A 72,089-nucleotide genomic window follows, 5' to 3' on the forward strand; every position below is an offset into this window, starting at 1 on the left:
AATTTATGTCGCGACACGGTAGATTTTGCCGTGACACAGTATACGGTGCCGTGTTGCGGTGCCCACGCGTTTTCATTTTTTATCCTTTTCCTATATGTATCCGGATTTTTATTGTTTTATCTTCACCGTTTATTTTTTAATTCTGTTTTTTCGAGAGTTTCATTCCTAATAAAATTCTAAACTTTTTTTATTAATATTTTTATTTTTATTTTTATCATTTTATCATTTTATTATTTTTTATTACTTTATTATTATTTTTATTCATCTTTATTATTTATTATTTTATTTTATTATTTACTATTATTATTTTATTTTTTCTTTCTTTGGGGAAGTTGTAAACCTTGTCCCATTTCCATACTTATTTATTTTGGAGGAGTTGTAAAACTTATTCTTTTTATTTCTTTTTTCTTTTTGGGAAGGTCGGTACCCTCCACTTACGTTTCTTTTTTGCGTCATACACAATCACACACAATGAGTCTCAAGCACACGCTAATACACACTAATAAATTCATAAGTGTGAATAATGTACAAAATGAGTCATATTAAATAAGCAACGTCAAGTGTCATCACAGTATGTACAAATAAAGACCCTCGGTCAAAAATCTGTAGAACTAGAAGAGTGAGGATCAGTGTCATCTCAAGCCTGTGAATATGGGAGCGGTGAGCCAAAGAGTCCCGCCATCATCCGGGTACGAGGAGTAGTATCCCTACTAGTCCCTGTAACTCCAGTAGCAGTCAAACTTAAAGCAGGACCCGTCCAACTGGCAAACGGTGTAGACTAACTCCAAGAAGTAGGAAGTGTCGGTGGAGGCATCGTCCCACACACTGGAACTGAAAACAAGCCTGACATCGGTGGAGGAAGCGCCTTAGACGATGGAGCTAAGTATAGGCCCTGATCCACGGGAGTGATAACTGGCCTAAAATCAGACTGTGAAGACTGTGAAAACGACTATCGCTGCCACTGACCCTGAACCTGAAAGTGATGGAACGGTTGGGAAGACTGAGGCTGCTGCCACTGAGCCTCCTAAAACGGCTGAGAAAGCTGAGGCTCCCGCTGAGACTGAGAATGCCGATGAACCTCAAGAGATCGCCTGCCACGACTAGGCTCTCCCTCGTCTAAGCCTTTATGCCTCGAGCACGAGTGGGACCTCCGTCGCTCCTGAAGGACACAAAATCAAAAGATTTCAACAGTGCGAAATAGAACAAATGGTAAAAATGAGAAAAATCGAACATACCTCAAGAACATCACCAGAACCGCTCCGACAACTCGCACCTCGCCGAAGCTTGATGATGCGGTACTTCAAAGCGTCAACCAGCTTCATGAATCCCATTATCTCCTGGCGGGTAGGCTGAGAACAAAGCAAAGAAAAAATCAGATAACTCCTCGTTCCGTAAACCGGTTGCTAGTTGATGTGATCGGACTCCGGACACGCGAGAGCCAGTAACAAGCGGTATTAAAAGGTATTAATAATGTGTCAAAAGCTTACCGGCTTAAAAACAGCAGACAAAGACTCCTACGCCTGTCTGAAACCCTCTGGCGCGTCAGAAATATGGTCCTAAATAATACAATCGGCCCTGGGTAGCGGACAGATTGAGGCGGAATCTCAATCTTCCCCACACGGCGAACAGTCGTCTGAAAATACGATTGAATAATCAGGTTATTTGACGGTTTAAACAGAGACTAGAAACAAAATTCTCAAAAGAAATCATACCTCAGGAAGACGGGGTGGAGGAGCCAAGGAGGGAAGCAAATCTTGCGCATAATCTCCCTCCATACGCACAAGCTCCTGCCAAGGAAAAGTGAAGCGTTCTCCCCTGTTCACCAACTCCCTAAGCAAGCGTGAGTCCAGCATCGACTCCGGTGGTGACAAGGGCAACACAAAGAGATCACCACTGTGTTTACAAACAACACGCTCCCCTAGATACCAGAAAAAAGTGTGGTACTGTAGGCACCTAAAAATGTCTCCCCAAAACCAAACCCGATGATGAACAACCTTTCACCGCCATTATTGGTCGGGTTGATTATTTAATCTTGGAGTGCTTAAATCCATATTTACATTTCATAAACCAACCCAATTCCTAGCCCTTTTCACTAAACCATAACTTATTTTCCTCTTTTCGTTCCTTTAAACCCAAAATAATTCATTTCGTATCCTTTTAAATCATTCCTTTCGTGTCCTTTTTATAAAACGTTTAATCCATTTTATTTTGGTCCATAATCTTGGTCTAATGATTTAATAGTTGGATGGGGAATTAAAAAAGATTTCCAACGATATATTATAAGCCCAAATCCGAGTTATAACGAATAAGTTATAGCCAAAATATTAAACTAAGCCCAAACCGAACCTAAGCCCACCTTACCTACGACCCAATGATCATGTGGAGGGTCCAAATTATTCAATCCCATTCCTAAAACAATATGGATTAATTGGAAGCTTCTATAAGTTTCTGAAAGATCTTGATTATCCTTTTTGAAAAGATAAGATTAAAGAGTTTGAAATTGAATACTTTTCTTTTTGAAAATCCTATTTCTATCCGAATTGAAAGACATTTAAAGATAGACAGATATTATTTTCGTGACTCATATTTTTTATCCAAATTTTATAAGGTTGGATAGCACTTGAAATTATCTTTCCAGTGATATATTATCATATCAATTCCGAGCTATAACGGAAAAGATATGAATAAAATGTGAAACTCTATCCAAAACTAACACTGTCTCACTATTTCGGCCATATCTTTTATTCTATAAGATGTTTTAATTTGATTATAATTGGGTTATAAATTAGACTTCCAGATCTTTCCAAAGATATATTATTCATCTTATTCCGATTTCTGGATCAAAAGATATGATTAAAACAAAAACCGCAAAAACTGCTGTCTATCGCAAGAGTTTTATCCGATTCGAATTCTTATCTTTCCTTGATTCTTTGACCTTCTTTTTTCCTTATAAATAGAGGTCATATCTCCTCTTTTTCAATCATCAACAAGATTGATCATAAAATCATTCTCTTCTCCCTCTTTAGCCTAAATACTAGCCATCCTATTCTCTCAAAACACTTCCCCTAATTAAGCACTCCAAGGAGTCTCTACTAAACCCGAGGTTCTGTCCTTGAACAAAGGCGTGAAAGGTATAAATAACTGATGGTTTGGCAAATCAATTCTACTTTTTAATTTAATTTCTATTTGATTTATATTTTTATTGAAGTTACTAACAGTTTATTCATGATGTAGCAATTCAAGGAAACGCGGAATGTGAGTAATTTATCACTTAATTACTCTTATTTTATTTTAATATTGCTAGTATCATGATTAGGGTTATTTTATATTTGATTTGATTTACGCTATTATTGTTAAATTGCTTCCAATATTAATGTTTGTTCTATTATATTTTTTATGATCACCATTTTGCATGTTAAAGGGAATATGTAATTGAAAATCACGCCTAAAAAGATAATTTGGACAACCGATTTAGGTTCCTTTTTAATCTTGTTGTTTAATCAAGTGATCACCATATTTTATAATTATGTGTTGCATTAATAGTCAAGCAATTGAGCATGATTATAGTTTGGAGCAATTTGAATCTTTGTTTACATGCCTTTGAAATCGCGGGAATCGCTTTTCACTATAAGAATCGAGTAGAGGCCAATACGGGCGAATGTGACTCAGCTCCATGACTCACTTCGTACCATCATCCCCGATCCTCCTTTCGTGGTTCCAAACCTTATGGAGTTAGTAATCTCATGGATTATGAATGGGGTGTAACCTTCACGGGTCAATTGTTGTTGCCTTCGTTGTCCCTTTATCGTGGTTGCCTTTTATGATCCGTGAACGGTTTACAAGTTCCTTAAAAACATGTTGGCGGCTCCCTACTTTCCTGTCCCTAATCGTATATGTCAATTCCCACTTCCTAAGAGTGTCAAGCATATTCACCACATGCTTTTACGTAGGCACCTTTCGAGCGACGCCTACAATTTGGCGACTCTACTGGGGAGGATTCTTGATTATTTATCGATTTGAGTGATAGGTATTTAATTAAGATGAGTGGATGAGACTTGAAAGATTCTTGAATGTATTCCCGCGATTTAATTGGCATTGTCACATATGCATATGCTATTTAGGTTACCTATTTTGCCACAATAGTACGTGTTCTACGTATGTGGCTAGCCCGGGGGATTTAAGCTCTATCAACCCAAAAACGCTCATGGCAATAAGGGTTCATCTATCCGAGTTTTTTAAATCCACCCAAACCATGGAGTCGAGTTTGATTTCATCATGAACTCGCGGAGCCTCCCGTTGGTATACACCCTCAAGGGAGGCTGCCTTGCTAACGCGTCCAAACTCTTAACCATGATACCCTTTGACACCAAAAAGCTTGACCATAGTGGAACTTAGATCTTGACTTTAGGATGCGAACTTCATTGCATCATTCGTGACGATGTGCTTATATGTGAATTTTTTTTATTGATTTTTTTTATTGATTTTTTTATAAAACCCTTTTTATTTTTATTTTTTTTAGATTCGAGTGATAGTTTTTTTTTTTTGAGTCACCTGGATTTTTATTCCCGTATACTGCACAAGAGTCAAGTTGTTTTGGTCATAGCCGGAGTTCTAGAAAGAATTACGTGTCGTGTAACCTATGGATCTGTACCCCGAGTTTTATCTTTCACTTGGATCTGGTTTCCTCCTAATCAGAGTCACAGATCAAAAATTTATAACCGATATACTACAGCCTGTCCGGTTTAGGTGTCTTTTTAGCGTCAACTTTCTTTTGTTTTATGTTTTTAAAATTTATTTTTTATATCTTTTCGTGTCAAGCTATTCTTAGCCAAGTTCTTTAATCCATGTCAACTCGTATAACATAGGATTATAGATTTTTTTTATTCCTATGGGTCCTAACTCTTCTAGAATTCTAGTCCTCTTCCTAGTTTCTTGTGATTTTTTTTGTGCTAACCTTAACATGTGTTCTTTGTCTTTGATTGTGGTTGATCTTATTTATGACTAATGATTGCCAATGAACCCTTTTCACCTAGTAAATAGCTAAACATTAATATTGGACAAAATTAATCAAGTTAGTTTGTCTTTTAGTTTTCCATGCTATTTAGTCATTTGGTCCTTTGTTTTTCACAACGTCCTCATGTCTAGCCATGCAATCATACCACGAGTCTTAATACACTCACCTAATCACACATGTTGAGTCATTGCACAAACTTTGTCTTCGAGTAATGCACTATATTGTTTATGATCGTATACTAAGACCATGCATGCATCGCTTTCCGTCGTAATAGGAATGAGTAGAGTATTTCCCATCAGTTTTCAAAATTGTTTCATACACTCTTCCTTTCCATTTCGAGTATTGAGTGAATGCATTAAGTGAGTTCATCCTACACAGTACTTGAGTCTAAAATTACTAGGCAATAGTTGGAAGAATAAGAGGAACATCACTCCTTCCTTCTTTCCTTCCAATCAAAGCATCAACAACAAGAAACTTTTTTCCTCACCAGGCGGCAAGAAGTTACTCATAAAAAGTCATGAAGATAAAGCACAGTGCAAGATTCTCACCAATATTTCATGATTTCTTCTTCTTTTGTTTCAAACCCTCCCCCCTAAAAGTCTAGCATAGGTCCTCCTTATCCATGTGTCTATGTGTCACATTTCTTACCTTCTTCATAAATTAGCATCTTTTTCTTACATTCGATCACGTAATTAGCAAAAATAAAAAAAATTGCCGAACTAAACACAAGGTACACCAATGACTTGAGGCACCTTTGGAACCCTGTCATTCCCTATTAACCATTTAATCACATATCCATTTCTTTGTCAACCACTTTGAGCCTCGTCTAACGATTGACCTTATTTATTCAACCCACATTCACTTAACCCTGGGATGGGAAGGTGTGCAATTTGTGTAACAGTCAGAAAGCAAGTTCAAATTTTAAAAAAAAATGGAAAAGAATAAGTAAATAAATAAATTTTGAAAAAAACAACAATGTCTAAAGACAAGTGTTCCAATGTCTTTGATATGAACACGTCTCAAATTGCGTCTCTCATCGAGTGCTTGGTACCGTGCCTGAGAAACATGAATGCTAAGTGAGTGATGGACCGCATGATCTGAGATTGCCTACATTGATTCACAAGAATTGGAAAATTGGAAAAAATAAAATAAAATAAAAAAAATGTTGAAAATAAAACTTGCAAAGTCTAATACATAGTTGCATATCTTAGGGGCTTCTCTTGGGTCTTGAGCCTTTTATGCCTTTCTTCCTTAAACCTTCAGTTTAACCACCTTACAACCCTTGAAAAACCTCTTTGAGGTGTGCACACACTTGTGCAAAGTTCGGCTAGAGCTACATTCGGCCTGATTCCTAACGGATACGTAGGCAACCTCTCATCGAAGTGCGGCCACATTCATATTCATATCCATGCATGATCGAGTCAAAGAATATACAATGCTTACCCCTACCCATTTAGAGCGAGACTTGGGGGCTTGAACCCACATCATTTAGCCTACCCAGCCTAAAGAGTCATCATCTTTGACTCTTCTCACATCTCTTTCCATCACCATAACCCTTGCAGCCAGCCTTAGTATCACATTCACACACTTCACTCACACATCCATATCCATATCAATAATCCTTCCCCTTAAGAGCCCTTTTATCATGAAACCTTGTTTCAACACTGTGCATGCTTCATTATCTTTAAAGACAACATTCATTAGAAGAAACATTGTATACTTGCTTAGCTTCCTGACCTGAGCAATATTCATTGTTTCATGCATCGCATAATGTGCTGAGAAACATTTATATATCAATGATTTTTAATCATACAAAGCATATCGTGCTTAGCTCCTTGACCTAAGCAACGTTCACGTGCTTAGCTTCCAGACCTAAGTGACGTTCAAGATCGTTTCTTTACACCATATATGATGCTTCGCTCCATGACCTAAGTTCATTCATTGTGTCACATAATGTAATTGTCCTTAGCCTCCTGGCCGAAGGACATGCATCATGGATACATTACTTTCAAGAAAAGCAATTAAATCCATGCGATTCATTTTGTCTTGCTCAACGAGGAAGTTCAAAACTTCTTTCCTTTTTTCGCGTCTTTTCTTTTGGGGAAGTTTAAAAAAACTTTTTCAAAATTTTCTCATCGAGGGAAGTTCGAAAATAAAAGTTCAGTTTTCACATCTTTCTTTTTCGGGAGAAAGTCGGTACCCTCCACTCATGACAAAAATTGACAAAAAATTTTTGCTCTTTCATCTTCGTTTGCTTGTGTTTGCACACACACATATACACACACACACTCACAAGTCATACACATGTCATGTCACATCAAGTCAAACTTGGTCAAGTCAGTGGTCAAGTCAATTACAATATATACGAGTCCATTAGCAAATTTATTTTTACAGGTCTCATCTACAGCCCACGGGGACAAGCGAACCAACTATAACCCACGTCCAGGGACAAGTGGACCATCTACAGCCTACGTCCGGGGACAAGCGAACCATCTACAGCCCATGTCCGGGGATAAGCGGACCATCTACAGCCCACGTCCGGGGACAAGCGGACCATATACAACCCATGTTCGGGGACAAGCAAACCATTTACATCCCACGTTCGGGGACAAGCGAACTAACTACAGCCCACGTCCAGGGACAAGCGGACCAACTACAGCCCACATTCGGGGATAATCGAACCACCATCATTCACGGCGCAAGGTTCTCGATACACATAGACTTGCAATCTAATCATCTGTCAACTTTCCTCAAGCATGGAAAGTATTATTCGGTGGATTTCTTCAAGCATAGAAAACCGTAAAATTCATATGTCGGCTTTCCTCAAGCATGGAAAGTATCATCTGGTAGATTTCTTCAAGCATAGAAAGCTACCAAACTCATCGGTCAACTTTCCTCAGGCATGGAAACTATTTCAACAGAACGTCATCCGGTAGATTCCTTCAAGCATAGGAACTTACTAAGCTCATTTACCACCGATACACTGGTTTAGTTAAGCATTCTATCCCTTTACTCTTTTACCTGTAGAACAAACATTTTTCAACAGGTATCGGCGTATACAGAGTGATTTAGGATAGAAAAACGTCTTAAATCATTCTCCGTCCCTATCGACTACTTTGACTATCGTTTTCGAAACTGACGTTTTTACAAACTCAGTCAAAGTGGGGGCTTTTGTAGACACCTAAAAATGTCTCCCCAAAACCAAACCCGATGATGAACAACCTTTCACCGCCATTATTGGTCGGGTTGATTATTTAATCTTGGAGTGCTTAAATCCATATTTCCATTTCATAAACCAACCCAATTCCTATCCCATTTCCCCAAAAAATAACTTATTTTCCTCTTTTCGTGCCTTTAAACCCAAAATAATTTATTTTGTATCCTTTAAAATCATTCCTTTCGTGTCCTTTTTATAAAACGTTTAATCCATTTTATTTTGGTCCATAATCTGGGTCTAATGATTTAATAGTTGGATGGGGCTTTAAAAGATCTTTCCAAATATATATTATAAGCCCAAATCCGAAATATAACGAATACGTTATGGCCAAAATATTAAACTGAACCCAAACCGAACCTAAGCCCACCTTACCTACGACCCAATGATCATGTGGAGGGTCCAAATTATTTAATTCCATTCCTAAACCAATTAGGATTAATTGGAAGCTTCTATAAGTTTCTAAAAGATCTTGATTATCCTTTTTGAAAAGATAAGATTAAAGAGTTTGAAATTGAATAAAACTTTTCTTTTTGAAAATCCTATTTCTATCCGAAATGAAAGACATTCAAAGATAGACAGATATTATTTTCGTGAATTATATTTTTTATCCTAATTTTATATAGTTGGATAGCACTTAAAATTATCTTTTCAATGATATATTATAATATCAATTCCGAGCTATAACGGAAAAGATATGAGTAAAATGTCAAACTCTATCCAAAACTGACACCGTCTCACTATTTCGGCCATATATTTTATTCTATAAAATATTTTAATTTTATTCTAATTGGGTTAGAAATTAGACTTCAAGATCTTTCCAAATATATCTTATTCATCTTATTTCGATTTCTGGATCAAAAGATATGAAAAAACAAAAACCGCAAAAACTGATGTCTATCGCAAGAGTTTTATCCGATTCGAATTCTTATCTTTTCTTGATTCTTTGACCCTCTATTTTCCTTATAAATAGAGATCATATCTCCTATTTTTAAATCATCAACAAGATTGATCATAAAATCATTCTCTTCTCCCTCTTTAGCCTAAATACTAGCCATCCTATTCTCTCAAAATACTTCCCCTAATTAAGCACTCCAAGAAGTCTGTACTAAACCCGAGGTTCTGTCCTTGAACAAAGGCGTGAAAGGTATAAATAACTGATGGTTTGGCAAATCAACTCTACTTTTTAATTTAATTTCTATTTGATTTATATTTTAATTGAAGTTACTAACAGTTTATTCATGATGTAGCAATTCAAGGAAACGCGGAATGTGAGTAATTTATCACTTAATTATATTACTCTTATTTTATTTTAATATTGCTAGTATCATGATTAGGGTTATTTTGTATTTGATTTGATTAACGCTATTATTGTTAAATTGCTTCGAATATTAATGTTTTTTCTATTATATTTTTTATGATCACCATTTTGCATGTTAACGGGAATATGTAATTGAAAATCACGCCTAATAAGATAATTTGGACAACCGGTTTAGGTTCCTTTTTAATATTTTTGTTTAATCAAGTGATCACCATATTTTATAATTATATGTTGCATTAATATTCAAGAAATTTAGCATAATTATAGTTTGGAGCAAATTGAATCTTTTTTTGCATACCTTTGAAATCGCGGGAATCACTTTTCACTATAAGAATCGAGTAGAGGCCAATACGGGCGAATGTGACTCCATGACTCACTTCGTACCATCATCCCCGATCTTCCTTTCGTGGTTTCGAACCATATGGAGTTAGTAATCTCATGGATTATGAATGGGGTGTAACCTTCACGGGTCAATTGTTGTTGCCTTCATTGTCCCTTTATTGTGGTTGCCTTTTATGATCCGTGAACGTTTTACAAGTTCCTTAAAAACTTGTTGGCGGCTCCCTACTTTCCTTGTCCCTAATGATATATGTTAATTCCCACTTCCTAAGAGTGCCAAGCATATTCACCAAATGCTTTTACGTAGGCGCACTTCGAGCGACGCCTACAAGTACGCTGAAATCTGTAAGGCCTCGGGAAGATTAGTCATCCTAGCCCAAGGACGATACTAGACATCAAGAGCAACCTGAAAACCATAAAAAGTTGCAATGAAATGCCGAAAATAACGTCAAGATAGAAAATAATGGGCTACAAAAGTAATTCTTACGCCAATATAAGAATTTCCTTGGCGTAGCATCCCGCGTTGCGCAGAGACAGACTCCACTCGTGAATCGCCTCTGTCACGCTAGCTGGCTCCGACAAGGAAGTCATGGACCACTCCACGACGTCGTCGAGGGGCCAATCCCGAAAAGTGCTCATAGAACCATAGCTGCAATGAAAAGTAATCTTTGAGCACACGAGTCAAACAAATTAAACCAAAACATGAAGAGGAAAGATCGTCACCTCTACGACTCTCCATAAACCGTAGACAGTGACAGGAGCCTGGTCGTTCAGCTGCCTATAGCTATGACGTAACGACAAGAGAAGATTGACATATCCAAGGCTGGCCCAACTAAAGGATCCTATCTCACTGATCCTAAACAAAGAAGGAAAGAGTCATGGAAATAAGAATCAAAATGAAGATCTGCACTCGCTGCTCAGGTGATGTCTCCTCCATGTCAAAACCACGGGCCAGAACAGAAGCCAACTCTGATTGCCTGCTAAGCCGCCCCCTAAGAAAGATCAGACATCTGCGCTACGGCCCGGTCAGTGAAGCGTAGACCACTAATCATGCTAAAATCCAGAGGTGTCACTGTCATCTCCCCCCGAGCAAAGTGAAAAGTGTTGGTAGTATCCCAAAAATACTCCAACAACGCGCGAACGACTGTCACGCCACAACCCCGGGGCTGCGAAACCCTACGATCGCCGAATAAAAGTCTACTAGACCAGCAGATTCCCACAAGGCGTTCGTAACAGGATCCCTCGTGATAATCTCATGAAGTCGAGGAATCAAATCTCCGGCTCCAGAACGACGGCGAAGCGTGCCATCGACTATGCTGGCAAGTGGACGATGAGAAACGTGGTTCTCATGACAGAAAAACCAACTGGTCTGGTGTCCACGGAGGTGGAGCCCACCTACCCCTACCCGTAGAGGGTCGAGGCTCAGACTCTAAGAATTCGTCATCCGTACCCTCGAAAATCGTGGGAGTGTCCTCCCGAAAAGCCTGACGCCGGCCATGAGTGGAAAGATCGCGATCCCGTCGTCTAGGCATAATAAAAATTTTAATGCTTAGCATTATTTCCCAAGTTATTTAGTTACTTATTCCAAACATCTTAACGGTTATTTCAAGTTGCATTTTCTATTATACGCTAAATTTTTACCTCAAGGCTAAAAATTAGCAAAATAATGGAATTATTTCTAGTATTTAGTTTCTCCATGACAAACTAATACTATATTCTCCTAATTGCATGATACTATGTTCTCCATGAAAATGTAGTACATACACAAAACAAAATATGTTTCAAAATTGCACGAAAATAATAGATCGACACATCATTGCATATTTTACAAGATCTACAACCAATATATCATCATTCAAGTGCAAAAGAACAACATGATCAACAAGAACACCATTTCACACAAGTAGTACCAAAAAATGGTGATTTGCTCCATTCTTCACCAAATCATGCAATTTTCGTCTCAAATCGCTCACAAACACACATACATACATATACAAGCTAATTCATGCCAAAATTTTCAACATAAAACCTCAAATTCAAAAATCCCCAAATTGATTTTTCAAGGGTTTTTTACATGAAATTACTCACTTAAGGCAAAATTTGAGACAAAAATCAAAGGAAACTTACATGGATCCTTGTGGAGAATCGAAAATAACAAAAAATTAGAGTAAAATTGATGAGGATATGAGCTTTAAAGCTCGAAAAACCGTGAAGACAGCAGTACCGGCCGCCGCGACACGGTTAGTCAAAGCCGTGACACGGTGTTCAGGTCCCGTGTCACGGTGATTCTGGGAAACGGCGGAGCTCCAGCTTGCAGCAGCGAGCACCGAAACGGTAGCAGCAAAGAGCAGTAGTAGAGGAAAAATAAAAAAAAGGGACAGCAAAACCGTCGTGTCACGGTGAACAAAATCGTGACACGTTGAACACGGTCGTCCGCCGGTGCAGCAAAACTGTGGCACAGTACTCTGAGAAGCTTAAAATAAAAAAAATGGAGAGGAGAAAGAGCAGAAGAAGAAAGGAAATGGCGAAAATGGTGAAGAGCAACTCGAATTTAAAGACAAAAAAGCATCTCGTTACATCTCGTTTCCCGTGCCACGGTGTCCGTTACCGTGTAACGGTAAATTATTGACATGGCGCACGTGTATTGGGCTGGTTAAAAACACCAGTTGAACAATTTGCAGCCACAAAAATTCCCGTGTCACGGTATGTTATTCCGCGTGACGGGGCCCACTGCCGTGTCACGGGAATTTTGCTTCGTGACATGGTGGTCTCGTGCGTGTCCTACACACTCCTTGAAGCTGTCATTGAATATTCCTGGTATTTTGACCAAAATTGCACGATTTTCCGCACAAATTGGACAGTTAGTTTTTCAGTAAAATTACGCGAAAAATTCTAACTTACATTTAAAGGGTATCAAATTACTATTTTGCCCCTAGCAAGCGTCAAAGTCAATTTGTCAACATTTTAAACACTTAATATGGTCAGATAGTCGACTTAAAGGTGTAAATTATCTGCGGCCCACGTTCGGGGATAATCGAACCATCATACACTTGCAAATTTTAGCGATTACATCAGTTGTCGGTTTTCCTCAAGCATGGAAAACGTTATCGGTGGATTTTTCTTCAAGTGTAGAAAACCGCCAAGTCGGCTTTCCTCAAGCCGCCAAGTCGGCTTTCCTCAAGCATGGAAAGCGTTATCGGTGGATTTTTCTTCAAGTATAGAAAATCGCCAAGTCGGCTTTCCTCAAGCATGGAAAGCATTATCGGTGGATTTTTCTTCAAGTATAGAAAACTGCTAAAGTCGGCTTTCCTCAAGCATGGAAGGCATTATCGAATTCTTCAAGCATAGAATGACACCAAATTCATACGTCGACTTTCCTCAGGCATGGAAAGTATCATCCGGTAGGTTTCTTCAGGCTTAGAAAGCTACCAAATTCCTCAATCGGCTTTCCTCGGGCATGGAAAGCGTTTCAACGAACGTCATCCGGTGGATTCCTTCAAGCATAGGAAGCTGCCAAACTCATTTGTCACCGACACGCTGGTGCCAGATACGTATTCTATCCTTTTAATCTTTTATCTGTGGAATTAACATTTTTCTGCAGATATCGGCGTATACAGAGTGATTTAGGATCGCAGAACGTCTTAAATCATTCTCCGTCCCTATCGGCTACTTTGACTATCGTTTTCGAAACTAACGTTTCTACAAACTCAGTCAAAGTGGGGGCTTCTGTAGACACCTAAAAATGTCTCCCCAAAACCAAACCCGATGATGAGCAACCTGTCACCGCCACTATTGGTCGGGTTCAGTATTTAATCCCGAGAGTGCTTAAAAAATCGTATTTAATTAAATTTAATTTTTGAATAGTCCATGGATCAGTCTTGATGTTTGGTTAAAGCATAGTTTTTAATTTCAGCCCAAACCTTTTTTTTTTTTTATCGTTTTATTATTTATTTTGGCCCAAACCTTTTATTTATTTTATTTACTTATTTTCGTTTTTTAGCCCAAATAATAATAAATTAGAAATGGCCCGGAATTATCAATCGGCACTTAAAATGTTGAACGAAATTAGAGTTAAAAATGAATTTAGACGGAAAACGGACTAAAAACTCCCGCGTCACGGCAATAGTCCATCGTGTCACGGGAAACTGTCTCGTCTGACGGTGCGGTTCCCCATGACATGGGGCACCTGCTGTGACACGGGGGTTTCCGTGTCCTTTCCGCGTAAACCCTTAACGCTTATTCTCCCCCGTTCACTAAATATTTCCTGCGTCACGCAACTGTACACTGTGTCACGGGAATATTTCCCGTTTGACGGTGGGAATTTCCGTGTCATGGTACACATTGCCGTGTCGCGGTATACTTTTTTAGGGTTTTTATCTTTTTAGGGTTCCGTGTGTTCCCTCAGCACATTTTTTCTCTAAATACCCCCTCATTTCTGATGTACGGGGCATCAATTAATTCTCTATTTTCTCTCCTCTATGCTCTAGCCTAAACACTTGCCTACCCTCCTTCTTTCAAAATTCCTTTTTCAAGCACTCCAAGGAGTCCGTAATTCAATCGTGTTTCTGTCCTTAAGCCAAGGCATGAAAGGTAGGACTGTTTGAGGGTTTGGCCCCAAATGAACTCTATTTTATTTAATTTAATCTAATTCTTGTTTTATTATTATTTCCTTGAAGTTACTAACTCGTTTATTATTTTATAATTACAAGCAAACAGAATCAAAGTAAGAATTATGTTCCTTTTATTTCTATTATTTTTCTAACGATTTTATATTGTTAGAATTATTGCTAAATTGCTTCCAATATTAATGTTTATTCTTTTATTATTATGATCACCATATTGCATGTTAAAGGGAAATGTAATTGAAAATCACGCCTAATAAGATAATTTGGACAACCGGTTTAGGTTCCTTTTTAATCTTGTTATTTAATTCAAGTGATCACTAATGTTTTAGAATTATGTGTTGCATTAATATTTAACTAATTCAGCTTAATAATAGTTTGGAGCGAATTGAATCTCTGTTTGTATGCCTTTGAGATCGCAGGAATCATTTTTCACTATACGAATCGAGTAGAGGCCAATACGGGCGAATGTGACTCCATGACTCACTTCGTACCATCATCCCCGATCCTCCTTTCGTGGTTCTGAACCATATGGAGTTAGTAATCTCATGGATTATGAATGGGGTGTAACCTTCACGGGCCAATTGTTGTTGCCTATCGTTGTCCCTTATTCGTGGTTGTCTTAAATGATCCGTGAACGGTTTATAATTTCCTTAAAAAATTGTTGGCGGCTCCCTACTTTCTCTGTCCCTAATCGTATTATGTCAATTCCCACTTCCTCTGAGTGCCAAGCATATTCACCACATGCTTTTAACGTAGGCGCACTTCGAGCGACGCCTACAAGTAGGCATATATATAAATAAAAGAGTAATTTTCATAAGTTTTAACCACCTAAGTAACCTTAATTAATCTCTATTTTTTTTTTACTTTGTGAGAATTAATCTCTAATTTCACACTAACTATATTTAAAATAAAAAAGTTCATATATAAAACCATTAATTTTCTGTTTTCCTTTGAAAATTTGATATCATATGCATTATTATGGGTACAATCAAGTACTCTTAAAGAAAATGAAAATTAAAATGACTTGAACGAACTCTGCTTATATATACACCTTCCGTGTTTTAATAAGTGCTACACTTACTAAATTCGATTGTGTTTTAATAAATGTTACACTTCCTTTTTTTTGGCAAAAAACTACATTAAAAAATTATATATCTATCATCTCATGGTCCCCACCAAAACCCACTACTACTTTTTTATTATTATTATATCTCTCTTTTCACATTCATTACTTATCAATAAACTATTTACCCCACTATCTTTCTTTTACAATTTTTTAATATTTCAATTACCCCACTTACCTGTTACTCCCTCCGTTTTTTATTTCTTACAACAAAGGAAGGTTACGCGGTTCCCAAGTCAAAACTTTTTAAGCTCACTTAATGAAAAACAAGGGCATGTAAATGATGTAATTAAGGAGGAGAGAAGATGAATAATTAATCCAACTAAAAAATCAATTAAACAACCAAAGTCCGGCACCACCACCGACGAACGCATGCCATCCACAATCATCACCCAGAACCACCAGTCCACCACCCACGAAACCATCAAAACCACCCCTCCACCCCTGCGAAACCACCAACACCACCAGATCTAGACCCACTGACACCACCAACATCAACTAAACCACTAGATTTAGACCCACGAAACCACCCAAACCCACGCCACCAAACCCACGAAACTACAAAAACCCCTCCTCCACCCCCGCGAAACCACCAAAACCACCAACACTACCACAACCACCAGATCTAGACCCATAAACCCACCCAAAAAAAACCACCGACACCACCAAACCCACGAAACCATCAACAAACCACCGAAACCACCAAATTCTCCCAACGAAACCATCGAACCCACCTAGCACAAACCACCGACGAGTCCACGACCCACCAAAAAGAAAAAACCACGAATCCTGACAAACCACCAAATCCACTAAGAACGATGAACCACCAAATGCGACACCACCGACTACCCACCAAAGCCACTAACAACCAGAAGAAAATCCGACGAACCACTGGTTTGATTATGACAGAAGAGTGTTGAAGAAGATGAAATGAGATATGGAGGAGAAAGAAAGATAATGGATTTGATTATTTGGGTGTGATTTCATGGATAATTAATTTAGATTAGGGTTATAATGGGTTGTAATTATGTGTAGCATTATGTGTTAAATTTTTTTAAGTAAGGGTATATTGGTCATTTTGATAGAAAAAAGTTTTCAAATAAGGAAAAAAATAAGCTTGTTGCAAGAAATGTGAACCACCCCAAAATGGCAAATGTTGCAAAAAATAAGAAACGAAGGGAGTATTTCATTTAAGTCAATTAAATTGCCTAAAATTATGTGCTGATCAAATTGTAACACTTATTAAAACACGGAGGGAGTACTAAATATTCAAGATATAATATATAGAATTATCTAAACACAGTTGTCAACAAGCTAAGTCATCATTAAAGAGAAGTTGCAATTATGGTTTCTTCATATCATCATCATATATACATATGTTAGCATGTTTCAATGATGTTCAATCCTAGTATATATTCATCACTTCACATACAATCATGCATCATGAAAGTATTTGCTACCTACTTAAAATTTTTAATCACTATAATCCTTACAAATTTGGTGGAAAGAAGTATAACATAGTGGTCTTAATGTAATATAAATTTAAAATATTTGCTAAAAAACAAGAAAAAGTCAAGCTAGTCATATATTTACCAATAAAATAATGGTTCACATGTGCCTTAGAGATATGTAGATAAGGATAGATTATTATTGAGCATACCTATAATAATCAACTTGTTTAGGCTGCGCTATAGTATTATTGTGTCAACTTGCCGGATGACCAATATCTAAATTATTACAAAAAATCAAAATTAGCATAGTTTGGTTGACTCATATGAGATATTCATTGATCAATTATACTTTTATATGTTAGGTGAGCTTCAATTATTATATATTAATCACTTGTATTGCATAAAATTAGAGGCGTATACAAATTTTCTAGAGTTTCAGGAGAAGAAAAAAGCAAGGAAGCAAAATGGAGTCAAGTGTAGACATCAATAATAATGGCAAAGGAGGGTGGCTCAGTTCCATGCTTATCCTAGGTTACTTTCTATTTATCCCTCTTCATTCTTCTTGTTTCGTTTAATAACATTTATATGTTTGTATATTCTAAAATCCCAAAGTATTATATTGATAGCATTGTCTCTTAGTTTTGTTGCAATGGGTTTGAGTCTCATTTCTTGTTTGTCACAGAGCGTGGTAACAAGTTTGAGTCTCATACCTCGTTCGCCTATCACAAGGCTTGGTCACTAGGGTTCCCTAGGTATCAAACTATATATATCACTAGCCTGCATACGCAGATGGTCTAATGGCGTCTATCAACCTTGCTATAAAAATATAAATTTGCCGATTATTATACTTCTTTCAGCCTCTATACTAATATTGCACCATTTACTTTTGATAGTGGTTACATATTCCGTCAATTTATGTCTTTAAGAAGTTTCACATATTTTATGTCTTACCCCTCTTAATTGAACATGTACATGTGAGCTACGACCCAGTAATAAACCTTAAACAAAATAAACAATTCATTCGATCTAAAAAAATACTACGTAATACTTTCTCTGTTCTTTTTTTATTGCACCATAAAGGGTTTCACGCTTTTCAATGCATTACTTTGGGATATTAATATCTTTAATTATACTTTTGTAAAAATTATAAAAAATTGATATTTGAAAAGTAGATTTTAAGACGAATCTAACTAGATCACACATGACTATGATTTTCCTAATAGATAAATCACAAAACATGGTCAAAGAAGATTAAGTGAATAGTGTAAAAGTCCTTATGGTGCAATAAAAGAAAATGAAGGAGGTATAAGGGCTTGTTCTCATTGACTGAACTCAACTGAAGTGAACTGAATTGAACTGAAATGAATATTTTATAAGAGAAGGAAATTAGGAGCTGAACTGAACTGAACTAAACTGAATTAAGCTGAACTGAACTGAACTGAACTAAACTAAACTAAACTAAACTGAATTGAATTTCAACGTAAGAGAGCAGACACTAAGTTTTGTCAAAAATGTTACAATGTTTATATTTAAGATCAAGGAACCAAATACAAGTATCTCCTTTTCGTACATTGTCATCACCCACTCATCTTTTGACTTCATTTTTCTTGCTTTTCCACCTTTTTCAAGTTTTCCTTTTTCTTATCTTAATTTCAATTTATGTGATCAGTTAATTTCTTTGTTCTATCATTTAGTTTCCATATCTAATTAAAAGGTTAGAATTAAACCAAGTAAGACTTAAACCACTTGGCAAGACTATAACCTTGATCAAATCTTGATAGTGAGAGATGGGTATGAATCTTGTCAAGTGAAAGTGAATGGGGTGAGAATTTCATTACCTTTTTCCCTAATCCTAAGTACCTACTACCTAGCCCGGGCCACATATACTGTATCAAAAAAATTGTGAGGATTAAAGTCTGATTATGACCGCCTTCTTCTAATCATAAAAATACTGGGATATAGTCCCTCCACCCTCAAAAGTCCAACCATTATGCCTAAGATTTAGTACAAAATGATCATCCCATTTGCATTAAAATATCCTCTAATATACAACAATATTAGTGTAAAATTAGCTTAAATTTTGTTTTTCATGTACTTTTTTTACTTTCTCACTCTACTTTTTTGCAAACCTCGTATAAATTTACTTTTTTCAATATGCTTCTACTCCCTCCGTTTTTAAATACTTGCTCCACTTTCCTTTTTCGGCCGTTTTTAAATAGTTGCTCCATTTTCTTATTTGGAAAGCTTTTACAATATTTAATTAATTTCTCTCACCTAGTGAAACCAATAAATATCATATTTAATTAATTTCATTTTCTCTCTCCTCCAATTTCTCCAATACTTTTGCTTTTTACAATTTTTTATTCTTCCACCAACCCCACTTACCTTCATATTTTATTACTTTTTCTAATTTCTCCTTAAACTCCGCGCATGGAGAAATAGAGCAAGTATTTAAAAATGGAGGGAGTACTACTCATTTAACTTTCTTAATTAATACCCGTGAAAATTACCTATATGGGTCAAAATTTTGGGGTTGAAGGGAGTGTATATTTGATCCAATCAATTTTTTTTTTTTTTTTTTTTTTTTTTTTTTTTTTTTTTGGAGGAAACCGATCATTTAATTAATTTAATAAATAGTTACTAGTCGTTTATGATATTTGTAGGAACAAGCTTCGGATTAAGCATAGCATCAGGTGCCTGGTATTCCAACTTAATAGTGCTCCTTATCAGTGTTTTCAATGTGAAGAACATCCCTGCTGCTCAGATTAACAACATCTTCAGTGCATTAATCAACTTTTTTCCATTCATCGCCGCCATCTTAGCGGATTCTGCTTTCGGATCCTTTTCCATCACCCTTATTTCGTCCATTGTTTCTTTACTCGTAAGTTTTTTGTCTTCCTTAACTACTCCCTACGTGTCGTAATAATCGCAATGATAGATAATGCACATAGTTTAAAAAAAATATAGAGCAGACTTATAGGCTTTTATAAATAATATAAACAGCATGAGAGAGAAATTAAATAATACAAAAGTTGTATAAGTAGGTAGATAAGACAGAGAAATAATTAAATATTTTTGAAAATGTGTTAGTAGAAGATATAATTATTAAAAAATAATAATAATAATGAGTCAATCAAATAAGAAAGTGTTGTAATTATTATAAAACGAAATTAAAATAAAAGTGTTACAATTATTACGAAACAAAGTGAGTATATTTGTTTTTAGGCCAAGAGATGCGACGACCTTTTTTTTTTGGTAAATGATGAACTAGATTAAAGAAACTTCAACAGAAACATAGAGTTTGCAGGGCTGAGCCCAAATACAACCAGCACCACCCTCATCTAGGGTGGGTTCAAAAGTGGTGCATGTGCACCCAAATCTGCAGAATCACTACCTGACATGACAAGTTTGCTACCAAATGATACAGTATTGTTACTACAAAATACATCAGAAGCTAAGTTAGGAGGTACAGTTTGCACACAGGCATCCAAAATGCTATCAAAGGTCCATTCATCCCTGGTTGAGGGTGTTAGATGCATCATAGCTTGCTTGGCCACCACATCTGCTTCCTTGACTTGATCCCTGGGCCCCTTGGATAGTTTTCCCCTTCCAATCTTTCCTAGCATGTCCCTGCAAAACAAGTAATGGCCTGGTTCCCCATTTCATCAAAGCCCTTGTGTATTTGATTGATACCATTAACTGCTCTTTGACAATACTAGTAACACTTCTCTTCTTTTAAAAAAAAAAATTTGCAACACTTTAACTAAAAATGTGAAAATAATTTCATGCGAGTTATGTTAATTTTCAGGGAGTCCTTATGTTTACCTTAATTGTTACAATCAAGTCCTTAAGGCCACCTTCGTGTGCAATCAACTCAACCTGTGTACCACCAAAAACCTCACAATACTCCATTCTATATGTATCTCTTACACTAGCATCACTCGGACTAGGAGGAACGCGTTACATACTAGCAACCATGGGAGCAGACCAACTCGATAAGCTTAAACATCAAGCAAGTTTCTTCAATTGGTTTGTGTGCGTCTTATATGTTGGTTGGATCGTAGGATACACCCTTCTAATTTATATTCAAACTAGTGTGAGTTGGGAACTTTCCTTCTTCATTGCTCTTGCTGCGAATTTGATTGCTGTTGCTCTCTTCTTACTTGGATCACAAATTTATCGAAAATTTGCACCTCAAGGAAGCCCTTTTACTAGCATAGCAAGGGTTTTGGTTGCTGCTTTTAGAAATTTGAAAATGATTAAACCTATAAATGGAGAAGATTGTTATCTTTATGAAAGTGAGGAATCAAAACTTACATATGGGGAGCCTAGTAAAAGTCTCAGGTATGCTTTTAACAACTTATGTTTACATGAACAATTGTCCATATACATGATTAATTAATCATCATATTATGTCACATATTTATTTCATTTTTTTTTTTTTTTACTTGCAACATTTTGAAGTTCACACTATTCATATACTTACCTCTGTTTTATTAGAACAGTTTCATATACTTAACTTTGACTAGTTCCAATTCGATGAATCATAGACATGTTATTAACTTTAATCTTACACGGTATGTTGAAGGTTTTTAAACAAAGCAGCGTTCATAAAACAAGGAGATAACCAAGTAAACGGAACTAAAACAAAATCATGGAGCCAATGCACCGTTGAAGAAGTAGAAGACCTAAAGAAGTTAATCAAAATTATGCCAATTTGGTCAAGTAGCATCCTACTAAGTGGTGCAATGGGAGTTATAATTAGTTTCACGGTGCTAATGGCATTAGTCATGGATAGACAACTCGGCTCTCATTTCAAAATTCCAGCCGGAACGTTCACGGTCGTCACCCTTGTATTCACAGCAATCACATCCTCAACACTTGATCGATTTATATACCCTACATACAAGAAATTAACTGGTCAATATTTGACATATTTACAAGGGATCGGAATTTGTCATGTTACAAACATTCTTGCCGCGATAGCCTTTGCCCTAATTGAAAGAAGACGGCTCAAATTGATTGAAATAAACAATTTGATGGACCAACAAAATGCCGTGGCACCATTATCCGCCTTATGGCTAATATTTCCATTAGCCATAATGGGGATTGGAGAAGGGTTTTACTTTTCGCCAGAGGTGGCATTGTACTATCAAGAGTTTCCTAAGTCGCTAAGAAGTACCTCGACTGCTATGATCTCATTGCATATCGCGGCTGGCTATTACCTTAGTTCAGCATTTATCGATTTGGTTGGCAAATTGAGCAATTGGTTACCAAATGATATAAACTTAGGTAGGGTTGATAATGCTTGTTGGGTTCTTGCAATTATAGCAACTGTGAATTTTGCTTACTTTCTTTTATGTGCCATATTGTACAAGTATAACAATCCTGATCCAGCATTAGATGATGCTAATCTTGTACATACTTAGCTAGTTGAGAAATAACTCACTCTATTATGTATAACATTTTTTTATTACAATCTCATTCTTATTTTAGAATCACAACAGGTAAGGGCAAGGATAAGGATAACAATAAATGACATTTGTTAAACCCGTAATTGTTAGACTTTAACACTTTCTTGTTTATATACTTCTTTTGCAAATATCAAAAGAAAGTTGGTTACTACATACTCTTTCATAATGTATTTCTACATTCAGTTTTTCATTTGCTAAAATCCACTCAAAACTAGTACTACCCCCGTTAACTTTTAGTTGCAATTTTGGAATATTATTTGTGAGATATAAAATATTTCAAAGTTATAAATAAAAGTTAACGGAAATAGTAGAGTTTATAGGGTGGAACATTATGGGGATGCTGTAATCTAATTTATGGTGATCTTGTACATGGTAGCAATCCTGCTTTTAGCTTCACAATGGCCCATATAGGCCCAATATCATTTAAGCCCAAAAAACTTTCCTACAACACAGAGTCTTTCCATGGAGCGGTGGAGCCCAACTCACAACACATCCCATCTCAGCTTCTCCTCCCTATAGCCCAATTTCTCTTTAAAAAAAATTTTTTTACTCCAAATTCTCTTTTTTTAAAAAAAATAAAATAAAATAAATAATAAATAAATTATCATAAGAGACATTATATTGAATATGAAAGGTCATAAGATTCTATTTTTCTCCAAGATATTTTGTCTTCATTGATCTCATCATATTAAACCATGCATCACGTGTGTATAATTTTAATGCTACATTATTCGTGTGTATAATTTTAATGCTATATTATTCAAGTTATGACTATGAGTTTGTTAGTTTGTTACTAATTTAATTGAATAGAAAAAAACGTTAGATTTGCTTGATTAATATTTCCTTTACAAAAAAAAAAAAAAAAAAAAAGCTTATACATATTAGTGTTGACCTTTTGATTTATTTGTGGTCAATGAATGATTATTTATCATAGCAATTTGATTGACGTTTTAATTTATTATTTTTTTTAATAAATTTGAACCTATATATCTTTTTGTTTTTTGTTGATCATATATTTCACTTGTTAAACAAAGGATCACATATTACATTTTGTTTATTTTCTATTGATAGTTTATTTTTATAATGTCAATATTTTTGTTTCTTAATGAGGGGCATGTTGTACACTTCATGTGGACTGTTGGAATACATGGTCCAGGTCAGCACAAGGAAGCAGAGTCAGCAAATACCAGCAGCAACATAATTGGAAGCACAGTCAGCTAGCTCCAGCTCAGCATAAGTTTGTTAGAGTTGTTAAAGTTTGTTAGAGTTTTTGTAACTAACTCTTGTATAAATACAAACGCTTTGCTGTCATTTCATCATTCAATTAATAATAAACTTCTCTTTCTTCTTTTACAAGCTTTTTCTCTCTTTTATCTTCTTACATTTTCTGGAAAATTCTTTCAGAGTGAAGTTCAATTGATGAACTTCAACATGGTATCAGAGCAGATTTTAGCTCGATTCTGATCTAATTTCCGCATTTTCTTCAATTTTCTGAAGCTTAATCGTCTCATATTTTGTTGTTCTTCAGTTCGATCGAAATTCAACAATGGCACCTCGAAATTCTGCGAGTAATTCTGGAAATTCTAATTCCGATCCAAATACAGAGGTTGATCCAACACAGAATCCAAATTATGTGTACTTTCTGAGTAATTCTGATCTAGCTACATCAAAATTGGTGAATATAGTATTTGATGGAACAAGCTTCAATGACTGGAAACGTTCTATGACAATTGCATTAGCAGCAAGAAACAAATCGTGTTTTGTTGATGGAAGTTTGAATCAACCTTCAAACAATTCACCAAATCTCAGAATCTGGAATAGATGTAATAATTTGGTGATTTCCTTGATCTTAAATTCTCTTGAACCTTCAATTGCTCGAAGTGTTCTTTACTTGAAGACAGCTAGATCAATTTGGCTGGATCTGGAAGAAAGGTTTAGTCAATCTTCTGGACCTCAGTTATTTTCGGTGCAACAACAATTAGCAGACATATCTCAAGGAGAATCTGAAGGTATTTCTGAATTTTATACTCGAATTAAGCAATTATGGGATCAGTTGGATGGATTGGATCCTTTACCTGCCTGTGTTTGTACTGGTTGTAACTGCAATCTAACACAGCAGCTGTTTAAGTCTAAGCAAAGTCAGAGGTTAATTCATTTTTTTATGAAGGTGCATGATAAATTTTCTCATACTAAGAGCACTATTTTGATGATGAATCCTCTACCAACTGTTACCAAGGCATATAGTTTGTTGCTTCAAGAGCAAACTCATATGAATCTGTACAACATTAAGAATCAGCAGAATGTAGAATCTGCAGCATTCTATGCTAAGAAGTTCAATGATACCAGAACTCAATTCAGCAACAACAGAACCTATAATTCTGCTGGAGGTGCAGGACAAATGTTTGAAACTAATTCTGCAGGCTCGAGTACAAGAAATTTTGTTTACACCAGAAACAACTTGTACTGTGATCATTGCAAAATGAGAAATCACACAAGAGATAAATGTTTCAAGCTTCATGGCTACTGTAGACACCTAAAAATGTCTCCCCAAAACCAAACCCGATGATGAACAACCTTTCACCGCCACTATTGGTCGGGTTTAGTATTTAATCCCGAGAGTGCTTAGAAATCGTATTTTATTAAATTCATATTTTTGAACAGTCCATGGATTAGTCTTGATGTTTGGTAAAAGCATAGTTTTAATTTCAGCCCAAACTTATTAATTAATTTTTAGCCCAAGCCTTTTTTATTTTATTGTTTTATTATTTATTTTTGGCCCAAACCCTTTATTTATTTTAATTTAATTATTTTCTTATTTTAGCCCGAATAATAAAAAGTCAGAAAAGGCCCGAAATCATCAATCGGCACTTAAAATGCCGAAGGAAATTAGGGTTAAAAATGTATTTAGACGGAAAAACAAGCTGGAATTTCCCGCGCCACAGCAGGTACCTACCATGTCACGGGAATCCTTCCCGTCTGACGGTGGGATTTCCCGTGACATGGGAGGTCTGCCGTGCCACGGGACATTCCGTGTCTTTTCCGCGTAAACCCTTAACGCGTTTTTTATCCCGTTTTCTGAAAATTTCCCGCGTCACACCAAAAATGTACCGTGTCACGGGAAAGTGTACCGTCTGACGGTGGAGCTTCCCGTGTCACGGTACAGTTTGACCGTGTCACGGGATACTTTTTTAGGGGTTTTATCATTTTAGGGTTCCGTGTGCTCCCTCAGCACATTTTCCCTATAAATACCCCCTCATTTCTGATGAACGGGGCACCGAGTAATTCGATTATTTTATTTTCTCTCTTCTATGCTTTAGCCTAAACACTATCCTACCCTTTTCTACTTCAAAATTCCTTCTTCAAGTACTCAAAGGAGTCCATACTTTACTCGTGGTTTTATCCTTAAGCCAAGGCGTGAAAGGTAGAATTGTTTGAGGGTTTGGCCCCAAAATCAACTTTACTTTATTTAATTTAATTTAATCATCGTTTTATTATTTCCTTGAAGTTACTAACTCGTTTATTATTTTGTAGTTGCAAACAAACAGAATCAAAGTAAGGATCATGCTCCTTTTATTTTTATTATTTTTCTAACGATTTTATGTTGTTGGAATTGTGATTAATTTTGTTTTACTATTAATGTTATTCTATTATTGATCACCGTATTGCATGATTAAAGGGAATATGTAATTGAAAATCACGCCTAATAAAATAATTTGGACAATCGGTTTAGGATCCTTATAATCTTATTATTAATTGAAGTGATCACAAATATTTTAGAATTATGTGTGCATTAATGTTCCACCAATTTAGTTAAATAATAGTTTGGAGCGAATTGAATTATTGTTTGTATGCCTTTGAGATCACAGGAATTCTTTTCACTATAAGAATCGAGTAGAGGCCAATACGGGCAAATGTGACTCCATGACTCACTTCGTACCATCATCCCCGATCCTCCTTTCGTGGTTCCGAACCATATGGAGTTAGTAATCTCATGGATTATGAATGGGGTGTAACCTTCACGGGTCAATCGCTGTTGCCTTCTTTGTCCCTTATTCGTGGTTGCCTTTTATGATCCGTGAACGGTTTACAAGTTCCTTAAAAACTTGTTGGCGGCTCCCTACTTTCCTTGTCCCTAATCGTATTATGTCAATTCCTACTTCCTATGAGTGCCAAGCATATTCACCACATGCTTTTTAACGTAGGCGCACTTCGAACGACGCCTACAATTTGGCGACTCCACTGGGGAGGATTCTTAATTATTTATCGATTTGAGTGATCGGTATTTAATTAAGATGAGTGGATGAGACTTGAAAGATTCTTGAAAAAATATTCCTGTGATTAATTTGGCATTTTTGCATCTGCATAGACGTTTTAACGTCGCATTCAGGTCTGTCCCGTAGGAAAAATTGGATAACTTGGTTGCGCGCGAAGGAAAACAGGGCACCAGTCAGATCTTCTGACTGCCGTGCCACGGTAGAATCTGCCGTGTCACGGTATAGTGCACTGTCTGACGGTGCACAGTACCGTGACACGGGAATTTTTGCCGTGTCACGGCAGTCCTAAAATCAGTTCGGTGGCTTATTTTCTTTCCTCACAGTCGACTTCCTTCGATTTTTCTGAAGAAACGTATGTGTTCTACATGCGTCTTAGCCCCTGGGGATTTAAGCTCTATCGACCCAAAAACGCTCATGGTAATAAGGGTTCATCCGAGTTATTAAATCCACCCAAACCATGGAGTCGAGTTCGATTTCATCACGAACTCGCGGAGCCGCCCGTTGGCATACACCCTCAAGGGAGGCTGCCTTGCTAACGCGTCCAAAATCTTAACCATGGTACCCTTTTGACACCCACACTAGTAGAAAAATGGTAATAGGCACCCCCTATATGGCACCGGTTCAGACCAAATCGGTGCCAAAAACCGGTCCAAAAATGGGCGGGATTTTAGAAGAAGAGAAAAGACACCGGTTTGGCCTGAACAGGTGCCTAAAATTAATAAAGGCACTGGTTTGAACCGGTGCCAATTGAACCGGACCCAATTCAAAAAAAAAAATTCGCGGCTTACTTCTCTTCTCCTTCCTCTCTTTCTCTTTCATTCCTTCATTAGAGCTGGGTTTCGAAAACCGGCCTCCTTCAATCCTTCCTCTCCCTCCCTCCACCACAGCCGTCACCTTCACCGGCGGCCACCAGGGGTTTCGAAAACCGGCCGCCTTCAATCCTTCCTCTCTCTGTTTTCCCTTTCTTTCTCTTTCGAAAACCACCTACATAGTTCGAAAAATTCCTTCCACCACCCTGAGGTTGCTCTACCACCTAGCCGCGCCACCCTCCTGAGGCTCCTCCACCACCGAGCCGCGCCACCAGCCTGAGTGTCCTCCTCCATTTGTCGTGAGTGCCAGCTAGCTGCTGCCCTAATTTTCTCCTCCACCACCGAGCCGCGCCACCGGCCTGAGGGTCACCACCGAGTCTCCTCCTAGCTGCTGCCCTAATTGTCTCAAGGTTTCTTTTTAATTTTTTTTTTTACATTATTTTCCAATTATATAATTATATATATATTAATTTGTTTTGCATTTTGAACCATTGTTGGTAAATTAAAATTTAGGTTTGAATATAATTTTTCTCAACTTTAGGTTTGAATATAATTGGGAAATTGTGAAAATATTAGAGATTAGTTACCTTGTTACTCAATTAGTTGGATTTTATTATGTTTTAATGGTTAATTTAATGTGTTTTTGTGGATAATTTTGAAATAATTATAGAATATATATTAACCTTGGTACTTAAATAGGTGAAATTTGGTATTTTACTTTTAATGGTTAATTTGAAGTTGTTTTGATGGATTATTTTGAATAAGTTAGAGATTATTTAACTTTGTTATTAAATTAGTTGAATTTTGGAATGTTTAAACGGTTAACATTAAGTTGTTTTGATGGGTATATTTGAATTAATTTGAGATTAGTAACCTTGCTTGTTACTAAAGTAGATGAATTTTGGAATGGGTGAATGGTTACTTTTAAGTTGTTTTGATGGGTAATTTTGAAAAAATTAGAGATTAGTAACCTTGTTAGTTTAGCAATTGTTAGTTCAATGAATGATGTGTTTTAGCTTATAAATAAATGAGTGAATTGACATGTTAGTTTAGCAATTGTTAGTTCAATGAATGATGTGTTTTTTTTAACAGATTTGTGAATTGAAGCAAGAGTTTAATTAGCTTGAGGACTACATATTGAGCTCAAGTGGGTAGTTGCTATATTGGTATGACTACTAAACTTTACTTAGATATATTTCTTTCTATTCATCCATTTAATAAAAGTTTATTCATGAAATTGCAACTTGTGTATTGTTTAATTGCAAATAAATACAACAACATATAGAATACTTGAATTGCATCATCATATGCCTAGATACCCGTTCAAGGCTTTCTCATTAGGAGAAAGTCTTGAATAGTCCCCGGTTGGGACTGTTCTTGAATGTGTACTCTCACTTAGGTGGTGAATGTATGTTTTATTTTCGATTTGAGGGATATGACATCAATGGGTACACTTTTTGGACCGAGGCTCGTGATTTGAAATCTTCCTCCACCCAAAACAGTGGTGTAACTCTTGTGGCATCGTCAAGGGAGTTTGCAAGTTCTTAGGATAAATCACCTGTCGATGCAGAGTTTTCATACTATGGTCGAATTCAAGAAATATGGGAGCTTGATTATTGTGACTTCACGGTTGCTCTTTTCAAGTGTAAGTGGGTTGATAATATCAGGAGAAACGTCAAACATGAGGACTTTACTCTTGTAGATCTTGGCCACTTGAATGATAGTGCGGAACCATTTATCCTTGCATCTCAAGCTAAGCAAGTGTTCTACGTAACTGACCCAATGGATTCAAAATGGTCTATAGTGCTAGCTGGCAAAAGAAGAATCCTAGGCATTGGAGATGTTGAGGATGAGGAAGAATATGATGCGTTTGATGATTCAACACCTTTCACTGTTCCTAGACCTGGAGTACTAAATGACATAGACAACGAAGCAGGTTATATGCGATCAGACCACAACGAAGGAATTTCAGAATGAGGTAGTTTGATTAAAAGTTAGTAATGGTTTCATTGCAAATATAGTTTAGTTATCATGTATATAGGAGCATAAGTAGGCGAAAATGATATATTTGTAGTTTGAAATTGCCTAAGTGTACTCATTATCATGCATATACAAGGTTATAGGACCATAAGTAGGTGAAACTGGCATAAATAGCTTCTACTTAACCCAACTCCTTTGTTTTGTGTATGAACTAACATTTATTCATTCTAACAACCTATTTTCCATATGTAGATTGAAATTGGCATTTTGTACTCATTATCATGCATATACAAGGTTATAAGACCATAATAAGTAGGTGAAAATGGCTAAAATAGCTTCTACAGCCATGGCAGCCGCCTTTCGAGGCAGCAGCAGCCCAGGCAGGCTGCTGCCAAGGCTGCAGCAGACTGGCAGCCACCTGCCGTGGCTACTACAGCCTTGGCAGCCACTTGTCGGGGCTGCTGTGGCCTCGGCACGGGCTGCCTTTGCTGTTCCGGCAGCGGGGGCGCCTCCCTCGGGTGTCCCGGTGCGGCTGCCGTTGCATTTTTTTAAAAAAAAAAATTTAAGAAATTTTCATCATTTCATCAAAAAGTAGCCATTTTGAGCCGAAATGGCTACTTACTTGCCTATTTTCTTCATTTCTCAACTTATAAACTCCTTGCATCTCAAAATAACTCATAATCACATATTTATAAGTGTTTGTCATTTGAAATTACATAAAAATCGCCAAGTTCTAAGTTTTTGAGTCCAATTCATCAAAAAAAGCTATTTTGACCCGAAATGGCTACTCACTTGGCTATTTTCTTCATTTCTCAACTTATAAACTCCTTGCATCTCAAAAAAACTCATAATCACATATTTTTAAGTGTTTTTCATTTGAAATTACATAAAAATCGTCAAGTTCTAAGTTTTTGGGTACAATTCATCAAAAAAAGCCATTTTGACCCGAAATGGCTACTCACTTGGCTATTTTCTTCATTTCTCAACTTATAAACTCCTTGCATCTCAAAACAACTCATAATCACATATTTATAAGTGTTTGTCATTTGAAATTACATAAAAATCGCCAAGTTCTAAGTTTTTGGGTCCAATTCATCAAAAAAAGCCATTTTGACCCGAAATGGCTACTCACTTGGCTATTTTCTTTATTTCTCTACTTATAAACTCCTTGCATCTCAAAACAACTCATAATCACATATTTATAAGTGTTTGTCGTTTGAAATTACATAAAAATCGCCAAGTTCTAAGTTTTTGGGTCCAATTCGTCAAAAAAAGCCATTTTGACCCGAAATGGCTACTCACTTGCCTATTTTCTTCATTTCTCAACTTATAAACTCATTGCATCTCCAAAAAACTCATAATCACATATTTATAAGTGTTTTTCATTTGAAATTACATAAAAATCGCCAAGTTCTAAGTTTTTGGGTCCAATTCATTAAAAAAAGCAATTTGACCCGAAATGGCTACTCACTTGCCTATTTTCTTCATTTCTCAACTTATAAACTCCTTGCATCTCAAAACAACTAATAATCACATATTTATAAGTTTTTTTCATTTGAAATTACATAAAAATCGCCATGTTCTAAGTTTTTGGGTCCAATTCATCAAAAAAAGCCATTTCGACCCGAAATGGCTACTCACTTGGCTATTATAAGTGATTGTGAGTTGAAACTTATTATTTCTCAAACTATTTCAGATTTCCAATGGAAGAAAAACTTTAAAGACAAAGAGGTGGAGAAGCCTAAAAGAATTGATCAACCTAAGAAGAAGCTTAGTGAACAACAGTCCAAGAGTGAACAAGCGTCGAAGTTGCACTCTTCGAAAGGTTCACCTATGCCACCTACTCCAATTGTTGAAGACATTGTTCTTCAATCGCTCTCTACTGACATGACCTTTCTTCACAACCGTGCTTGTCATTTGGTCGATCCCATGGAAGTTGCACTTCCTAAGGCAATGTTCCGCTATGATGAGGATGCAACTGCATGGATCAGCAAAGAAGATGTGAAGGAATTTCTACGTGGTGCAAAGCTTAACATTTCCCTCATTCAAACATTCATGAGGTACTTCAATGCCCACATAAAGTTCATACTTTTTTCAAGTTATTCAAATTGATGGTGATTATCCTACATCTGATAAATTAATCAATGTTCATGCACGCAGAGCACTACAGGAGCACTTAACTGACACTAATTCTCCTTGTAAAGTTGGGTGGTTATGCCCCGAGCAGTTATCCACTACTAAAATCATAGGCAACCCCCATGACGTGTTGTACTATGTTGAACAGAGTATAAGGGAATCAACGCGTGCGGGAGACAAGTTCATATTCGCTCCATGTTATAGAGAGTATGACTAACCATGTCAAATTCAATCGATTTGGCCTCATTATATGTTGACTCCTAAATATTAATTACCTTGTCTATTGTGAACTTATGTAGGGAGCATTGGAGCCTCATGGTGATTTGTAATTCCACTAACACAATTTATCACCTTGATTCAGCTCGATCATCAGAGAAGTGGCTCGTGAAGTCTATATTGCAAAAGTAAATATATATAGCAACCTATAGTGATGATTATTGCTAATAATAACTAATTTAGTAATCATACGACTAATCAAATTTGATTGTATTTTTTTATACTACAGTGTTATGAAAAAGCTACATTGTCGTGCTCCAAAGGGTCCAACATGGAAGACACCATTGGTAATTTACATGATATTATTGTGATTATCTTGAAAATCTATGGTAGTAAATATTTGCTCATTTCCTTTGCATGTTTCACTGATGTGATTTGTTTGTCATATGCTAGTGCGCACAACAAGAGAATGGACTTGATTGTGCTTTGTATGTGATGAGATTCATGCTTGACATTGTGACTCATTGTACGGACACTCAACAGCTTGATGAGGTAAGTCCTAAAACTTCTTGAAATGCTATATTGATGTGATTTCACGCCTTAGACACTTAATATTACCCAACAATGGCATGTTATGAGAAACAAAAAAGTTATTTCACAAGAAAGGTAGAAAATGGGCTGAATAGAAGTCATATGGGCCATGTTAGGGCCATTTTGTGTTAATATGCTCTTTTGATGTGATTTCTTTCCTTATACACATATAACTAGATAATATTGACATGTTATGAGATAAATAAAGTTCATTTAATAAGAAATGTAGGAAATGGGCAAAGTAAGGTCATATAGGCCATATTCGGGCCATTTTGAGTAAAAAGCGTCGTAAACCTTAATAAAATGCTCTCCTATACAATTTTAGGGCTTAAACACATACAAATACCCAACATTGACATGTTATGAGAAAGAAATAGTTCATTTGATAAGTAATGTAGAAAATGGGCTACATAGAAGTCATATAAGCCCTATTTGGGCCATGTTGAGTAAAATGCGTTGTTAAACTTCTTGAAATGCTATATTGATGTGATTTCTAGCCTTAGACACCTAATATTATCCAACAATGACATGTTATGAGAAACAAAAAGGCTATTTCACAAGAAAGGTAGAAAATGGGTTGAATAGAAGTCATATGGGCCACATTAGGGCCATTTTGTGTTAATATGCTCTTTTAATGTGATTTCTTTCCATATACACCTATAACTAGATAATATTGACATGTTATGAGATAAATAAAGTTCATTTAATAATAAATGTAGGAAATGGGCAAAGTAAGGTCATATAGGCCATATTCGGGCCATTTTGGGTAAAAACCGTCATAAACCTTAATAAAATGCTCTCCTATACAATTTTAGGGCTTACACACATACAAATATCAAATATTGAAATGTTATGAGAAAGAAATAGTTCATTTGATAAGTAATGTAGTAAATGGGCTATATAGAAGTCGTATAGGTAATATTTGATAAAATACATATTTTTTGCCTAATTAATTATTTTTAAAATAATGTTTTTGTATTTCAAGTTTTGCAAGGTCCAAAAGGATGGTCCGTTGACAATCAAGGAGCTTAATGAAATTCGTGACATGTTGGCGTCTTTCATCACCTTCAACATGTAAATGGCATGCATTGTAATTGTAAATTATTTATGTTAACTTTTGAACTATATAACTTATTATTCATTATATATGTGTATTTACTATTATTTGTATATGTAAGCAACTTTTTTTTTTTTATTGCGTTTGGGAATATTTATATCTATATATATATAAAATTGAATTATTGTATCTAATATTATTTTTGTATATAATAATTAATAATATTATTATTAGTTATTATAATAATAAAATTATTAATTATTATATTTAATATAATTGCTGGAATTACAGGGTATTATTATTGCAGGTTTTTTTTTTAAAATATTATTGCACGATTGAAAAAAAACAAATTATATAAAAGCCACCGGTTAGGCAGGAACCGGTGCCTAAACTATCCACCACCCAAAAAAAAAATGGCGGGAGAGCAGTATTAGGCACCGGTTAACCGGTGCCTATTCTACCCTATGGCACCGGTTAACCGGTGCCTATTAAACCCTATGGCACCGGTTTTGAACCGGTGCCAAATAGGGGGTTTTTGGCACCCCTCAAATAGGCAGCGGTTCAAACCGGTGCCTTAGACCGGGTTTGAACCGCTGCCTAATGCGTTTTTTCTACTAGTGCCAAAGCTTGACCAATAGTTGAACATAGATCTTGACTCTAGGTTGCGAACTTTTTTACATCATCGTGCCTAAATGCTATGTGGTTGTTTGGTGTTAACCTTCATGTGTTTGCTCTTTTGTTTAACCCATGACCGAGGGTTTTTATTCTCACATAGTAATTAGTACGGATCTAAAATCGGTTAAAATCTGGAAAAATCACAAAACTGACCTGGAACTGCGCACCGTGTCACGACAGTCTGCACCGTGACACGGTGCCCAGGAAAGTGTCCTGTCAGTCTTTTTTTTTCGATTTTTGTGCGAATGCTGTGTCCAGTTTGGTGTCATGTCTAGCTATACGGTCAAAACACGCGTCTATAACCTCACTTAATCACTCACATGTCGTGTTCACATACTTTTTTGCTTTAAGTCGTGCACCACTTTTTTGACCGTATATTAGGGAAGTCTTGTTTTTATGTCGTTTTTTTTTCGGAGTAAGTCGGATGGTATCCTCCCTTTAAAAATAAACAAGTAGAATTTATAGATTTCTTTTTTTTAAAAAAAAAAAATTCCTGTGCCACGTCAGCATCCACCGTGGCACGGGAATGGTTGCTGCGACACGGGACTGGCCACCATGTCACGGCACAGTTCACCGTGGCACGGTGGACCTGCAAAAAAATAAAAAATAAAAAAAAGGGGGCTACCGCGCCATAGGAAACTCTACCGTGTCACGGCAAATTTCCACCGTGACACAGTGGAATTTCCAAAAAAAAGAAAAAAAAAAAAGAAAGCGTCAGTCAAGTCTTCCGTGTTAATTTGGTCCTCGCGTCAGTCATTTTGGTTATTGTTCACATGTCTAGCCATACGATCATACCACGAGTCTTATAACATCACTTAGTCACTCACGAGTCAAGTATAGTCCACACACTTTCTTTATGTTCCGACTCGAGTCGTGCACCAGGTCGTTTATGATCGTATATTAGGTTCATGCACCCTTTTTTCGTCATAATAAAAAATGAGTGGAGTTTTCTCACCTGTTTTCAAATGTCTATTTTTTTTCCTTCCTTTCCTACCTTGAGCTATGAGTCAAACAATTAAGTGAATTATTTTATTTCATAGTACTTGGTCAAGGAACAGGGATAGATCAATACGGTTCGAGCCATTACCGCAACAATCTCTCAGATCTTATAGGCGTTCAAAGAGAACTTTGCCATCTCCATTACTCATCACCTTTCAATGGCCACTAAAGAAGATATTGAGAACATCAACAAATCCATCGAGGCACTGTCTGCCATGATGCAAACCCTTACCACTAGGGTCACTACCATGGAACAAAACAAGGTCACTGTTTCCACCCTTGACAAACTGAAGGAACAAATGAGTAAGATTTCTGAGGATTTCACTTATGTGGAACAGCCTCCCACTCCTTTGAATGTAAAGGACAGACTCCCTGAAAAGTTCTCCACTGCTGATATTCCAAAGTTCAAGCCTACTGACAATCCAATATTCCATTTGAAGGCATTCTCTGCAACCATGGCTCTTAAGGGATTGGACGTAACACTCTTCCCTACGGTGTTCCCTCTCTCCTTAGAACATGCTTTCCAACAATGGTTTTATTCCTTAGATGTCAAGCATACTGCGACTTGGAAAGATGTCACCGACAGTTTCATGAATCGTTACAAGTGTAACATTCAAACTAAAACTTCTGAACGTGAACTCTCCATTCTCAAACAGAAAGAGAATGAAGGCTTCACCGCTTACCTGAACAGGTGGAGGGAAACAGCTTCACTCTTGGTAGATCCCCCCAAAGAAAGAGAGATGGTTCGCCTCTTTATTCAAAATCTGACTCATAAATATAGGGAACATCTCAAATTTCTTCCACTGAACACTTTCGAAGCTGTATACGACATCGGCATCAATATCGAGGATGAGCTAATAAAGACTACTGGTAGTAACATAATAACACTTGGAAAAACAAGAAGAACGACCATCCTTCTTCTTCGTCTTCTAAGCACAAAAATACTACCAACAATATAAGTCAAGTTGATCTCAATGAAGTGTTAGCTCTTGATACTCCATTGCCCAAGAAGAAAAGAACTTACACTCCTTTAGGAATGACTTATGATGCGGCCTTTGATCGCCTTTACAGTCAAGGCTTGATCACATCTATTGGGCCATTTCCAGAGCCAAAACCTGAAGAAAGGATCGCCAAATGGAATCCCAATGCCTATTGCAAGTACCATCAAGGAAGGGGCCACACTACGGAGCAATGTTGGAATTTGAAGGACGTCATTCAAGACTTGATGGATGCAAACAAACTTCCTGTCCCTCCAGGCGGCAAGAAGTAATGAATACAAGGCACACAGATCCTTCGTGCAAGATTTTATGATTTCTTTCTTTATCATTCTTCTCCATTCCCCCATTCATGTCTAGCATAGGTTTTCCACTTTGAATTTTTTTATATGTTTCATGTGTTTTGTTCACCTTTTCCATTAATAAAATGAGCAATTTTCCTTTACATCTCGATCATAGAATTTTTCATAAAAAAAAAAAAACAGTTACCGAACTAAACCCAAGGTACACCAATGACTTGAGGCACCTTTGCAACCATGTCATTCCCTGTTAACCGTTCAATCACATTCCATTTCTTCATCAACCATTTTGAGCCTCGTCTAACGTTTGGCCTTCATTTCTTCAACCCACATTTACTTAACCCTGGGATTAGAAGATGTGTAATTGTATAACATTCAAAAAGCAAGTAAAAAAAAAAAAAAGCAGCAAAGCAACAATAAAACAATGTCTAAAGGCAAGTGTTCCAATGTCTTTGATATGAACACGTCTCAAATTGCGTCTCTCATCGAGTGCTTGGTACCGTGCCTGAGAAACATGAATGCTAAGTGAGTGATTGACCGCATGATCTGAGATTGTCTACATTGATTCAAAAGAATAAAAAAAAAAGAGAAAAAAAAGAAATTCAAAACAAAAAAAAAAGTTGAAAATAAACTTGCAAAATTCAAAATTTTCAAATTCAAAATTACACATCTTGGGGATTCCCTCAGGTCTTGAGCCTTTTACCCCTTTCTTCCTTAAACCATCAACTTAACCACATTACAACCCTTGAAAGACCTCTTTGAGGTGTACATACACTTGTGCAAAGTTCGGTTAGAGCTACGTTCGGCCTGATTCCTAACGGATACGTAGGAAACCTCACATCGAGGTGCGGCCACATTCATATTCATATCCATGCATGATCGAGTCAAAGAATATCCAATTCTTATCCCTACCCATTTAGAGCTAGACTTGGGGGCTTGAACCCAAATCACATTAGCTTACCCAGCCTAAAGAGTCATCATCTTTAACTCTTCTCACATCTCTTTCCATCGCTATAACCTTTGCAGCCAGCCTTAGTATCACATTCACACACTTCACTCACACATCCATATCCGTATCAATCATCCTTCCCTTTAAGAGCCCTTTATCATGAAATCTTGTTTTAACACTGTGTATGCTTCATCATATTTAAAGACAACATTCAGTAGAAGAAACATTGTATACTTGCTTAGCTTCCTGAGCAATGTTCATTGTTTCGCATAATGTGCTAAGAAAAATTTATATATCAATGATTTTTAATCATACAAAGCATATCATGCTTAGCTCCTTGACCTAAGCAACGTTCATTATGCAATAATCACTATACGTGCTTAGCTTCCAGACCTAAGTGACGTTCAAAATCGCTTCTTTACACCATATATGATGCTTAGCTCCATGACTTAAGTTCATTCATCTATTGTGTCACATGATGTAATTGTCCTTAGCCTCCTGGCCTAAGAACATGCATCATGCATACATTTTTTTAAGGACAAACAATTCAATCCATACGATTCATTTCGTCTTGCTCAAGGAGGAAGTTCAAAACTTCTCTCCCTTTTCATTGTTTTATTTTGGGGAAGTTCAAAAAACTTTTTCCAAGTTTTCATCGAGAAGTTCGAAAATAAAAGTTCAGTTTTCACATCTTTCTTTTTCGGGACAAAGTCGGTACCCTCCACTCATGACAAAAATTGACGGAAAATTTTTGCTTTTGCATCTTCGTTTGCTTGTGTCTGCACACACACATATACACACACACACACTCACAAGTCATACACATGTCATGTCACATCAAGTCAAACTTGGTCAAGTTAGTGGTCAAGTCAATCACAGTATATATGAGTCCATTGCCAAATTTATTTTTGCAGGTCTTATCTACAACCCACGTCCGGGGATAAACGGACCATCTACAGCCCACGTCCGGGGACAAGCGGACCATCTACAACCCACGTCCGGGGACAAGCGGACCACCATCATTTCATGACGCAAGGTTCTCAATACACAGAGACTTGCAATCTCATCATCTTTCGACTTTCCTCAAGCATGGAAAGTAGTATCCGGTGGATTTTTCTTCAAGTATAGAAAACCGCCAAATCGGCTTTCCTCAAGCATGGAAGGCATTATCGGTGGAATTCTTCAAGCATAGAATGACACCATATTCATCAGTCGGCTTTCCTCAGGCTTGGAAAGCGTTATCGGTGGATTTTTCTTCAAGTATAGAAAACCGCCAAGTCGACTTTCCTCAGGCTTGGAAAGCGTTATCGGTGGATTTTTTTTCAAGTATAGAAAACCGCCAAGTCGGCTTTCCTCAAGCTTGGAAAGTGTTATCAGTGGATTTTTCTTCAAGTATAGAAAACCGCCAAGTCGGCTTTCCTCAAGCATGGAAAGCATCATCGGTGGATTTCTTCAAGCGTAGAATGACACCAAATTCATACGTCGACTTTCCTCAAGCATGGAAAGTATTATCCGGTAGGTTTCTTCAGGCTTAAAAAACTACCAAACTCCTCAGTCGGCTTTCCTCAGGCATGGAAAGCGTTTAAACAGACGTCATCCGGTGGATTCCTTCAAGCATAGGAAGCTACCAAGCTCATTTGCCACCAATACACTGGTGTTAGATAAGCATTCTATCCCTTTACTCTTTTATCTGTAGAACTAACATTTTTCTGCAGGTATCGGCGTATACAGAATGATTTAGGATCGCAGAACGTCTTTAATCATTCTCCGTCCCTATCGGCTACTTTGACTATCGTTTTCGAAACTGACGTTTCTACAAACTTAGTCAAAGTGGGGGCTTCTGTAGACACCTAAAAATGTCTCCCCAAAACCAAACCTGATGATGAACAACCTTTCACCGCCACTATTGGTCGGGTTTAGTATTTAATCCCGAGAGTGCTTAAAAAATCGTATTTTATTAAATTCATATTTTTGAACAGTCCATGGATTAGTCTTGATGTTTGGTAAAAGCATAGTTTTAATTTCAGCCCAAACTTATTAATTAATTTTTAGCCCAAGCCTTTTTTATTTTATTGTTTTATTATTTATTTTTGGCCCAAACCCTTTATTTATTTTAATTTAATTATTTTCTTATTTTAGCCCGAATAATAAAAAGTCAGAAAAGGCCCAAAATGATCAATCGGGACTTAAAATGCCGAAGGAAATTAGGGTTAAAAATGTATTTAGACGGAAAAATAGGCTGGAATTTCCCGCGCCACGGCAGGTACCTACCATGTCACGGGAATCCTTCCCGTCTGACGGTGGGATTTCCCGTGACACGGGAGGTCTGCCGTGACACGGGACATTCCGTGTCTTTTCCGCGTAAACCCTTAACGCGTTTTTTATCCCGTTTTCTGAAAATTTCCCGCATCACACCAAAAATGTACCGTGTCACGGGAAAGTGTACCGTCTGACGGTGGAGCTTCCCGTGTCACAGTACAGTTTGACCATGTCACGGGATACCTTTTTAGGGTTTTTATCATTTTAGGGTTCCTTGTGCTCCCTTAGCACATTTTCCCTATAAATACCCCCTCATTTCTGATGAACGGGGCACCGAGTAATTCGATTATTTTATTTTCTCTCTTCTATGCTTTAGCCTAAACACTAGCCTACCCTTTTCTACTTCAAAATTCCTTCTTCAAGTACTCAAAGGAGTCCATACTTTACTCGTGGTTCTATCCTTAAGCCAAGGCGTGAAAGGTAGAATTGTTTGAGGGTTTGGCCCCAAAATCAACTTTACTTTATTTAATTTAATTTAATCATCGTTTTATTATTTCCTTGAAGTTACTAACTCGTTTATTATTTTGTAGTTGCAAACAAACAGAATCAAAGTAAGGATCATGCTCCTTTTATTTTTATTATTTTTCTAACGATGTTATGTTGTTGGAATTGTGATTAATTTTGTTTTAATATTAATGTTATTCTATTATTGATCACCGTATTGCATGTTTAAAGGGAATATGTAATTGAAAATCACGCCTAATAAGATAATTTGGACAATCGGTTTAGGATCCTTTTTATCTTATTATTAATTGAAGTGATCACAAATATTTTAGAATTATGTGTGCACTAATGTTCCACCAATTTAGTTAAATAATAGTTTGGAGCGAATTGAATTATTGTTTGTATGCCTTTGAGATCACAGGAATGCTTTTCACTATAAGAATCGAGTAGAGGCCAATACGGGCAAATGTGACTCCATGACTCACTTCGTACCATCATCCCCGATCCTCCTTTCGTGGTTCCGAACCATATGGAGTTAGTAATCTCATGGATTATGAATGGGGTGTAACCTTCACGGGTCAATCGTTGTTGCCTTCGCTGTCCCTTATTCGTGGTTGCCTTTTATGATCCGTGAACGGTTTACAAGTTCCTTAAAAACTTGTTGGCAGCTCCCTACTTTCCTTGTCCCTAATCGTATTATGTCAATTCCTACTTCCTATGAGTGCCAAGCATATTCACCACATGCTTTTTAACGTAGGCGCACTTCGAGCGACGCCTACATCTACCCTTCTGATTTCAAAAATAGAGCTAAGAAGGTAGCAGCATCAGTTCAGCTGGATGACTCTACTATATTAGAATCAGCAGACTTGGTGAATTTTTCAGTTACTCAAGAACAGCACAAGCATATTCTGCATTATCTTGAAAAACAACAGAATGCTGAGCAAGGTGAACTCTTTGGAGGTTCAAGTTCCCTTGGCTTAGTAGTGACTTCTCATTTGACAGGTAATTTATGTCTTGCTTCTTCTATGCATCTTACATGGATTCTTGATAGTGGAGCTTCTGATCACATGTGTGCTGATATTTCAATGTTTAAAACATACTCAAAATTACTTGATGAAAGACTTATAACAATACCAGATGGAAAGAAACTGAAAGTTGAGCATATAGGAACGGTTTTGCTTAAATCAGACATTACTCTTAATAATGTCCTACATGTTCCTGGTTTTCAATTTAACTTGGTGTCAATATCAAAGTTATGCAAAGATGTTTCAGGATCAGTATCATTTACTAATGATACATGTTTGCTTCAGGGCCCTTCTATGATCAGGCCTGATCTTGCTTGGTAAATTGGACAGAGGATTGTACAGTCTTAATGAAGAATGCTTTAGTGCAAATAATGTTGTTGACCTTGAAAATCACAGTTCAATAGCTGTTGAAGAAGCCAAATTATGGCATCTTCGTTTAGGACACATGTCTTTTGATAAAATAAAGTCTATTAAGGGCACTGATGTTCATAGTTGTTTAGCTGAAAACTTGTGTCAAATTTGTCCTTTAGCTAAATAGTCTAGGTCTTCTTTTCCCAATAGCTCAATAAAGTCTTGTAAACCCTTTGATCTCATTCATATAGATGTGTGGGGTCCATACACTCATGTTACACATACTGGTTGTAATCAGTTTCTTACAATTGTGAATGATTATTCCATAATGACTTGGGTTCATCTTATGAAAAATAAAAGTGATTCAGTTTCTTTGATGTCTTAGTCTCTTAGTTATGTTCACACTCAATTATCTTGTCCTGATACACCCCAACAAAATGGGGTAGTTGAAAGGAAACACAAGCACCTCTTGGAGACTGGTAGAGCTTTGTTTTTTCAGTCCAAAGTACCAGCTAGATTTTGGGGAGATTGTATCATGGCAGCAACTTATATAATCAACAGAATGCCACTCAAATCTGTTGGTTTTGTAACACCTTATGAAAGATTATATGGTTCTGCTCCTGACTTGTCTCATCTAAAGATTTTTGGCTGTCTTTGTTATATTTCAACTTCAAAAACTCATAGAAACAAACTAGATCCTAGAGCAACACCATGTGTATTTCTAGGATACCCTCCAAACCAAAAGGCTTACAAAGTCCTTAATCTTGCCACAAACAAAATATCAATTTCCAGGGATGTTATTTTCTATGAAAAATATTTTCCTTTTCATTTTTCTCCCTCCCCTCACAAAACCTATGCCAACAAAATTTTCTTACCTGTTAACAACTCAATTTCACAATCTTATTCTGATATTCCTGAAATTTTCTCTGATTTCAGTAATAATTCAGATTTTACTCCTATTTCTGTCTCACCTAATCCAGTTCCTCAAATCAATATTTCTTCCCCTATCTTACCTTAACCTTCAGATATTACACCTAATTCTGATCCAGTTAGACAATCTTCCAGAATATCTAAACCACCTACTCATTTTCATTGTTATGCTGTTACTGATCATTGGTGTAACTTGGTCTCTTTTGATTCTCTTCCTAAGAAACAACAGCTAGACATATGTGTTCATCAATCTCTTGTTGAACCAACAAGCTATAGTGAGGCAGCTCAGAATTCTTCCTGGGTAGATGTTATGGATAAAGAGATTTCTGCTCTTAACAAGAACAATACATGGGACATTGTTATGTTACCCAAGGGAAAGAAAGCCATAGGCTGCAAATGGGTCTACAAAATCAAGAAGAATGCTGATGGAAGTATTGAAAGGTACAAGGATAGACTTTTTGCCAAAGGTTTTACTCAAAAATATGGGGTTGATTATGAAGAAACCTTTTCTCCTGTTGTAAAAATGTCAACTATCAGGTCTTTGATTTCCCTTGCTGCTCAGAATGGTTGGAATTTGTTTCAATTAGACATAAATAATGCCTTTCTTCATGAAACTCTTCATGAAGAAGTCTATATGAAGATTCCAGAAGGTGTCTCTGCTCCTGCAGGGAATGTTTGCAGACTTAAGAAGTCATTATATGGCCTAAAACAGGCTTCCAGGAAATGGTTTGCCAGATTGGTTGAAGAATTAAAGTTTCAAGGTTTTAATCAGTCAAAAAATGACTATTCTCTATTTTTGAGAAAAGATGGTGTTGATACAACTGTTATTGCAGTTTATGTTGATGATATCATCATTACTGGTTCAAATGATGGTTTAACTTCTGATCTAAAAGCTCACTTACATCATACTTTCAGCATAAAGGATTTGGGACAACTGAGTTATTTTCTTGGCATTGAAGTTAGTAAGTGTCAAGATGGCTATGTTCTGTCTCAAAGAAAGTTTACTAAAGAGCTTCTGCAAGAATGTGAGTTGGATATTTCAAAGACTGCTAACACTCCTTTTCCATCTCACATGAAGTTATTTTCTGATCAAGGAGCTCTATATGATAATGCTGCCCTATATAGGTGTTATGTTGGGAAATTAAATTTTCTAACTAACACAAGGCCTGATCTTGCTTTTGCTGTCCAAACTCTAAGCCAATTCATGCATTCTCCCAGGGTTCCACATGTTCTTGCTTTGCAACACACATTAAGATATGTTGCTTCTACTATTGGTCAGGGAATTCTTCTAAGAGCTACTGATCAACTCACTCTACAGGCCTTTCTGACTCTGATTGGGCAGCCTGTCCTAGTTCAAGGAGGTCTGTAACTGGATATGTAATGCTCCTTGGTAACTCTCCTATTTCTTGGAAATCCAAGAAACAAAGCACCACTTCAAAGAGCTCAGCTGAAGCTGAATACAGGGAAATGGCTCATGCTGCAAGTGAAGTTGCCTGGCTTGTTAGGATTCTTGATGAATTCGGTTTAGGTAACTTGAAGCCTGTTAGGCTGTTCTGTGACAGTCAATCAGCTATTCATATAGCCAAGAATCCGGTTTTCCATGAGAGAACTAAGCATATTGAAGTGGATTGTCATTTTACAAGGGACAAAGTTCTTGAAGGCTTAATTGAGCTTACTTACATTCCTACTGGTATGCAGCTTGCTGATGTTTTTACCAAGCAGATTTCCATTTCTCAGCATGAGGTTTTTCTAACCAAACTTGGCATGGTTAAGTCACCACTGCCAAGTTTGAGGGGGGGGGTGTTGAAATACATGGTCCAGGTCAGCACAAGGAAGCAGAGTCAGCAAATACCAGCAGCAGCATAATTGGAAGCACACTCAGCTAGCTCCAGCTCAGCATAAGTTTGTTAGAGTTGTTAGAGTTTGTTAGAGTTTCTGTAACTAACTCTTGTATAAATACAAACGCTTTGCTGTAATTTCATCATTCAATTAATAATAAACTTCTCTTTCTTCTATTACAAGCTTTTTCTCTCTTTTATCTTCTTACATTTTCTGGAAAATTCTTTCAGAATGAAGTTCAATTGATGAACTTCAACATGGACAATGCTCCATTCCTCTCCTCCCATGTCACATCCAAGTTTTAAAACTTGGGGCTAATTAAACGGGCTATTATATTTCGCATTATAAACTCCAAAATGTCTCCATCATGCTTAGGTCAATAAATGGAAGAGGGATGTAGTGGTGGCAAGTTAATCCTTAATCTCAAAATTGTTGCTAATCAAGATGTACTCCTTATGAACTTAGCTTGCATTTTTTGTTGTTATTCCAACTTCATGTAATTACGCTAATATTCTTCCATCATTTCCGGCAATTAACACTAAAAAATAAATAGAACTATAAAAAAGACTTGGATAAAATCTCTTTTGGTCAACATGAAGTATATTTTAACCCTTACATTCATCACTATGAAAGCAATTCGCTACCTAATTCTACATATATCATTAATGCACCCCGTATGACGAGAATTAATTAGACAATATTAATTTGCATAATTGCATAAAGACTTGGAAAACCAATCAAGTCAATTTAATTATTAAATAATTCTTAATACATAATTATATACTACGTACTTTGTAAATTTATAACACATATTTATGTAATTAAACAAATAAAGACATGGCAATCTCAATATAAAACCAAATAAGATACGTGTGCCTTAGATAAAATATAAATCTCTAAGAGTTTCAATGGAGTCAAGTGGAGGTATAAAGCAGCAACACATCAATGGCGAAGGAGGGTGGCTCAGCTCCATTTTAATCCTTGGTTTACTTCTTTCTCTCTCTTTTTTTTTTTCATTTTACGTCCATGTTTATAGCATCCTTAGCTTATTATTTACTGAGTAATGATGCTAGTATATGTTTTTTTTTGGTGGTGTTTTACTCGATTCACCCTTTGAGCTAATCCGGATTCGGGGATCAGTTCTGGATGATTAGGTTTTCTTTATTGAATTGGTTTCATAAGTTTAGTTATACATAGCTTAGTGACATATTGTTATATTCATGTCATTGTATACGTTCATAATGCACCTCAACATTTTGTAACTTTTTCTTATTGGTAATTGATGACATTAAACATTGTTAGGAAAAAATAAGTTATCTACATTCCTTATAATTTTGTAATTAGAATTTAGAATATGTCATATATTAACGCGTTTTATCTAGGCTCGATAGGTTATTACTTAATTTGAGCTCGAGCTAAGCTTAACCAAGCTTTGATGATGGCTGGTTGAAGCTTGGCTTGATTAAGTATCATTTTGATGTGTAAGTTTGCTCGCGAGTAGCTTAAAAATTCAAACTCGAGAATGAATCGAGCCAGATCAAATTAAACTAGATTTTTATAAGTATGATAAAACATGTAAGATGTTAAACTACTAAGCAATAAAACAGAAATTACTTATCTCTTGATGCCTGAACCAAAGTGACAATAGCCTTGTCGTGGAGAACCACTGACCTAAAAGACGATTCCCCGCTACCTCCCGGTGCAGTAGACTAAAAGCGGTCGTCCTCCAGGATAAGCACGGCGCCGGAGTTTATGTGCACTCACAAACCCGACTGGAACTCAGAATACTTGCCCAGAAAACAGAACAGAAGAAACTCGAGTTTAGATAATTTGAGAGAAGAGAGATAACTGATTGTGTTGTGTGTTTTTGACTGGAAAAAGCAACGAGTATATATAGGCAGTAGAAGGGAGACATGAAACGTAAAACGAGGGACAATCTGGCTAAGAACACGACCAGATTCATTCAACCAGTCAACAACGGAAGCAAGAAACAAGGAATTAATCAGTCAGCTATAATCAAGGGATTAATGACTGACTTAATTCCGTAATCCCAACAGTCAGAAAAGAATATTCCAGACAGACAAAAAAGAATATTCTGTTTAACAAAGAAAAGGAAATAAAATTTCTCCAAAAAGATAACAAGGACCCACGCCCGCACATCGCATTCCCCAAGACCCAAGTCCCGAGGCCCGAGCCCGACCTGACCAGGCTCGGCGCGCGCACGCGCGCGCGTGTGTGTGTGAAGTAACACTTAACTCCCACTCACTGAACTAAGTAGTGTTAAGACACTACAATATAAAAATAAGGAAAAACCTTTCCCCTTAACCAATGTGGGATTTTCCCCTTTCATTTGTTTTTCTCTCTCTCTTGTTTTTCCCCCAACTCTCTTATTTTATATCAAGAACTTCCAACAATCCCCCACAGGTTCGAAGATATGAAAAAGAAAGGAAGGAAAAGATGAATTATGGGCAAAACAAAATAATTGCATAAGTGTCAATGTCTCGCGACTTGAATTAACACATAGTGAACATCAAGCTATGATCCCTCACCTACCAATTGACTTTCGTCTTGAACTCAATAAGGAGTTAGGGACCCGTCACTTTGAGCCACACAATTGAACATGTATAATATTCTGAAATTCCGCGAATAAAGATGACGCATTATACTGGCCATACGTCCAGCCTGGATGCTCATAGGTACTCTAGAGTATACGCCCACAAAATACTCATAGGAAGCGGCCACACTTCCACACCTAAGTAGGTGAACTCCATCAAGTGTGAGCTACAACACACCTCCAAAAATATGGATATGGGTTCATTAAGAGCCATATGCTCAACCTCCTTCTCATTTATAGCTAAGCACAACAAACATCTAGAGATGGTCCAATAAAAATAAAATGTGCTTCCGAATTATTATATAATGTTCCCCTTTGAACTCATGGTGAGTAGGAGTTCACTATTTCACAATTCATACAACGGGCTTTAGCCCCATCTCTTCCGATGTTTCCAAAACTAGTTTTTTACATAGGCCTTTAGTTAACGGATCCGCAATGTTCTTTTCAGACTTAACATAGTCCAGTGATATCACCCCTTCAGACAACAGATTTCTGACGGCTTTATGCCTCAGACGGATGTGTCTCTTCTTCCCATTATAGGCATGGTTGTGAGCAACAGCAATAGTAGCTTGCGAATCACAATAAAGTGCAACTGAAGGAGCTGGCTTCCCCCACAGTGGAATATCTGCAAGCATGTTCCTCAACCATTATGCCTCATGACCTGCCAATTCAAGAGCAATAAACTCATATTCCATAGTAGACATAGCAGTACAAGATTGCTTACAAGATTTCCAGGATACAGCTTTACCACCAAGGGTGAAGACATAGCCACTAGTGGAGTTAACTTCATCATTATCGGATACCCAATTGGCATCACAAAAACCTTCCAAAACTCTAGGAAATTTGGAGTAGTGCAAACCCCAATCCGCAGTACCCTTAAGGTACTTAAGCAACCTCCTAAAAGCAATCTAATGATCACTTCTTGGGTTATGAGTGTACCTGTTCAACCTACTAACAGAATAAGCAATGTCAGGTCTAGTGTAGTTCATTAGAAACATAACACTACCAATAATTCGAGCATACTCAGACTGATTAACTGGATCACCATTATTTTTCTTTAGGTGGAAACTTGGGTCATATGGAGTCTTAACTGGATCGACATTAAATGAGTCAAACTTTTTAAGAAGCTTTTCAACATAGTGTGACTATTAAGACAGATGCCTTTTGGAGTCCTTTTGATTTTCACTCCCAAAATCACATCTGCCTCACCCATGTCTTTCATTTCAAAATTCGAACTCAAAAACTGTTTTGTCTCATTTACTCGATCCAAGTCAGTCCCAAAAATCAACATATCATCCAAATAAAGACAAATAATTACACAACCATTACTATCATGCATAAAATAAACACAAGAGTCACCTTCATTAACATGAAAACCATTACTAGTCATAGTCTTATCAAATTTGTCATGCCATTGCTTTGGAGCTTGCTTGAGCCCATACAATGACTTGACTAACTTACAAACCTTGTTCTCTTGGCCTGGAACAACAAACCCTTCAGGTTGGACCATATAAATCTCCTCATCCAATTCACCATTCAAAAACGCAGTTTTGACATCCATTTGATGAACAACAAGATCAAAAATGCAAGCAAGAGCAATTAAAGTCCTAATAGTTGCAATTTTAGTAACAGGAGAGTAATTATCAAAATAATCAATGCCAAACTTTTGAGTAAAACCCCTCACTACTATCCTTGCCTTATACTTGTCTATGGATCCATCGGCCTTCAATTTTTTCCGAAAGATCTATTTGCAAGTAATGGGCTTACAACCTCTAGGAAGTTCAATTCACCATTCAAAAACGCAGTTTTGACATCCATTTGATGAACAACAAGATCAAAAATGCAAGCAAGAGCAATTAAAGTCCTAATAGTTGCAATTTTAGTAACAGGAGAGTAATTATCAAAATAATCAATGCCAAACTTTTGAGTAAAACCCCTCACTACTATCCTTGCCTTATACTTGTCTATGGATCCATCGGCCTTCAATTTTTTCCGAAAGATCTATTTGCAAGTAATGGGCTTACAACCTCTAGGAAGTTCAACCAATTCCCAAGTGTTATTATTGAGAATTGATTGTAATTCACTATTGTAGACACCCATTTGTGTCTCCCCAAAACCAAACCCAGTGATGAGTACCTTTCACGCCGAATCATAATCGAATGAAACGAAAGTGTGGAAAGGTCTAGTGTTGCGAAAAGTATTAATTTCTTTTCTCTTCTCTCTGTTTTTGAAAACTTATTTTAAGAAAAAAGCCAATCCATTTTGGTTGGTCCATGATATGGGTCCAATATTAGTGTAGTGGATGGGTAACGATATATTATAAGCCCAATTCCGATGAATATTACCAAACTGGGCCCGGTTTGAGCTTTATGTACAGCCCAATGATCTAGGGGAGGGCCTAATATGATTTATCATTCCTAATGCAATTAGGAATGGTATTAGTCTTCTAGAATCTTCTAGAAGGTTCTTTTCATTCCTAATCCAATTAGCATTGGTAAATTGACTTTTGTTGACTTTTCAGAGTTTTAATCAAAATCAAATAGCATTTTTGAGGAAATTATATTATTTTATCCTCCAGTATGGTAAACTTATCGGATTTTCGAAAACGCGTTGGAATCAGGCTTAGCGCCTAACCCCAGGCCTTGGCGCCTGGAACCAGGCCTGGCGCCTGGCTACCACTAGCGCCAGCTAGCCAGGGTTGGCGCCAGTTCTGTTTTCTGAGCGTCAGACTCTGTTTTGTTAATTTATCTTTTTTGGATGATTTTCTTTATAAATATCGTATTAAAAACTCCGTTTTAATCAATCATCTACATCCATCATTCATCAACAATCATTAATTCTTTAGCATTCTCTAAATCATTCATCTCTCTTAAAACATTCGATTCTTTCTTTCTAAACCTTTGTTTTTCATACAAAATTCGGCATTCACAAGATCTAGAAACACCTAGCCATATTCGAAGTTGCCTTCGCCTAGACGTTGAAGGTTTTAATTTCTGAGGGTTTGGTCCCAAATCTCTATTTCAATTATTTAATTTAATTATTTGTTTATTATTTTCCTTGAACTTACTAACGCGTGTATTTTGTTATTAGAAAGAGGTACGAGGCATCAAAGTAAGTACTTTAATTATTTAATTGATGTTATGATGTAGAAATTATGTTTACATTGTTATTATGATATTCCTAGTATCATGTCTAGGGTATTTTTAATATTAAATATGATTGTTATGATGCTTTTCATGTTCTTCCTAATATTTATGATTGTTAGTATCATGTTAGGGCTAAAGATTTGATTTTTATTGCTTAGTGACATGCTAGGGTTTGTTATTAATCTTGTTAGTATCATGCCTAGGATCTTGCTATTATTATGCTTTAATATTAACATGATTATTATTATGGTTAATATGATTGTTATTATGATGATTATTTCATTGTTATAATTTTATGATCATGATTATATTTTATACTTTGATTATTATGTTGCTTGATTTATATTGCAATTGCTTGATCACACCTTTTATGCATATTTAAAGGGAATTCTGTACTTGTAATCACGCTTAATAAGATATTTAATAATCTTGTTAGGGTTAATTTTGATTATAATTTCAAGTGATCACCAATAATAGATTTATTTGTACATTTAATATTCAACCAACATAGATAAAATGGTTTAGGTTAATCCTAATGATTACATGTTAGTCAGAAAGCGCACATGAATACGATCAGAATAAAGTAGAGGCCTATTATTAGGGCAGGTTCAATCTCTTTTAGATTGGATTTGTACCTTCATCCCCGAACCCTTATTTGGTTCATGACCTTATGGAGTTGACGATCTCTTGGATCGTTAAGGGGTGTAACTTTCATCCTATGAACGGTTTACAAGTTCCTAAAAAACTTGTTGGCGACTCTTTTGCTCTATCTTCTTCCCTTTTGGACGCCACCGTACTTTAGTGTATGATCACAGTGGGGTTCGAGCTAGTGGGATTCAAAGGCTTGAAATTATTCCCTACAGTTTTTGGCGACTTCACTGGGGAGAATTTCTATTTTAATTCCTGAATTTGTTTCGGCAATGATTTAGAATGAGTGGATGAGACTCGAAAAGTACTAAGTATTTCATGTGCGTAATTTTGATTAACATTATTGTCATATGCATAAAAAAGATCTCATTGGAAAGACCATCCGTAATGAGTTAAAAACATAGGATTTTACACGTAGGAACGAAATAACACCGCGCGAAACTGGAAAATTTTATCGAGCACAGAAAGCTGCTGAGGCATGTGGGAAGTAGCGTCAGGGGCCAGAGCTTGGCGCCAGCATTTTAGTCGTAGCGCCAAACGCCAGTATTGGCGTCAGGCGCTACAGTTAAAAGCTGGCGCCAGTGTCTGATTGCTGGCGCCAATTTCCCCCCAATACCGAGCCAGAAATATGCGTTCTAATTTCGACCGATTTTTCGTATTGTTTGCTTGATCCTACTTACTGATTGAATTTTTTCTCACTTTTCTGAAACCCATATGTGTTCTACATATGGACATAACCCTCTGGGAATTCATGCTCCATCTACCCGATTGAACGCTCCGTGTAACAAAGGGTACATCCGAGATATTGTATTCACCAAACCATGGAAGTGAGTTTTTTCTAAAAACTCGCGGTGTCCCATCCACTCGCGCCAACCCTTCACGGTTAAGCTTCCGCGCGGTGCATCCGGACAATTAACCATGGACCTTCTATTGACTAAACCATATCCCGAACTTTAGAGAACTAGAGCCATGGTTAGGTTGCGAACTCATTGCATCATATTGTGCCTACTTGACTAATTGTGCATTATTTGTTGTGCATATATATTCTATGTTACTCTTAACCGTTTGTTGACTTGTGTTGAGACTAAATAAATTAATGACTTAAAGAACTTTGCCTAATTAATTAATTAATTAATTAATTTGAGTCAATAAAGTCTAATTTTTTAATCGGAATTGACCTAGTACGACTTTAGGCATACCCCAGTTGACTAATAACACCGAAAACAGTCCCAGACCGAAGCTCAAATATTGGCGCCAAGGTCTGAGCTGTAGCGCCACCCTATGGAGCGTAGCGCCTGACGACAGCTATGTTGTCTGGCGCCAAGCTCTACAGTGTGACGCCAGTCCTGTCGCTTGGCCGACAGTTTGGATTATTGGTCGAGTCATCACCTAGGGTCTAATTAATCAGTTTTCTGTTTAATTCGGTTAATTTTTTGCTGTCAATAATGTTTAATTGAATCAATGATCGAGTTTAGGCACTAAGTCCCATGGTCTTACACAAGAGTCCAAGCATGTCACTTACACTCAACGTACACACCAATACACATACTTTGACCATGATTAAGAGAGTCTTGTGCGTGCGTTTTTCCGTCATTTTTTTTAGGGGGGTAAGTCGGATATTAATCCTCCAATAAAGATAATAATACTTAGTTCCCTAAAAATATGTACATTATTTTTGCCAAAAATATGCACCCTTTTCTTTTTCTTTTTTCCCTTAAAATAAACCATAAAGTCGAGATGATTCGAGTCAAGTAATTCAAACGAAAAATGGTTTAATTTACAGCGCGTGGTCAAGAAAGGAAGGACGATTAATCAAAGATAACCTCTTCGTACAAGTCTCGACAAACCTATAGCTCGCAAGAGAAAAGCTAGGGTTATAATGGCAACTCAAGAAGAAGTCAATGATCTTAAGAACCAACTAGCTACTGTGACTGAGACACTGAAGCTTCTCGCACTTAGGATCGACGATCCCGTGAAACAACAACAAATGGACCTCATGCAAGAGAGTTTAAGCAAGTTGTCTAGCGACTACAAGTTTCAAGAGCTTACATCACAAGGGGTCTCGGTGGACAAGGATCTTCTTCCGCAGAATTTCAACGCCAACGACATCCCAAAATTCAGAGCAATAGACAACCCTTACTTCCATTTAAGAGCATTTGAAACAATAATGAGTATCAAGGGTATCGATAAGAAGGTCTTCCCTTCTCTGTTCTCACTATCTCTCGAGACCGTTTGCCAACAATGGTTCTTTTCTCTCGAGAAAGAAAAGACCTCTACCTGGGAGTCTATAGCAAACGCTTTCGTTGATAGGTACAAGTGCAACATTCAAGTCGAGACTGACCATAGAGAACTTGAAATCCTCAAGCAGAAAGAGAATGAAGGCTTCACCTCTTTCTTTAACAAGTGGAGAGAAACCTCAGCAAAGATGATTGAGGTACCAAGTGAAAAGAGTCTGTGAGACTGTTTATCAAGAATCTCCAAGAAAAATATTCCAAGCATCTTAAATATCAAAATAATCTCCATACTTTCAAGGCCGTTTATGACATTGGGATCAATATTGAAGATGACTTGGCTAAGTCAAAAGCTGCCAACAATAACTCCAACAGTGGCTGGAAAGGAAAGAAGAACGACAATCCTTCTTCTTCCAAAACCGCCCACTCAAATAATGTCAGCACCTTTAATTTAGGAGAAGTTCTTGCCATGAACAACCAAGGACAAAAGAAACCATTTAGGAGGAACTTCACTCCTATTGGCATGAGTTATGACACCGCATTTGATCGATTAAATGCAAAAGGTCTTATAACTCCTATTGGACCATTTGGGGACCCACCAGTTGAGAAGAGGTCGGTTAACTGGAACCCCAATGCACACTGAGAGTATCACCAAGGTAGGGGCCATTCCACTGAAAGTTGTTGGAAGCTTAAGGAAGCTATCCAAGACCTAATCGACAATAACAAACTGCCGTTTCCCCCTGCCAATAAGAAGCCAAGCATCGACAATGCACCTTTAGCTCATACCCTAGCTATCTCTGATGAAGAAAACGAGATTGACCCCTCATCTCTCATTAAACCTGTCAAAGAAATCAATGCCATAGAAAAAGAAGAGGAGATCTTTTTCGTTGTCAAGGATAGTCTTCCAGAATTGGCAAATAAGGAAGATATACAATTGCTCACACTGTCTATGAAGGAGGCATCGCAGTTACTACGTGAAGCTCTCAAAGTTATGAACGAACTCCATAAGAAATATGATGAGCTTCCACTTCCAAAAGAAGAAACTAAAAGAGAATTCACACTAGTGAGAACGACTTATGAGGCAAAGCACTTTCCCTTACAAGTCACTGAAAAACCCAAGAAGAGCAATAGAATCTACACTCCAATTGGGATCCCATATGCGCAAATGTTCGAAATGCTCTCCAAGAGTGGCGAGGTCAAACCTCTCGAACCAAGACCATTCGAGTCATTAAAAAGGACAGATAGATATTACTGTCAGTATCATCAATCAGGGGGTCAGACTATAGAAAACTGTTTCAAATTCAAGGATTTGGTACAGAAAATGATTGATGAAAAGAAGCTAGTCCAAATTCAACAAGAAGAGGATACAACCATTAATGGAATTTGGGACAGTGATGAAGAAGATGTCTACCTAAAGGACATAGTAGGACCTTCACCTTCTGTATCATACACCACAGGTGACATTTGGGCTGAAGAAAATTCATCGATAGACGTCCTCACAAGATCTGGGAGAATGCAACCTCCCGTTTCAACACAACCTATGCCAACCGTACATCAAGTTCCCATACCTATCATCGAAGACAACGACATTGTTAAACAGTTTAAGAAGACAAAAGTTGAGATGAATGTGTGGAAACTTCTGGCAACATCTCGAGAGCATAGGTTGGCTGTAATGAATGCCTTGGATAAAATCGGGATAGATTCTGACACTACTCCTGAGGGACTAGCCAACTTCCTCACAAGTGACCTTCCTAGTCTGATTAATTTGATCACCTTTTCTGACAAAGATTTACCCCCAGAAGGTGACAAACATTACAAGGCATTAAACCTCACGGTAGTCTGCAAAAGGATGAATGTTCCCATGACTCTTGTAGACAATGGATCGGCTACCAGTGTCTGTCCATTTAGAACTGCGAGGATGCTCGGCATAAGGGACGAAGATTTAACTCTGTCCACACAAGGAATATGAGCCTATGATAATACTCGTCGTCAAGCTCTCGGTAAAATTACTCTAAATGTAACGGCAGGAGCAATAGAACATGCTACTACTTTCCAAGTAGTGGACATCAAAGCCTCATTCAACTTATTGTTGGGACGCCCTTGGCTTCATGATCTAAAGGCCGTCCCTTTATCTCTCCACCAACAAGTGAAAGCTATAGTTGGAGGAATTCCAATCACTATAGATGCTTCGCCTATGAGAATCAAATCCATAGAGAATCCAATTATCAACGTGGAGCACGACGAAGATGACGAAGACCTATGGGGCTTTAACGAAGAATTCTCCTTAATCCAAGAGGATGAAGGGACCCCTCTTTGCCATGACCCCCATTCCAACATGATTGTCAACGCCATACTGAAGAAATAAGGACACTTTCCTGGGATGACTTTAGGAAAGAAGAAAGGAATGGAAAAACCGCTGGAGTCACCTGGCCTCCCTAAGTTAGATACTTTTGGACTTGGTTTTGAACCGACTCGGAAGGATCTCAAGCGAGCCTAGGAAAAGTTGAAAGCACGTAGGGACGCTCGCATTCAAAAGAAAGCAATTCCAATGGATTAGTACCCTCTTACGCTTAATGGTCAGTTCATAGGAACGTCATCGGATTACTGTTTGGGCGAGAAAAGAATGAGCCAACTTATGAAGAAGATAACTCTTCGCTCATTCAAACGGTCCTACAAAGTGAAAGCTTCGACCCCTCGAAGCTAATTACTCCAGCAGAAGGATCACTACATGGATGGCGCAAGACTATCAAAGTGACTACTCTAAGCGGAAGGAAGATATCAATCACGACAGGACAGGGACCGATGTTTGAAGATTCGTCTGAGTCAGAGTCCGAGTCAGAGTCTTCCCCTTTAGAATCTTCTAAGTCTTTAGTAGTAACACCTCCCCCTCCTATTTCTTCTCCTAGGATAGTTAGTGATCCAGTCTCTGAGGACATATCACTCTTTGATGTAATGATCTCAGAGAATAATAATATTTCTCATTCTCCTTACTTCTTGTGTTCTTCCCTAACCCAAGATGACGAGCATTGCTTAGCTAACGATGAAAAAGACCAAGAAATTATTAAAGCAATGGAAACACTCGAAAAGAAAACACCGGTAATTGAAGAAACTGAAACAGTTGACATCTCGAATGATTCAACTCATAAAAGAGAAGTTAAAATCGGATTAACATTGAATAAGCAAGAAAGAACCGATTTAATTAACTTACTTAAAGAATTTATCGATGTATTTGCTTGGTCATATGAAGATATGCCAGGCATTAATAGAGAAATAGCTCAACACACTATACCACTAATTCCAGGAATGAAACCTGTAAAACAAAAGTTACGTCGAATGAAACCCGACGTAGCACTTTAAATAAAAGAAGAAGTTCAAAAACAAATAACTGCAGGTTTCATCAAGGTAACCAAATACCCTGAATGGGTCGCCAACGTCGCCCAGTTCCGAAGAAAGACGGAAGGGTAAGGATGTATGTCGACTATCGAGATCTAAATAAGGCAAGTCCAAAGGACGACTTCCCTTTGCCACACATCGATATTCTGGTAGATAACACGACAAACCACTCGCTTCTTTTGTTTATGGATGGATACGCAGGGTACAACCAGATTCTCATGGCAGAAGAAGACATGGAGAAGACAACCTTTATAACACCATGGGGCATTTACTGCTACACGGTAATGCCATTCGGGTTGAAAAACGCGGGTGCTACTTACCAACGTGCAGCAACTGCCTTACTCCATGACATGATGCACAAAGAAGTCAAAGTATATGTCGACGACATGATTGTAAAATCAAAAGACCGTCCAGGCCATTAAGTAGCCTTAAGGAAATTTTTCGAAAGGCTAAGAAAATATAACATGAGGTTGAATCCATCAAAATGTGCTTTTGGAGTCACCTCAGGCAAGCTCTTGGGATACGTCATAAGCTCAAGAGGAATAGAGGTAGATCCAACCAAGATTAAAGCAATCATGTCAATGCCACCGCCCAAGACTGAGAAACAGATTCGAGGATTTATTGGCCGGTTGCAATACATAAGTAGGTTCATATCAAAACTGACAAAAATATGTAAACCAATCTTCAAGAAGCTCAAAAAGAATGTACCAGTAATATGGGATGACGAGTGTCAAAAAGCCTTTGAAAAGATCAAAGCCTATCTCGCAAATCCTCCCGTATTAGCACCAGCACTCCCCAGAATACCTCTTAGGTTATATTTGACGGTTACCAAAGACACAATGGGAGCATGCTAGCACAAGAAATAAAAGGCAAATAGAACGCAATTTACTACCTAAGTAAAAAGATGCTCGAATACGAAACACGCTATACACCGCTCGAGAAATTGTGCCTCGCCTTGGTGTGGGCCACAACTAAGTTAAGACATTACATGTTGGTGCATACCATTTTCGTAGTCTCCCGATTAGATCCACTCAAGTATCTGTTCGAGAAATCTACACTCAATGGACGCATATCAAGATGGATAGTCAATCTAGCTCAGTTTGGTATAAGGTTTATGCCACAAAAAGCTATTAAAGGATCCGTGGTGTCAGACTTTGTAGCAGACTTTCCAATAGAAGACTCGACGCCAATACAAGACAATGAATTTCCAGATGAAGACCTAATGGTCACTGAAGATGATACTTGGACCTTTTATTTCGACGGAGCCTCAAACCAAAAGGGATGTGGGGTCGGAGTGCTACTAGTATCACCTAAAGAAGAGCACGTTCCAATCTGAATAAAGCTTGATTTCGACGTTACCAACAACGCTGCTGAATATGAAGCATGCGTGGTAGGCCTTGAAACAGCTTTGGCATTGGGAGTAAAGAAGTTAAGGATATTCGGAGACTCTTCTTTGATCATCAATCAGATATCTAAAAGGTGAAAAGTAAGGAGCGAAAGCCTAGCCCCTTACCAAACCTATCTGGAAACTCTTACCGATCAGCTAGAGAAGGTAGAATACACATATCTACCTAGAGAGGAAAACCAATTTGCCGATGCCTTGGCAAGATTAGCTTCAATGGTTAGGATTCCCACGGAAATCGAGCAAATGCCTCTAACTATCGAAATAAGGCACAAACCAGCATACATCCAGGCTATAGAAGACGGCGACTTAGTCCAAGAAGAAGAAGAAGAAGAAGAAGAAGAAGAACCATGGTACACAGACATACTCAATTATGTCACCAATGGAGAATACCCTCCTCATGCTGACAAAAGAGCAAAGCGAGCATTAAGACTTTTGGCTTCTCAATATGTACTCATAGACAACGAGCTACATAAAAGGGTACCTAAAGGTCGAGCTCTCTTATGTGTAGTAAAGATGGATGCACGAAGAGTAATGAGAATAGTTCACGAAGGAATCTGTGGCACTCATGTAAACGGCAAAATGTTAGTCCAGGAAATAATGCGAGAAGGATATTATTGGACTACAATGAATAGGGATTGCCATCAATACGAGAAAAGATGCCCTAAGTGCCAAATTTATACCAATTTACAACATGTCCCTCCATCTTTTCTCTACACCTACACATCGCCATGGCCATTCTCTACATGGGGAATTGACATAATTGGCAAAATCACTCCCCCAGGAACAGGAGGCCACGAATTTATCCTAGTAGCAATTGATTACTTTACAAAGTGGGTCAAAGCGCAATCGTACGCTAAACTCACTACAAAATATGTAGCACTCTTTATCGAAAGAAATATTATTTGTCGATATGGAGTCCCACATGAAATGATAAGTGACAATGGAACTCACTTTCAAGCCGAATGTGAAGATTTGCTACAAAAATACGGCATTCAACACCATCATTCTTCCCCTTATAGACCTCAAGCAAACGGAGCAGTCGAGGCAGCTAATAAAAATCTAAAGACTATCATCGAGAAAATGACAGAAAATTATAAGGATTAGCCTGGCAAGCTTCACTTTGCATTGTGGGGTTATCGCACGTCAATCCGTACATCAACAGGAAATACGCCATTTTCCTTGATATATGGAATGGATGCCGTACAACCTGTCGAACTAGAAATACCATCTCTATGCATCGCACTAGAGAGTAAACTCGATGAAGTTGAATGGACTAGGGCAAGATACGAAGAATTGATTCTACTCGATGAGAAACGACTAGAAGCTCTACATCACACTCAGTGTTACCAAACTCGTATGGCTAGGCATTTTAATAAGAAGGTCAAGACAAGAAATATCAAAGTAGGACATTTGGTATTAAAAGCACTAAGGAAAAATGTTTTAGTCCCAAGGGGAAAATTTAGACCTAATTGGTCTGGACCCTACATTGTCAAGACAATCCTATCAGGAGGTGCAGCAAAACTAACTGATATGGATGGCAATGAATTCTCAAACATGACAAATCTTGACCAACTTAAGAAATACTACCCATAATTACTTGAGTAGGATACTCAAGAGAGCTACGTTCGGCATGATTCCTTCAGAAAGGATACGTAGGCAACCCTTTACGGGTGCGGCCACTTTATTTTTCGACATCTCCCCGTTCCAGAATCAATTAAAAATTCAACAGAAAATTGGTGAATTATTGGCGTCGCAGAACAGAGCCTGGCGCCAGCCAGAAGTCATCAGCGCCAGCCGATGGAATTGGCGCCTGGCGCCAGACTTCAATGGCAGGCGCCAAATGCCAATAACTGGCGCCAATCTGGAAATAAAATCTGGGCGAATTTCGGTGTTTTTCGGAAAATTTTCGACTTTCGTACTCGAAGAATTTCTGGAAAATTAATTTTTTTTTTCGATTTTCATTGCTTTAATAAAATAAATTTGAAGTAAATAATTTAATTGAAAGCTAAAATTTCATTAATAAATTAAAATTACATTATTGATGGAATTTAAATAAAGCTGAAATAAATTAACTTTGAATAAAAATAACAATCTAAGTCTAATAAATCTAAAGCTAAGCAATGCTCTTAATCTTTCTTTTCCTTTCTAGCTCTTTTCCAATTCTTGTCTGCTTCCTCCGATCCTCTTCATCCATAACTTTAGCTAGTAGGCATCCTTTAGAGGACCTACATTCGATTTTAGAGTAGATGGTTTCCCCTTCAGCTAACACTCCATGCTTCTTTTCCACCCAAGCTCTTTTATCCGTGGTATTAGCTTTCCTTTTCCCTTTGTCTTTGGTAGTAACTTTCTTCCTAGGCATTGCAGGTGGTTTGAACTCAATTCTTGCACCTAAGCGTTCCTTGGCAGGAGTCACCCTGTCACCTAGACGATTCTTCACATCGGTTCTACCCTGATCAATCGAAGATTTCTTCAGCAACCACTTCTTTACATCATTGGGCAAAGAAGGAGGAACCTTTTGGGTAATCACTTCCCATAAAGGTCTAGCGCTCCAGTAAGCATCAAATCTGTCTACTTCTTGAGAAATAGGGTACTCAAAGGGAGGACGAAGATCTCCGGAAGGAATATTCTGAAGCAAGCCGTATTGTCTTTTTACCCTGCAGGGATAATAATAAGTTACACGAGACAAGCTTGGAAGACGGCAGAAAGGTTGCTTGTTAACACCAACCATCCTTTCTATTTTCCACCATGGAATGACCCACTTGATAGCAAAATCACGTGATTCAAAGACTTTTCTCCATCCATGGCGCCCAATTTTAGGGATGCTCTTCTTCCTTCTCACGAAGCAATGGGGAGTATATTTTTCAATGTCGTCCGGAGGGCTAATTAATCCTAGCCTCTCCATTAGCCACATCTGTAAAAAATTGCAATGCAAATAAATTATTATTACAATACAAAAATATATATTTTGATTTCTGTAATAAAAAATATTATTTTTCTACCTGTAATAAAATTGGAGAGCCGCGAACAGGCGCTTTTGGGTCCCTTTTCAATTCATCTAGACTAATCATAGTCTCTCCAACTATTAATGGCATTGGATTTCTCCCTGATTCAATTTGTTCTAGTACAGTGGTTATAATTGATTGACCCTCATTATTTTTACCACTACTAAGAAAAAATTGGTTAAGCATGCAAAATAGGAACGCCCTTCTTCTATATATATGAAAAGATTCAGAAAGAGGTTTATCAAAATAATAGCGTGAAAATTCTTTCAAATTTACTATGTTGCCATCCACTATTCTTGAAAAATCCCTTTCCTTCAAATTAAAGAAGCGCTCAAAATCCTTATAATAATATGCATCTACTCTAGGGATTGCTATAAGGTCTATCGTAGGGAAGCCTAAGATAGCACCAAATTCCTCCAGCAAAGGCTAATCTCATCATACCCTATTCTGAAACAATGAGTATCAACATTCCAAAATTCTAAAGCGGTATGTATGAAGTCTAGGTCAAGATCTACCCTTTGATGCCATAAATTTCCCCAGGTGAAATAAATCTAATTCTTTTCTCTCCCTCGCATTAAGAGATCGACACCATTCATGAGTGTATTGGGTGAGGGTTTTGGTAGCTAAAGACATAATTGTTGTTATATAGAAGAGAATTACTTATTCGCTGGAATTATGAAAAGAATCGACTGGGCAGGGGGATTTTTATACACAAATTGCGAGGAATTTTAATCAGATTAAAATACAGAGTCAGCGTCAATTGGCGTCAAAACCCCGTGATTGGCGCCAACCGCCTGCGCTTGGCGCCACACGCTAAGTGTAGCGCCTGGCGCCACGCGCCATAAAGTGGCGCCAGCTGGCGCCAAGTTGCCAGACTAGCCGCGCGTGCTCAACTTGCGTTTTTAATATTAAGCTCGAATCGGTTAATGACTTTATGGCTCTGTTTAATCCTTTTCTATCCTTTTTCATAATTAATTAAATATAGCTATTATTTTTAATTTATATTATTCTTTTTGGACTTTATTTTAATTTCCAAACACCCGACACTTTATTCGATTTATTCCTTTTTTATTTTTTCTTTTTTGGGGAGAGAGTCGGATACCCTCCATCAATAATGAAAATGACGGAATTTTTGCGCAAAATTGTTGTCACACTTTTCTTGCACACACTAACATACACATAATAATAATAAACTCATAATAGCATAAATATAAAAAATGTGTCTATAAATAAAGAGCTTAAGGCAAAGTTCTATAAAAAAGCCAAAATAAAATATACACAGGAACAAACTACGGCACCGGAGGACGTTGACCCATCATATCATAAAATTGCGCCGTACGAGGAGTCACCTCCCCACCAACTCCAGTTCCAGCCCCAGTCTCCGTAGGACGAGGAAGACTCAATATAGGACCACTCCAGCCAGGATCAACCTGAGGCTGAGGACGCGGAGGCTGCTGCGATGACGAGCCAACCTCGTACATTCCACCACCTATGTAAGCCGAGGTAGCCTCTCCTACCGGTGCAGCGTGAGCACCCTCAGAAGAAGATCCCGAGCCCTCAGCAACGTCAACTTGAGCAGCCTCAGAGCGATCGCCTCTACCCCCTGACTAAGTGCGATGACGTCTCGAACTGGATCTCGCCGGATCCCTCCGCCCCTCAGGTCTCGTGCGGGTGTGAGAAGCAATAGGATGGCCCTGCAAAAAGAATTAAATCAAAAACAAAATAAAATTGAAGCAGCAATGCAAAAATAATGAGTAAAGAAAGGCTACCTCTCGGACGACGTCATCCCGACAGCAAGTGGCCGCGTTCCTTATCCGGACGAGCTGGCTCCAGAAGGCATGCATCGTGCCATAGTCGAAACCACCTCGCATGAAAACTGCCAGAAAAATAAGTCAGTAAATATGCATGATATATGAACACAAAAGTCTGAAAAAACTAGGCTTATTAAGTGTGGTGGCGAGGAATTGACCGCTCTACGAAGCGCTCACCCTCGGGAGTTGGAGAAATCATCTCCTCGATCGGCCCGTACATCCCCTGGTAGTGGATGGACATACAGGGTGGCACTGCACGAACTCAGCAGCACCGTCCTGATAAGACAAAAAGGTCAGTAAAACATTACTTGGGGGCTACTTAGTGGAAAGTAAAGCTAAGAAAAATCTTACCCTTACATCCTCAGCCCGTACGGGGGCTGGAGCTAACAAAGGTAGTAGCTCCTCAGCATAACACCGCCCGAGATTGCATGGGACCGCCAAGGGGTACCAGCTCCCTCAGACATGCTCGACAACCGCGCCTCATCGAACATATGACGTGGTGGAACAGCAGGAACGACAAAGACATCAAAAGAGTGCTGTCTAGCGAGCCTCTCTCCTAAGTACACGACCGCTCCATAAGTCCCCAGGAAATAGCGACGCTCAGTAGAATACTGTGCAGCTAACCCAGGGACTGTCCAACCGCCCCACGGTCGTATACCACCTCAGGTCCTATAAAAAGCATCAATCAGGCAAGAATATTTCTAAAAACACCGGCGAAAAAGCAAGATAAACAATAAAAATCGTACCGAGATGATCCGGTTCCGGACATGTGTAGTAGACATATCCACATGATGATCGCCCCAAGAGGCGCTCACTAGAAATCCTCGCGACGATGTCTCGCCGGCGCAACAGAAGGAAAGTACTCGTAGAACCAGATCTACAAAGAGCTAAAAGTGTGAGTAAATGCTAACTAATATGTAGAGCTAAACTTTATAAGGAGTAAATGTTTACCTCTACGACCTTCCAAAAGGCAGACAAAGCAACGTTCGTCCCAAAGGACCGGTGTCGACACGAGTCCCTCAGCGCACGAACGAAGTCAGCATAGGCCAAGCTGGCCCAGTCATAAGTCCCGATCCGATTGAGATCACGGACAGCAAGAAGATAGTAAAGCAACGCTCTACTACCTCTGTCAGGGGAGAATGTCCCTGACAACAACATCAGCACAAATATGCGCACCCGCTGCTCTCGGGTGGTCGCATCGTCATCAAGAGCCGCTGCCAGCGTCGAGCGACCGAATTCCTCTAGCACTAAACTGAGTCGTCTCGTCCTCAGCTCGGGCCCGAATAGCGATCGGCCCCCAACAGCTCCTCGACCTCCGAAGAGAAACGTCGATTCCACTGTCAAACGGCAAGTGGCACAGAAGTGAACTCCAGTCCTGTGATGAGACTGAAGTTGGTAGGGGTGACCATCATCTCGCTCCAGGGAAATGGAATGGGTGGTGTCCCAGAAGAACTCCACCAAAGCGCGCACTACATGATGACCCCGCTGGAGGCACCATAGCCTCAGAGGTCTCGAACAGAGTAGCTAGCCCGCAAGACTCCCATAGGAGTCTCGTCTCAAGATCCCTGGCGATGTACATCCTGTACAAATCGCCTAAACCATCACAGCCAGAGCCGTGATGCCGTGTCCTCCGGGCTCGGTGCCCCGTCTCACCCTCTCAGAAATGTGGTGGACAGGGGCGAAGAACAAGGTCCGCTCATCCCACTCCGGAAGCCGACCAAGCGAAGTGGAAGGCGTGATGTCATCCTCTACGGGCTCATGCTCCCGTCTAGTGTTTCGGGACCGTGAACCCGAGCCTCGTTGTCTAGCCATGCTACATTGTGCAAAATTATCATGAATTAAGGTTCTATAGTATCTAAGGTTCGCCTAGCCGCATGATACTATGTTCGCAAAAACAGAGTACGTAGTACTAAAACAGAGCACAAATTCAAATTGAGCATGACAGCATTTTTCAAGCAATCAAACAATTTCTTGCAACACTATAGTGATTATTGTGACAAATTGAACAAGAATTGCTAGCAAAAACATCAAGAACAAGTCACATTGTTCTTCACGACCTTAAGGTCCAACAATGGCAAAATTGCTCATTTCTTCACCAAATTGAGTCAAACAAGTCTCAAATTACTCCCAAGGCAATATACAAACATAATCAAGCAATTTCATGGCATAAAACTTGACAAACAAAGCAAATTGAGCATTAAAGTTTCGAATTTTCATGAAATTCGTGAATAAACATGCCAAGAATTCATAAAAACTGATGTGAGTTTGAAGAAAACTTACATAGATCAGGAAAATAGATGAAAAGAGCTTTGATTTGCAACAAATTTGAGCGAATTCGGTTGAGAAACGAGCAAGCAATGAGCAATTGAAGCTTTCGGGTTTCTTCGAGCAGTTTCGCGACGAAAAGCAGCGAAATGAAGAGGAAAGGGGTATTTAAGGAAATCCCCGTGCTGGCGCCAGGCCCTATGCATTGGCGTCACAAATTTGGCTTGGCGCCTGGCGCCAATATCAGCGCCTGGCGCTAAGCTATTGGCGCTGATGGTTTTTCAGCGACGCCAAAAGCACCCAGCCACCTGATGAGGTTGAGCTAGCTTCTGCAACATATTTTGGGTTCCTTGGTACGCCAGTTAGCCCCTCTAAGCAATTTGACATGATTTAGTAATCGGCTTGATTTACATAAAGTGATCGACCTGATAAGAGATCGTCTCACTTAGCTTAAAGCGCCTAAGCATTGGCTCATTAGCAAAAAGCAACACACCGACATATAGGTTCAAGAGCAAAAGAGCACCGACATACAGGTTCAAAGCAACGGAAGCGCCGACGTACAGGCATAGCGGAAGCAAAGTTCAGGCGAACTTTTAAAGATCGACAGGCGTGGATCTTCGGTAATTTCCTTTGGAAAATTATCGCATCAAATGAGGATGACTTCAAGAGAAGATATCTTCGACGCATTCCCTAGCTTGCGGAGAGTTGTCACGAACAACTGGAGGTAATTTCGGCTTCGACCCTAGGATCGGATGCATAATCTTCGATGGTATTCCCTAGGATGTGGAATTATCAATGCGGATCAAGAGAATAATCTTCGATCGGATGTGGAATATTATCAATGCGGATGAGGATTGTTTCAAGAGAAATAATCTTCGATGGTATTCCCTAGGATGTGGAATATTATCAATGCGGAGGAGGATCGTTTCAGGCGAAGCAATCTTCCAAATTTGGAAGCAGTTACAGGCGTAGCGGTTTTCAAGCGGGATGGCATTCTCTAGCTTGCAGGAGGTCATCAAAACAATCGGTTACTTTCAGAGACGTGTGCTCGACGGTGCAAGATACGCGTTTCTTAACTCTTTTATCTGTTTAACTAATGCTAGTTTTGCAGGTATCGGCGTTACAAGAGTGATTTAGGATCGCAGAACGTTCTGAATCATTCTCCGTCCCTATCGATACTTTGACTTTTGTTTTCGAAACTTGCGTTTCTCCAAACTCAGTCAAAGTGGGGGCTTCTGTAGACACCATTTGTGTCTCCCCAAAACCAAACCCAGTGATGAGTACCTTTCACGTCGAATCATAATCGAATGAAACGAAAGTGTGGAAAGTCTAGTGTTGCGGAAAGTTTTTATTTCTTTTCTCTTCTCTCTGTTTTTGAAAACTTATTTTAAGAAAACAGCCAATCCAGTTTGGTTGGTCCATGATATGGGTCCAATAGTAGTGTAGTTGGATGGGGCTTGCAAAGACCTTTCCAACGATATATTATAAGCCCAATTCCGATGAATATTGAGGAAGTTATGGCCAATTTACTAAACTGGGCCCGGTTTGAGCTTTATGTACGGCCCAATGATCTAGGGGAGGGCCTAATATGATTTATCATTCCTAATGCAATTAGGAATGGTTTTAGTCTTCTAGATTCTTCTAGAAGGTTCTTTTCATTCCTAATTCAATTAGCATTGATAAATTGACTTTTGTTGACTTTTCAGAGTTTTAATCAAAATCAAATAGCATTTTCGAGGAAATTATATTATTTTATCCTCCAGTACGGTAAACTTATCGGATTTTCGAAAACGCGTTGGAATCAGGCTTGGCGCCTAACCCCAGGCCTTGGCGCCTGGAACCAGGCCTGGCGCTAGCCATTGGCGCCTGGCGCTGTGTTGGTGCCTGGCGCCAGCTAGCCAGGGTTGGCGCCAGCTCTGTTTTCTGAGCGTCAGACTCTGTTTTGTTAATTTATTTTTGGCTGATTTTCTCTATAAATATCGTATTAAAAACTCCGTTTTCATTCACCAATTTCATCATCTAATTCATTCACAATTTTTCATTCATTCATCTCTCTTCAACATTCAATTTTTTCTTACTTTGCTTTTTTCATACAAAATTCCGCATTCACAAGATCTAGAAACACCTAGCCATATTCGAAGTTGCCTTCGCCCTAGACGTGAAAGGTTTTAATTTCTGAGGGTTTGGTCCCAAATCTCTCTTTCAATTATTTAATTTAATTGTTTTTTTATTATTTTCCTTGAAGTTACTAACGTGTGTATTTTGTTATTAGAAAGAGGTACGAGGCATCAAAGTAAGTACTTTAATTTTTATTGATATTATGATGTAGAAATCATGTTTACATTGTTATTATGATATTCCTAGTATCATGTCTAGGGTATTTTAATATTAAATATGATTGTTATGATGCTTCCTATGTTCTTCCTAATATTTATGATTGTTAGTATCATGTTAGGGTTAAAGATTTGATTTTTATTGCTTAGTGACATGCTAGGGTTTGTTATTAATCTTGTTAGTATCATGCCTAGGATCTTGCTATTATTATGCTTTAATATTAACATGATGATGATGATTATAATTATTATTATGATTATTATTATTATGTTGCTTGATATTATTTTATTGCTTGATCACACCTTTTATGCATGTTTAAAGGGAATTGGTACTTGTAATCACGCTTAATAAGATAATTAATAATCTTGTTAGGGTTAATTGATTATAATTCAAGTGATCGCCAATATAGATTTATTTGTGCATTAAATTCAACCAACATAGATAAACAGGTTTAGGGTTAATCCTATTGATTGCATGTTAAGAAAGCGCACATGAATACGATCAGAATAAAGTAGAGGCCTATTATTAGGGCAGGTTCAATCTCTTTTAGGTTTGGATTTGTACCTTCATCCCCGAACCCTTATTTGGTTCTAGACCTTATGGAGTTGACGATCTCTTGGATCGTTAAGGGGTGTAACCTTCACCTCGTGAACGGTTTACAAGTTCCTTAAAAAACTTGTTGGCGACTCTTTTGCTCTATCTTCTTCCCTTTTGGACGCCACCGTACTTTAGTGTATGATCACAGTGGGGTTCAAGCTAGTGGGATTTAAAGGCTTGAAATTATTCCCTACAGTTTTTGGCGACTCCACTGGGGAGGATTTCTATTTTAATTCCTGAATTTGTTTCGGCAATGATTTAGAATGAGTGGATGAGACTCGAAAAGTTCTAAGTATTTCATGTGCGTAATTTTGATTAACATTATTGTCATATGCATAAAAAAGATCTCATTGGAAAGACCATCCGTAATGAGTTAAAAACATAGGATTTTAACGTCTTTCACAACTAGGACTGAAATAACACCGCGCGAAACTGGAAAATTTTATCGAGCACAGAAAGCTGCTGAGGCATGTGGGAAGTAGCGTCAGGGGCCAGAGCTTGGCGCCAGAATTTTAGCCGTAGCGCCAGACGCCAGTATTGGCGCCAGGCGCTACAGTTAAAAGCTGGCGCCAGTCTCTGATTGCTGGCGCCAATTTCCCCCAATACCGAGCCAGAAATATGCGTTCTAATTTCGACCGGTTTTTCGTATTGTTTGCTCGATCCTACTTCCTGATTGAATTTTTTCTCACTTTTCTGAAACCCATATGTGTTCTACATATGGACATAACCCTCTGGGAATTCATGCTCCATCTACCCGATTGAACGCTCCGTGCAACAAAGGGTACATCCGAGATGTTGAATTCACCAAACCATGGAAGCGAGTTTTTTCTAAAACTCGCGGTGTCCCATCCACTCGCGCCAACCCTTCACGGTTAGGCTTCCGCGGTGCATCCGGACAATTAACCATGGACCCTCTTTGACTAAACCATATCCCGAACTTTAGAGAACTAGAGCCATGGTTAGGTTGCGAACTCATTGCATCATATTGTGCCTACTTGACTAATTGTGCATTATTTGTTGTGCATATATATTCTATGTTTCTCTTAACCGTTTGTTGACTTGTGTTGAGACTAAATAAATTAATGACTTAAAAGAACTTTGCCTAATTAATTAATTAATTAATTTGAGTCAATAAAGTCTAAATTTTTAATCGGAATTGACCTAGTACGACTTTAGGCATACCCCAGTTGACTAATAACACCGAAAACAGTCCCAGACCGAAGCTCCAATATTGGCGCCAAGGTCTGAGCTGTAGCGCCACACTATGGAGTGTAGCGCCTGACGACAGCTATGTTGTCTGGCGCCAAGCTCCACAGTGTGACGCCAGTCCTGTCGCTTGGCCGACAGTTCGGATTATTGGTCGAGTCATCACCTAGGGTCTAATTAATCAGTTTTCTGTTTAATTCGGTTAATTTTGCTGTCAATAATTTTAATTGAATCAATGATCGAGTTTAGGCACTAAGTCCCATGGTCTTACACAAGAGTCCAAGCATGTCACTTACACTCAACGCACACACCAATACACATACTTTGACCATGATTAAGAGAGTCTTGTGTGCGCGTTTTTCCGTCATTTTTTTTAGGGGGGTAAGTCGGATATTAATCCTCCAATAAAAATAATAATACTTAGTTCCCTAAAAATATGTACATTATTTTGCCAAAAATATGCACCCTTTTCTTTTTCTTTTTCCCTTAAAATAAACCATAAAGTCAAAATGATTCGAGTCAAGTAATTAAAACGCAAAATGGTTTAATTTACAGCGCGTGGTCAAGAAAGGAAGGACGATTAATCAAAGATAACCTCTTCGTACAAGTCCAACTTTTCGACAAACCTATAGCTCGCAAGAGAAAGCTAGGGTTATAATGGCAACTCAAGAAGAAGTCAATGATCTTAAGAACCAACTGGCTACTGTGACTGAGACACTGAAGCTTCTCGCACTTAGGATCGATGATCCCGTGAAGCAACAACAAATGGACCTCATGCAAGAGAGTTTAAGCAAGTTGTCCAGCGACTACAAGTTTCAAGAGCTTACATCACAAGGGGTCTCGGTGGACAAGATCTTCTTCCGCAGAAGTTCAACGCCAACGACATCCCAAAATTCAGAGCAATTGACAACCCTTACTTCCATTTAAGAGCATTTGAAACAATAATGAGTATCAAGGGTATCGATAAGAAGGTCTTCCCTTCTCTTTTCTCACTATCTCTCGAGACCGTTTGCCAACAATGGTTCTTTTCTCTCGAGAAAGAAAAGACCTCTACCTGGGAGTCTATAGCAAACGCTTTCGTTGATAGGTACAAGTGCAACATTCAAGTCGAGACTGACCATAGAGAACTTGAAATCCTCAAACAGAAAGAGAATGAAGGCTTCACCTCTTTCTTTAACAAGTGGAGAGAAACCTCAGCTAAGATGATTGAGGTGCCAAGTGAAAAAGAGTCTGTGAGACTGTTTATCAAAATCTCCAAGAAAAATATTCCAAGCATCTAAATATCAAAATAATCTCCATACCTTCAAGGCCGTTTATGACATTGGGATCAATATTGAAGATGACTTGGCTAAGTCAAAAGCTGCCAACAATAACTCCAACAGTGGCTGGAAAGGAAAGAAGAACGACAAATCCTTCTTCTTCCAAAACCGCCCACTCAAATAATGTTAGCACCTTTAATTTAGGAGAAGTTCTTGCCATGAACAACCAAGGACAGAAGAAACCATTTAGGAGGAACTTCACTCCTATTGGCATGAGTTATGACACCGCATTTGATCGATTAAATGCAAAAGGTCTTATAACTCCATTGGACCATTTGGGGACCCACCAGTTGAGAAGAGGTCGGTTAACTGGAACCCCAATGCACACTGCAAGTATCACCAAGGTAGGGGCCATTCCACTGAAAGCTGTTGGAAGCTTAAGGAAGCTATCCAAGACCTAATCGACAATAACAAACTGCCGTTGCCCCCTGCCAGTAAGAAGCCAAGCATCGACAATGCACCTCTAGCTCATACCCTGGCTATCTCCGATGAGGAAAACGAGGTTGACCCCTCCTCTCTCATTAAACCTGTCAAAGAAATCTGCCATAGAAAAAGAAGAGGAGATCTTTTTCGATGTCAAAGATAGCCTTCCAGAACCGGCAAATAAGGAAGATATACAATTGCTCACACTGTCTATGAAGGAGGCATCGCAATTACTACGTGAAGCTCTCAAAGTTATGAACGAACTCCATAAGAAATATGATGAGCTTCCACTTCCAAAAGAAGAACCTAAAAGAGAATTCACACCAGTGAGAACGACTTATGAGGCAAAGCACTTTCCCTTACAAGTCACTGAAAAACCCAAGAAGAGCAATAGAATCTACACTCCAATTGGGATCCCATATGCGCAAATGTTCGAAATGCTCTCCGAGAGTGGCGAGGTCAAACCTCTCGAACCGAGACCATTCGAGTTTTAAAAAGGACAGATAGATATTACTGCAGTATCATCAATCAGGGGGTCACACTATAGAAAACTGTTTCAAATTCAAGGATTTGGTACAAAATGATTGATGAAAAGAAACTAGTCCAAGTTCAACAAGAAGAGGATACAACCATTAATGAGTTTGGGACAGTGATGAAGAAGATGTCTATCTAAAGGACATAGTAGGACCTTCACCTTCTGTGTCATACACCACAGATGACATTTGGGCTGAAGAAGATTCATCAATAGATGTCCTCACAAGATCTGGGAGAATGCAACCTCCCGTTTCAACACAACCTATGCCACCATACATCAAGTTCCCATACCTATCATCGAAGACAACGACATTGTTAAACAGTTTAAGAAGACAAAAGTTGAGATGAATGTGTGGAAACTTCTGGCAACATCTCGAGAGCATAGGTTGGCTGTAATGAATGCCTTGGATAAAATCGGGATAGATTCTGACACTACTCCTGAGGGACTAGCCAACTTCCTCACAAGTGACCTTCCTAGTCCGATTAATTTGATCACCTTTTCTGACAAAGATTTACCCCCAGAAGGTGACAAACATTACAAGGCATTAAACCTCACGGTAGTCTGCAAAAGATGAATGTTCCTATGACTCTTGTAGACAATGGATCGGCTATCAATGTCTGTCCACTTAGAACTGCGAGGATGCTCGGCATAAGGGATGAAGACTTAACTCCGTCCACACAAGGAATAAGAGCCTACGATAATACTCGTCGT

At 38.1% G+C, this 72,089-nt stretch overlaps 2 protein-coding genes across 2 annotated transcripts; both read left to right on the forward strand.

Annotated features, from left to right (window-relative positions):
* The first annotated feature begins 17,336 nt into the window (after nt 1-17,336).
* Nucleotides 17,337-22,680, forward strand: LOC110683702 (protein NRT1/ PTR FAMILY 2.3-like). The gene is made up of 4 exons (XM_021860095.1): nt 17,337-17,618; nt 19,751-19,968; nt 20,896-21,431; nt 21,676-22,680. The coding sequence occupies exons 1-4, from the start codon at nt 17,552-17,554 to the stop codon at nt 22,514-22,516; spliced, it is 1,662 nt and encodes a 553-aa protein (XP_021715787.1). The 5' UTR covers nt 17,337-17,551; the 3' UTR covers nt 22,517-22,680.
* A 1,427-nt stretch (nt 22,681-24,107) lies between these two features.
* Nucleotides 24,108-43,979, forward strand: LOC110683848. Its single transcript, XM_021860257.1, has 5 exons — nt 24,108-25,021; nt 41,062-41,646; nt 41,726-41,813; nt 42,066-42,615; nt 42,706-43,979. Exons 1-5 carry the CDS (start codon nt 24,108-24,110, stop codon nt 43,977-43,979), a joined length of 3,411 nt encoding a protein of 1,136 aa, XP_021715949.1.
* The last annotated feature ends 28,110 nt before the right edge of the window (nt 43,980-72,089 follow it).

This window comes from Chenopodium quinoa, unplaced genomic scaffold (genome assembly GCF_001683475.1).
Source record: "Chenopodium quinoa cultivar QQ74 unplaced genomic scaffold, ASM168347v1, whole genome shotgun sequence".
NCBI classification, from domain to species: Eukaryota; Viridiplantae; Streptophyta; class Magnoliopsida; order Caryophyllales; family Amaranthaceae; genus Chenopodium; species Chenopodium quinoa.

Excerpts from the sequence above, each read along its gene's own strand:
- LOC110683702 (XM_021860095.1), top strand. The coding sequence starts at position 17,552 with ATGGAGTCAAGTGTAGACATCAATAATAATGGCAAAGGAGGGTGGCTC. Across the intron at positions 19,969-20,895 it reads CGTCCATTGTTTCTTTACTC|GGAGTCCTTATGTTTACCTT; the intron begins GTAAGTTTTTTG and ends GTTAATTTTCAG. Across the intron at positions 21,432-21,675 it reads GAGCCTAGTAAAAGTCTCAG|GTTTTTAAACAAAGCAGCGT; the intron begins GTATGCTTTTAA and ends GGTATGTTGAAG.
- LOC110683848 (XM_021860257.1), top strand. The coding sequence starts at position 24,108 with ATGGCACCTCGAAATTCTGCGAGTAATTCTGGAAATTCTAATTCCGAT. Across the intron at positions 41,814-42,065 it reads AGTCTATTAAGGGCACTGAT|TCTCTTAGTTATGTTCACAC; the intron begins GTTCATAGTTGT and ends TTGATGTCTTAG. Across the intron at positions 42,616-42,705 it reads TGAAATTTTCTCTGATTTCA|ATATTACACCTAATTCTGAT; the intron begins GTAATAATTCAG and ends CTTAACCTTCAG.